This window comes from Salmo trutta, chromosome 18 (genome assembly GCF_901001165.1).
Source record: "Salmo trutta chromosome 18, fSalTru1.1, whole genome shotgun sequence".
NCBI lineage: Eukaryota > Metazoa > Chordata > Actinopteri > Salmoniformes > Salmonidae > Salmo > Salmo trutta.
Window position 1 is genome coordinate 37,880,897 of NC_042974.1, and position 62,297 is coordinate 37,943,193.

The following is a 62,297-nucleotide window of genomic DNA, read 5'->3' on the forward strand; positions in this document are numbered from 1 at the left end:
TAACATTATATTTTCGAATGACATCCCCAAGAGGTAAAATATATAGTGAAAACAATAGTGGTCCTAAAACGGAACCTTGAGGAACACCGAAATTTACAATTGATTTGTCAGAGGACAAACCATTCACAGAGACAAACTGATATCTTTCCGACAGATAAGATCTAAACCAGGCCAGAACTTGTCCATGTAGACCAATTTGGGTTTCCAATCTCTCCAAAATAATGTGGTGGTCGATGGTATCAAAAGCAGCACTAAGATCTAGGAGCACGAGGACAGATGCAGAGCCTCGGTCTGACGTCATTAAAAGGTCATTTACCAACTTCACAAGTGCAGTCTCAGTGCTATGATGGGGTCTAAAACCAGACTGAAGCGTTTCGTATACATTGTTTGTCTTCAGGAAGGCAGTGAGTTGCTGCGCAACAGCTTTTTCAAACATTTTTGAGAGGAATGGAATATTCGATATAGGCCGATAGTTTTTTTTATAATTTCTGGGTCAAGATTCGGCTTTTTCAAGAGAGGCTTTATTACTGCCACTTTTAGTGAGCTTGGTACACATCCGGTGGATAGAGAGCCGTTTATTATGTTCAACATAGGAGGGCCAAGCACAGGAAGCAGCTCTTTCAGTTGTTTAGTTGGAATAGGGTCCAGTATGCAGCTTGAGGGTTTAGAGGCCATGATTATTTTCATCATTGTGTCAAGAGATATAGTACTAAAACACTTTAGTATCTCCCTTGATCCTAGGTCCTGGCAGAGTTGTGCAGACTCAGGACAATGGAGCTTTGGAGGAATACCCAGATTTAAAGAGGAGTCCGTAATTTGCTTTCTAATGATCATGATCTTTTCCTCAATGAAGTTCATAAATGTATTACTGCTGAAGTGAAAGCCATCCTCCATTTGCGAATGCTGCTTTTTAGTTAGCTATGCGACAGTATCAAAAAGAAATTTCGGATTGTTCTTATTTTCCTCAATTAAGTTGGAAAAATAGGATGATCGAGCAGCAGTGAGGGCTCTTCGATACTGCACGGTACTGTCTTTCCAAGCTAGTCGGAAGACTTCCAGTTTGGTGTGGCGCTATTTCCGTTCCAATTTTCTGGAAGCTTGCTTCAGAGCTCGTGTATTTTCTGTATACCAGGGAGCTAGATTCTTATGACAGATAATTTTAGTTTTTAGGGGCGCAACTGCATCTAGGGTATTGTGCAAGGTTAAATTGAGTTCCTCGGTTAGGTGGTTAACTGATTTTTGTCCTCTGACGTCCTTGGGTAGGCAGAGGGAGTCTGGAAGGGCATCAAGGAATCTTTGGGTTGTCTGAGAATTTATAGCACAACTTTTAATGCTCCTTGGTTGGGGTCTGAGCAGATTATTTGTTGCAATTGCAAACGCAATAAAATGGTGGTCCGATAATCCAGGATTATGAGGAAAAACATTAAGATCCACAACATTTATTCCATGGGACAAAACTAGGTCCAGAGTATGTCTGTGGCAGTGAGTTGGTCCAGAGACATGTTGGACAAAACCCACTGAGTCGATGATGGCTCCGAAAACCTTTTGGAGTGGGTCTGTGGACTTTTCCATGTGAATGTTAAAGTCACCAAAAATTTGAAAATGATCTGCTATGACTACAAGATCCGATAGGAATTCAGGGAACTCAGTGAGGAACACTGCATATGGCCCAGGAGGCCTGTAAACAGTGACTATAAAAAGTGATTGAGTAGGCTGCATAGATTTCATGACTAGAAGCTCAAAAGACAAAAACGTCATTGTTTTTTTTTTTGTAAATTGAAATTTGCTATCATTAATGTTAGCAACACCTCCGCCTTTGCCGGATGCACGGGGGGTATGGTCACTAGTGTAACCAGGGGGTGAGGCCTCATTTAACACAGTAAATTCATCAGGCTTAAGCCATGTTTCAGTCAGGCCAATCACATCAAGATTATGATCAGTGATTAGTTCATTGACTATAACTGCCTTGGAAGTGAGGGATCTAACATTAAGTAACCCAATTTTGAGATGTGAGGTATCACAATCTCTTTCAATAATGGCAGGAATGGAGGAGGTCTTTATACTAGTGAGATTGCTAAAGCGAACACCGCCATCTTTGATTTTGCCCAACCTAGATCGAGGCACAGACACGGTCTCAATGGGGAAAGCTGAGCTGACTACACTGACTGTGCTAGTGGCAGACTCCACTAAGCTGGCAGGCTGGCTAACAGCCTGCTGCCTGGCCTGTACCCTATTTCATTGTGGAGCTAGAGGAGTTAGAGCCCTGTCTATGTTCGTAGATAAGATGAGAGCACCCCTCCAGCTAGGATGGAGTCCGTCACTCCTCAACAGGCCAGGCTTGGTCCTGTTTGTGGGTGAGTCCCAGAAAGAGGGCCAATTACCTACAAATTCTATCTTTTGGGAGGGGCAGAACACAGTTTTCAACCAGCGATTGAGTTGTGAGACTCTGCTGTAGAGCTCATCACTCCCCCTAACTGGGAGGGGGCCAGAGACAATTAATCGATGCCGACACATCTTTCTAGCTGATTTACACGCTGAAGCTATGTTGGGCTTGGTGACCTCTGACTGTTTCATCCTAACATCGTTGGTGCCGACGTGGATAACAATATCTCTATACTCTCTACACTCGCCAGTTTTAGCTTTAGCCAGCACCGTCTTTAGATTAGCCTTAACGTCGGTAGCCCTGCCCCCTGGTAAACAGTGTATGATCGCTGGATGATTCGTTTTAAGTCTAATACTGCGGATAATGGAGTCGCCAATGACTAGGGTTTTCAATTTGTCAGAGCTAATGGTGGGAGCCTTCGGCGTCTCAGACCCCACAACGGGAGGAGTAGAGACCAGAGAAGTTTCGGCCTCCGACTCCGACTCGCTTAATGGGGAGAACCGGTTGAGGCATTTGTCCTATGCAGTAATGTTCATACATTTTCTCAACAGATTATCATTGTGTCAGGGCCACTGGAAAGGTTTTTGGGATAATAATGTCTTCTTCCAGGCTAGATGAACGTTATATTGTACAATTTGTGTCTGCCCTTCACGCAGGCCTAGATAAGATGGTTGTATTCAAGACAAGGTCATTTTGATTGATCTGTTTGTCAGTGTCAGCAGAGTAGGCCCTCTGATTTGTTGTACTAAAAAATTATTCTGCTATTGTCTCCAGTCATATTAAGTGTAGTAGAATTGCATGAAATGTGTTATAAAAGGTCACATGCAAAGAGAAGACATTTTTCTGATATAGCCTATAGGCCTATGCCACTATGCAATCAGCCATGCAACGTGATTAGACTAAGTTATTTTAATAGCCTAAATTATGACTTTCCAATCTACTCATCACATTGGGAATAGTAGGCTTAAATTATAGATGCATGCAATTCTTTATTATAAAGGTGCATTTTTATGGTGAAAAATAACTGCTTCCCCAAAACGTGAAACTCACGCGCTGCCTATGAGCGAAACACATGCTAGATACAGTAGACTACAAGCTATCTAATGTTGGCTACTTAGTCTTGTTGTTAACACCTGGTTAGCATAACAGCAAAACTCAACTCGAAATCAGACTTACCAGTGATGAAATGATCAAAGCAGACCATATATGACAGCTGTCTGGGTTCAGGTCTTGACGGGAAAAAAGATTTCTTCACTTTTCTGACAGTTCATGAATATTATCTCCTCTGTGTTTCATGATTACGGGTAATCTGTAAAATGATTTTTACCCCATTGTCTTTCCTGCCTTGTTGGAGCAAACAAATACGGCACAGAAATTGACCATGGTGTTTTAGGCACTGCTATTATACAGCTTGGTGTAGCTACTCAGCGGTTGTTGTCTGAAGAATTGATGCGGTGGTCTTCCAACGCCGCCAGGAGGCATCGTACGTCACCTGGCTACCCTTTATATGTTGTAGCAGTGAGGCAGATAATGATTCCTAGATTCGTAATAATTTATTTGGCCCAATGACTAGACAGAATACCGCCATTAACACAAGGATTCTGTCCCTAAGGCGTTCGGTGTCGAAGGTGGAAGTCTGGCACGAGATCAAAGCCAACTTATTCTTGTTTTTTTTCTATGTAAAGATATGCAAGGTGAAAAGAGTAGACATTCTGGAGTCAATCCCTGAATCCTTTGTTGGATGTATTGTATAGTATTAGAAACAATCATCTGTTGTTTCACTTGAATATCAGTTTGTTACTCTTAATCTAGAGGGCTATATTTGTAAACCATAGACAATGCAGAATGAACTTTGAAAGATATTTCGTGGACTTTCCCATTGTCTTCTCTATTCATTACTACTGTAGATGTGTTTAGATGGGACCTCTGTGTTTTCCTGGCATTTAACAAAGCTGATGGATGAATTCAGTAAATGTAAATAAAAAAGTAAATCCATTTCATCCTGCTTTTCTTTCTCAATATTGTCACGTTGAATGTTTGCACTGTCAATGTCAGTTACCCTGGAATTCTATCACAGCTACATTATCATACAACACACCAGAACACCATGAGCAAGGCTTATTGATATCACAGATCAAAATGTCATGATAGTTAATAATATTTTGTTCAAATGGTGGGGGAAGTTTTAGTTTCTGCATTTAGGATAGGTTCCCTTTCCTGCAGTACCTGGTAAAGAACCTTTATCCTCCTTATTCAATGGTTCATCATTCCCAGACCCATTACTAATAATCTGTATCAGCTCCAGAACAGAGGCAACATCGAGGCAACACACACACACACACACAGACACACACACACAGACACAAAGCAGCCCACTACATAATGATAATAATAAGGGCTGTTCTTAATACCCTGCTACTGCTATACATGCCGCTCCCCTTAAGAAGATAAGGTCAGGGGGTCATGGAGGGGGATTTGCATGTCAGGCAGGTTTATCAGACACAGGGATACCGTGACAAGTATGGTCCATTTCCTTCATGTGCATGTGATGGGATAAGCTGCTAGTCGGTGTCTCTATTGTCGCTCGTCCAAGCTTATGGGCCATGCACACAGGCACCATTGTTTTTTCATTGTCCATCATCAGAGAAATCCCTCAAAAGAATCATGGGAACTATAGAAATTATGGGAACTATAGTGTAATGTGGCTTAAGAGTTGGTCAACTTAGACTATCAGACCATAATGAATTAATTAAATAATGAATAATAGAAGGAAGCCCTGCACAGGCATGAATTTTTCTCAAATGAAATTAAATGTTATTTGTAACATGTGCCGAATACAACAGGTGTAGACCCTACAGTGGAATGCTTACTTACAAGCCCTTAACCAACAATGCAGCCTCTGGATTTACATTTTGCTGTTTGCTTATGGCCATATACGGCTCATTGAGTGCGGTCGGAGGATCATCTCTAAATCCGTACATTTGCCACCCCACTGCCGTCCCCTTGGTGTATCCCAAGTCGTTTCAGGTGGGTGACCTCAATGGGAGAAGTAGCACATGCCCGCTCCTGGCGCAGAACACCAAGCAGTTTGTGCCACTTCATGCTTTGCTCTCTCAGTCGCCTAATGTGACAGTCAATAATATATGTAAATTGTTAATGGGTAGGCTACATGTTGATTATTTGTGTATTTTCCAGGAGCTTGCTTGATTGTCCTGTTAAAAGACATTGGGGATTTTTTCCAGTTTACTCTACATTGGCCTAAAAGGGGTTTCTAGTTGTTCCCTTCCCTTTGGAAAATCAGCTGTTCATTTTGAATAAATACTGATAACTACATTATTTCTGTTGCCAGCATCGGTCTGTGGTGGTATGTAGACGGCAAAGAAAAATACAGATAAAAACTCTCTAGGTAGATAGTGTGGTCTAGAGCTTATCATGAGATACTTCCTTAGATATCGTGCACCAGCTGTTGTTTACAAATACACACACCCCTTGTCTTAGCAGAGGCAGCTGTTCTATCCTGCCGATAGAGTGTATAACCAGCCAGCTGTATGTTATTAACCTCTCTAGGGTAGGGGGCAGTATTTTCACATCCGGATAAAAAACGTACCCGATTTAATCTGGTTATTACTACTGCCCAGAAACTAGAATATGCATATAATTGTTTGATTTGGATAGAAAACACCCTAAAGTTTCTAAAACTGTTTGAATGGTGTCTGTGAGTATAACAGAACTCATATGGCATGCCAAAACCTGAGAAGATTCTGTACAGGAAGTGCCCTCTCTGACCATTTCTTGGCATTCTATACTCTCTTTATCAAAAACAGAGGATCTCTGCTGTAATGTGACACTTTCTAAGGCTCCCATAGGCTCTCAGAAGGCGCCAGAACATTGAATGATGACTTTGCAGCCCCTGCCTGAAAAACAGTAGCGCATTTGGATAGTGGTCGATCTGAGAACAATGAGACGGGTGCGCACGTGCACGTGAAGAGGCCATTTTACATTTTCAGTCTTTGAACGAAAAAGACGTCTCCCGGTCGGAATATTATCGCTATTTTACGAGAAAAATCACCATAAAAATAGATTTTAAACAGCGTTTGACATGCTTCGAAGTACGGTAATGTAATATTTAGAATTTTTTTGTCACGATACGCGTCCACGCGTCACCGTTCAGATAATGTCTTGAACGCAAGAACAAAACAGACGATATTTGAACATAACTATGGATTATTTTGAACCAAAACAACATTTGTGGATGAAGTAGAAGTCCTGGGAGTGCATTCTGATGAAGAACAGCAAAGGTAATCCAATTTTTCTTATAGTAAATCTGAGTTTGGTGAGTGCCAAACTTGGTGGGTGTCAAATTAGCTAGCCCGTGATGGCGAGCTATCTACTCAGAATATTGCAAAATGTGCTTTTGCCGAAAAGCTATTTTAACATCTGACACCGCGATTGCATAAAGGAGTTCTGTATGTATAATTCTTAAAATAATTGTTATGTTTTTTGTGAACGTTTATCGTGAGTAATTTAGTAAATTCACCGGAAGTTTTCGGTATGTTTGCTAGTTCTGAACGTCACATGCTAATGTAAAAAGCTGGTTTTTGATATAAATATGAACTTGATTGAACAAAACATGCATGTATTGTATAACATAATGTCCTAGGAGTGTCATCTGATGAAGATCATCAAAGGTTAGTGCTGCATTTAGCTGTGGTTTGGGTTTATGTGACATTATATGCTAGCTTGAAAAATGGGTGTCTGATTATTTCTGGCTGGGTACTCTGCTGACATAATCTAATGTTTTGCTTTCGTTGTAAAGCCTTTTTGAAATCGGACAGTGTGGTTAGATTAATGAGAGTCTTGTCTTTAAAATGGTGTAAAATAGTCATATTTTTGAGAAATTTAAGTAATAGCATTTCTAAGGTATTTGAATATCGCGCCACTCGATTCCACTGGCTGTTGACTAGGTGGGACGATTTCGTCCCACATACCCTAGAGAGGTTAATGTCGTCGTTCAGCCATGACTCGGTAAAACATCAGATATTACAGTTGTTAATGTCCCGTTGGTAGAATATACATGCTTTTAGATCGTCCCATTAATTTTCCAGCAATTGTACGTTGCCTAACAGTACGAATAGCAAATGTAGATTAGCCACTCATCGCCTGATCCTCAGAAGGCACCCTGATCTCCTTACGTGAAATCTCTGTCTCTTTCTCCTGCGAGTGACAGGGACGAGGGCCTGTTCGGGTGTCTGCAGTAAATCCCTCCCGTCTGACTCATTAAAGAAAAATGATTCGTCAAATTCAAGGTGAGTAATCGCTGTTCTGATGCCCAGAAGTTATTTTCGGTCATAAGAGATGGTAGCAGCAACATTATGTACAAAATAAGTTACAAACAATGTGAAAAAAATTGCACGGTTGATTAAGAGCCAATAAAACGGCAGCCATCCTCTCTGGCGCCAAACAGTCCCTACCCATGCCCGGGATGTTCAGGCTCTACCCTACCCTGGCCTGATTGCTTCTGCCAAATTTAAGGACCAGCCCTGCCCTGCCCAAAACCTGAAATCAGAAATAACTTCCTCCGTAAGTAAATCCATTAACTGCTCCTCTCTGTCTGTCACTCGCTCCCTGCGCATAGGCAGCTCGCTTTGTATGCACTCTGCTCATGGGTCGTCACTAGTTACAACAGCCACAAAGTCACAAGGCCCGCCTACCCAACCAATTAGATGAGGGAGTGTGATGATGCATATTTAGGTTTGCGGGAAACACCTAATTTTCGAGATGGCATATCTTGAGATCAAGTTTGAGGATCAAATAACTAAATACACTCAGGAACAACAATTGGTAACTTCACTAAAATTCATAACAAAAGTTTTGGGCAAAATAGTAAGTTGTCTTTTATTCTTTACATGTGTAACCTTTCTTTAACTAGGCAAGTCAGTTAAGAACAAATTCTTATTTACAATGACGGCCTACTCCGGCCAAACATGGACGAAGCTGGGCCAATTGTGCGCCACCCTATGGGACTCCGAATCACAGCCGGATGTGATGCAGCCTGGATTTGAACAAGGGACTGCAATGACACCTCTTGCACTGAGATGCAGTGCCTTAGACCGCTGCGCCACTTGGGAGCCCACATAACCAGTAGCTAACTTTTGCTACTCTCATCTAAAATGAGCTAACTTGCATAAGGAATTCCATTCCAAGCACATAGGAGTTATGTTAGATAGATCAAAATTGTTAGTTTCCCAACAATACTTTCATTCTAACAGTAATATATCATATTCTTGACCTTCAACAGATGCACAACAGTGGTGGAAAGATACCTTAATAGAAAATGACTCAAGTAAAAGTGAAAGTCACCCAGTAAAATACTACTTGAGTAAAAGTCTAAAAGGATTTGGTTTTAAGTATACTTAAGTATCAAAAGTAAATTCAATTGCTCAAATGTACTTAAGTATCAAAAGTAAAAGTATAAACAATTTCTAATTATGTTAAGCAGATGGCAATGTTATTTTTTATTGAGAGATAGCCTGGGGCACACCAACACTCAGACATCATTTACAAACAAAGCATTTGTGTTTAGTGAGTCCACCAGATCAGAGGCAGTAGAAATTACCAGGGAAGTTCTCTTGATGTGTGTGAATAGGACCATTTTTCTGTCAAAATGTAACGAGTACTTTTGGGTGTCAGGGAAATGTATGGAGTAAAAAGTCCATTATTTTCTTTAGGAATGTAGTGAAGTAAATGTAAAAGTTGGCAAAAATATAAATAGTAAAGTAAAGTACAAATACCCCAAAAAACGACTTAGTAGTACCTTAAAGTATTTTTACTTAAGTTGTGGGCAGAAAGATGTATGAATAATGCCACCAGGGGAAAGATAAACGAACAAAAGCCTGTTGGGTAGATTTTGACAAGGCAGATCTTAGAGCAAGGCCTGTCGGTGAGGATCCCACCGCAGACTTGCGTACACTGAGACGTTACGTCGAAAGGAGGTGTGGGCTCTTCCTCCCCACAGTGCTCTGTAGGAAGGTCAGATTTTTTGACCCAGGGGGGTAGTCCTGGATGAAGGGCGGTGTTATGACTCTCGCTCTCACATTCTGTGCAGCTAACGCTTGACTTGCAGTTCTTGGCAATGTGAAAAGATGAACAACATCTAAAGCATATGCCATTCTCTTTCAGGAAAGCCTTGCATTGGTCTAGTGGTTTCTCACGGAAGGCTTCCATAAGGGGTGAGGCTTCTTGTGGATAGGGCACTGCCGTTCGGAGTTCTCGGCTTTCTTGATAGGCTTGTCTGAGTTGGAGGAGGTAGTGAGGGATACCTCTGTTTTGTGAACTGAAACTTCTCTCATTGCCTAGCCTTTTTCTCACTAATGTCCTGTCACTGGTGAAAAAATGTACGAAATACGACTAAGAATCATCTCACAAAAAAGGATTATGGATTGCAGCGTCATGATTTTCACAGAAACATGGCTAAACAACAGGATACCCGACAGGATACCTGACAACGCTATTGGGCTAGAGGGGCGTGACGTCTTCAAGGATGATCGTACGGCAGAGGACTGGTAAGACCAGAGGAGGTGCTCTGTGCATTTATGTAAACAAAGCATGGGGTACAGACAGTAACATGACCGGGAGTCACTGCTCAACCAATCTGGAGTACCTGATGATTAGGTGCAGGCCTATCTACTTGCCTCGGGAGCTTACATCCATTGTTGTTACTGCAGCCAATATACCTCTGGATGCTAATGCTAAACTAGCAATGGAAGAACTGCAGGTTGCTATTAGCAAACAGCAAACTGCTCATCCTGATGGTGCTTTTATTGTTGCAGGGTTATTTTAACCATTCAAATCTTAAAACTGTTTTTCCCAAATTCCACCAAAATGTCTCCTGCCCCACTAGAGGAGACAATACACAAGACCACGTGTATACAAACATTTCAGAGGCTTACAAAGCCATTCCCCTCCTCCACCTGGGACAGTCTGATCACCTTTCACTGTTCCTACTCCAAGTATTTACCCCTCATTAAATGTGTGAAACCATCAGTGAGGACAGTCAAAGTGTGGCCAGAGGGGTCAGACTCATTACTACAGCACCAGTTTCAACACACAGACTGGAGATTGTTTGCCACTCAGGCCACCCTTGACTCCCATTTGGACATTGAAACATGTGCTTCTTCCGTTCTGGATTACATCAACATCTGCATCAACAATGTCACCACCCATAAACTAATAAAGACTTTCCCCAACCAGAAGCCTTGGATGAACAGAGAGATCCGACTACTGCTAAGGCACGCAACGCTGCATTTAGATCCGGCGATGCGGAAGCCTACAGCTCACCCAGGACCAACCTGAAAAAGGGCATCAAGATGGCTAAACATGAACACAAACTGCGGATTGAGGAGAACTTCAACAACATCTCCGGCCCTCAACGCATGTGGCAGGGCGTCCAAGCCATCACAGACTACCGGCCAAAAAACCCTACCCCCACAGCCAGCGACGTCTCCATCGCCAACGAGTTAACCTGTTGGGGATAGGGGGCAGTATTTGCACAGCCGGATAAAAAACGTACCCGATTTAATCTGGTTACTACTCCTGCCCAGTAACTAGAATATGCATATAATTGTTTGAGTTGGATAGAAAACACCCTAAAGTTTCTAAAACTGTTTGAATGGTGTCTGTGAATATAACAGAACTCATTTGGCAGGCCAAAACCTGAGAAGATTCCAAACAGGAAGCGCTCTCTCTGACCATTTCATGGCCTTCTTGATCATCTCTAACCAAAACAGGGGATCTCTGGCATGACGTGACATTTTCTAATGCTCCCATAGGCTGTCAGAAGGCGCCAGAAAGATGAATGGTGGCTTTGCAGTCCCTGGCGAAAAACATTAGCGCATTTGGATAGTGGTCGATCTGAGGACAAGAGACTGGAGGCGCATGCACGAGCAGACACCATGTTTACTTTCTCTCTCTTTGAACGAAAACAACGACTCCCGGGTCGGAATATTATCGCTTTTTTACGAGAAAAATAGCAAAAAAATTGATTTTAAACAGCGGTTGACATGCTTCGAAGTACGGTAATGGAATATTTTGAATTTTTTTGTCACGAAACACGTCGGGCGCGTCACCCTTCTTTACCCATCGGATAGTGTCTTGAACGCACGAACAAAACGCCTCTATTTGGATATAACTATGGATTATTTGGAACCAAACCAACATTTGTTATTGAAGTAGAAGTCCTGGGAGTGCATTCTGACGAAGACAGCAAAGGTAATCAAACTTTTCTAATAGTAAATCGGAGTTTGGTGAGTACCACACTTGGTGGGTGTCAAAATAGCTAGCCCGTGATGGCCGGGCTATCTACTCAGAATATTTCAAAATGTGCTTTCACCGAAAAGCTATTTTAAAATCGGACATAGCGAGTGCATAAAGGAGTTCTGTATCTACAATTCTTAAAATAATTGTTACGTTTTTTTGTGAACGTTTATCGTGAGTAATTTAGTAAATTCACCGGAAGTGTTCGGTGGGAATGCTAGTCACATGCTAGTCACATGCTAATGTAAAAAGCTGGGTTTTGATATAAATATGAACTTGATTGAACAAAACATGCATATATTGTATAACATAATGTCCTAGGATTGTCATCTGATGAAGATCATCAAAGGTTAGTGCTGCATTTAGCTGTGGTTTGGGTTTATGTGACATTATATGCTAGCTTGAAAAATGGGTGTCTGATTATTTCTGGCTGGGTACTCTGCTGACATAATCTAATGTTTTGCTTTTGTTGTAAAGCCTTTTTGAAATCGGACAGTGTGGTTAGATTAACGAGAGTCTTGTCTTTAAAATGGTGTAAAATAGTCATATGTTTGAGAAATTGAAGTAATAGCATTTCTAAGGTATTTGAATTTCGGATTACACTGGCTGTTCAGTAGGTGGGACGCAAGAGAGGTTAAACAGGTTCTATGTTCGCTTCGACAGGGACAACAAAGTTCCAGCCATCAAAGCTGAGCTCTCCCCAGACAACCTCCCCCGCAGACTATCCATCGCAGATGTGTTGTCTGCACTGAGCAGGGTTAATGCACGCAAGGCTGCTGGTCCTGATGGTGTCCCCTGTCGGTGCTCAGAGCATGTGCTAGGCAGCTGGCCGAGGTCTTCACTGACATTATCAACCTGTCACTGGCCCAGGCGGTTGTCCCCACGTGCTTCAAGACCGCAACCATTGTGCCAGTGCCGAAGCAATCAACTGCATCAAGCCTGAATGACTCCCGACCTGTTGCACTCACCCCCACGATCATGAAGTGCTTCGAAAGACTGGTTTTGGCCTACCTTAAGTCCTGCCTCCCTCCAACACTGGATCCCCACCAGTTTGCCTACCGACCGAACAGGTCTACAGAGGACGCTATCTCCACAGCTTTACACTTTGCCCTGACACACCTGGACAAAACCAACACCTATGTGAGAATGCTGTTTATAGACTTTAGCTCAGCATTCAATACGGTCATTCCCTCTAGGCCGGTCACCAAACTCCATGACCTAGGGATCAGCCCCTCTCTCTGTAACTGGACTTTGGACTTCCTAACCAACAGACCCCAGTCTGTCAGGTTAGACAACTTCACCTCCTCAACCCTGAACCTGAACACCGGTGTGCCACAGGGCTGCGTGCTGAGCCCCCTCCTTTTCTCCCTCTTCACCTAAGACTTCGTTCCTGTAAACGGTCCTAACACCATCGTCAACTTCACAGACGATACCACAGTGGTAGGCCTGATCAGTGACAATGACGAGTCAACCTAAACGGAGGAGGTCAAGCACCTGGCTGCATGTTGCACTGACAACAACCTGGCCCTCAATGCAAAGAAAACCAAGGAGCTCATTGTGGATTACAGGAAGTCTAAAAGCTGTAGCCACACCCCAGTTCTCATTGATGGCACTGAGGTGGAGCGTGTGCCCAGCTTCAAATTCCTCTGTGTCTACATCTCCGATGACCTCTCCTAGACCCTCAACACCTCAACCCTGGTCAAAAAGGTGCAGCAGCGCCTGTACTTTTTGAGGAGGCTGAAGAAGGCCCGCCTGTCTCCTAAGATCCTGGTGAACTTTTAACGCTGCACGGTCGAGACAATTCTGACTAACTGCACCACAGTATGGTTTGGCGGATGCTCCATGGCTGACCGGAAGGCCCTGCAATGGGAGGTGAAAACCGCCCAGCACATCACTGGTGCCCAGCTCCCTGCCACTGTAGACCTCCAGCGCAAGCGGTGTCTGCGTAGGGTGCGCGGCATCATCAGGGACCCTTCACATCCATGCCACAAACTGTTTGCCCTCCTACCATCAGGCAGGTGGTACAGGTCTCTACGTTCCCGCACTAGCAGGCTCAAGAACAGTTTCTTTCCAGCTACTGCAACCCTGCTGAACTCTGTGACATGGCACTAGCCATATCCACCCGCCCACCAATTAGTACTGCCTCTCAGGGACCTTGTTGCACTACTCTCTTTGCATTCTTCACAGTACTACTGGACTGACATGCTTTGCAAATTCTGATTAAGGACATTATTCAGTGGTACATGCACATGTCTACCTCGGTAACCTCATTGATGCTATCCCTGCACTGGTACTGTACATATTTGCAGAAATCCATTCTAGTGTATTTTGTGGCTTTTGGCTTTTGGCGGTTGATTTCTAATGATCAGGCAAGTCAGTTAAGAACACATTCTTATTTTCAATGACGGCCTAGGAACGGTGGGTTAACTGCCTTGTTCAGGGACAAAACGACAGATTTTTACCTAGTCTGCGCTGGGTTTCGTTTTTGCAACCTTCCGGTTACTAGTCCAAAGCTCTAACCACCTGCCTTACATTGCACTCCACGAGGAGCCTGCATGGCAGGCTGACTACCTGTTACGCGAGGGCAGCAAGAAGCCAAGGTAAGTTGCTAGCTAGCATTAAACTTAACTTATAAAAAACAATCAATCAATCTTAACATAATCACTAGTTAACTACACATGGTTGATGATATTACTAGTTTATCTAGTGTGTCCTGCGTTGCATATAAATGCGGTGCCTGTTAATTTCTCATTGAATCACAGCCTACTTCGACAAACGGGTGATGATTTAACAAGCGCATTCACGAAAAAAGCACTGCCGTTGCACCAATGTACCTAACCATAAACATCAATGCCTTTCTTTAAAATCAATACACAAGTATATATTTTTAAACCTGCATATTTAGTTAATATTGCTTACTAACATGAATTTCTTATAACTAGGGAAATTGTGTCACTTCTCTTGCGTTCCGTGCAAGCAGTCAGGGTATATGCAGCAGTTTGGGCCGCCTGGCTCATTGCGAACTGTGTGAAGTCCATTTCTTCCTAACAAAGGCCGTAATTAATTTGCCAGAATTGTACATAATTATGACATAACATTGAAGGTTGTACAATGTAACAGCAATATTTAGACTTAGGGATGCCATCCGTTAGATACAATACGGAACGGTTCCGTATTTCACTGAAAGAATAAACGTTTTGTTTTCAAAATGATAGTTTCCGGATTCGACCATTTTAATGACCAAAGGCTCGTATTTCTGTGTGTTTGTAACGCCCTGGCCATAGAGAGGGTTTTTTTGTTCTTTATTTTGATTAGGCCAGGGTGTTACATTGGGTGGGCGTTCTATGTTCCTTTTTCTATGTTTTTGTATTTCTTTGTTTTGGGCCGAGTAGGGTTCCTAATCAGAGGCAGCTGTCTATCGTTGTCTCTGATTAGGAATCATACTTAGGCAGCCTGTTTTCCTTTGGGGTTTTGTGGGTAGTTGTTTTCTGTCTTGTGTGTGTTCACCTGGCAAAACTGTTGGCTTTCGGTTTCCCTGTTTGTTTTTGAAGTGTCTCATTAAAAATCATTATGACCACTTACCACGCTGCATCTTGGTCCCCTCTTCCAGACGATCGTTACAGAACTACCCACCACAACTGGATCAAGCAGCGTGCTCGGGAGGAGATGGACACCTAGTCTCATCAGGAGTGGCTGGGGAGGAAAGACTGGACATGGGGCCAGGTGATCGAAAGATATCGGAGCCTACCCGGGAAGAACGAGAGGCAGCGCCCAAATTTCTTTTGGGGGGGGCACACGGGAGTTCGGCTGGACTAGGGGTGAGGCCTGAGTCAACTACCTATGCTATTCAGGTGCCTGCCTCTCACACTCTCTCTCCAGTACGTCCTGTTCCTGCTCCCCGCACTAGCCTGAAGGTGTGTGTTACTAGTCTGGCGTCTCCAAAGCCAGTCCCACGCATCAGGCCTACAGTGCGCATTCCCTGTCCAGAGCCGTCAGAGCCGCCCGCCAGTCCGGAGCCACAAGAACCGCCCGCCAGTCCGGAGCCGCCAGAGCCGCCCGCCAGTCCGGAGCCGCCAGAGCCGCCCGCCAGCCCGGAGCCGCCGGAGCCACCCGCCAGCCTGGAGCCGCCAGGGACGCCCGCCAGCCGGGTGCAGCAAGGGACGCCCACCAGCCGGGCGCAGCAAGGGTCGCCCGCCAGCCGGGCGCAGCCAGGGACACCCGCCAGCCGGGCGCAGCCAGGGTCGCCCGCCAGCCGGGCGCAGCCAGAATTGCCCGCCAGCCGGGCGCAGCCAGGGTCGCCCACCAGTCCTCCGGCAGAGCTAGGGGCGCCACCTAAGTGGCCGAAGCCAAGGGTGGAGCGGGGTCCACGTCCCGCACCCAAGCCGCCACCGTAGGAAGGCCCACCCGGACCCTCCCCTTCAGAGTCAGGTTTTGCGGCCGGAGTCCGCACCTTTGGGGGGTGGGTACTGTAACGCCCTGGCCATAGAGAGGGGTTTTTTGTTCTTTATTTTGGTTAGGCCAGGGTGTTACATTGGGTGGGCGTTCTATGTTCCTTTTTCTATGTTTTTGTATTTCTTTGTTTTGGGCCGAGTAGGGTTCCTAATCAGAGGCAGCTGTCTATCGTTGTCTCTGATTAGGAATCATACTTAGGCAGCCTGCTTTCCTTTGGGGTTTTGTGGGTCGTTGTTTTCTGTCTTGTGTGTGTTCACCTGGCAGAACTGTTGGCTTTCGTTTTCCCTGTTTGTTTTTGAAGTGTCTCATTAAAAATCATTATGACCACTTACCACGCTGCATCTTGGTCCCATCTTCCAGACGATTGTTACAGTGTTATTATGTTATAATTAAGTCTATGATTTGATAGAGCAGTCTGACTAAGCGATGGTAGGCACCAGCAGGCTCGTAAGCATTCATTCAAACAGCACTTTCGTGCGTTTGCCAGCAGCTCTTCGCAATGCTTCAAGCATTGTGCTGTTTATGACTTCAAGCCTATCAACTCCCGAGATCAGGCTGGTGTAACCGATGTGAAATGGCTAGCTAGTTAGAGGGGTGCGTGCTAATAGCGTTTCAAAGTCACTCGCTCTGAGACTTGGAGTAGTTGTTCCCCTTGCTCTGCATGGGTAACGCTGCTGCGAGGGTGGCTGTTGTCGATGTGTTCCTGGTTCGAGCCCAGGTAGGAGCGAGGAGAGGAACGGAAGCTATACTGTTACACTGGCAATACTAAAGTGCCTATAAGAACATCCAATAGTCAAAGGTATATGAAATACAAATCGTATAGAGAGAAATAGTCCGATAATTCCTATAATAACTACAACCTAAAACTTCTTGCCTGGGAATATTGAAGACTCATGTTAAAAGGAACCACCAGCTTTCATATGTTCTCATGTTCTGAGCAAGGAACTTAAATGTTAGCTTTTTTACATGGCACATATTGCACTTTTACTTTCTTCTCCAACACTTTTTTTTGCATTTTTTAAACCAAATTGAACATGTTTCATTATTTATTTGAGGCTAAATTGATTTTATTGATGTATTATATTAAGTTAAAATAAGTGTTCATTCAGTTGTAATTGTCATTATTACAAATAAAACATTTTTTTTTAAAATCGGCCTATTAATCGGCATCGGCTTTTTGATCCGCCAATAATCGGTATCGGTATCGGCGTTGAAAAATCATAGTCGGTCGACCTCTACTAAGTTGACATGAGTTGTTAATCATGGCTAGACCCAGCAGACTGTCTGAATAGATTATATTAGATGAGTTTAATAGTGACTAAACAGAACAGTCAAGAGAGACAGGAGAACAACCATATGAGCCATTGCATTGAGTCAAGTTTTGATACTATGGACATTTCAGAAAATATCATGTCTTTGAGTAAATGGCAAATGTAACCTCATTGACAAGTTGCCCATGTATTGTACTTTATACTAATTACTCTTCTACAGAAGGACTTAAGGGCTAACCCTTAATAATGACTTACTGACATGTTATTGTTGTTATCATGTTAATATTATGTCTATGTACAGTATCTCCTCTTTCCATATAACAGGAGACATGCTCAGAATACCATGGATAAAGAAAACTACAACAGTGTAAACAGATTCATTTGAGATACAATATGGTAGGATTTTGAATTAGCATAGTGATTAGAAAAAGTGTGATATTGACTCTTACCTGGAAGGGCAGAGTTAAATGTTTACTGGGTCCACGTTCCAAAGAAGATAATTGTCAGATGAAGGAAGTGGCTACTGTCCTGAAGTTGAAGTAATCCTCTTGTTATCACCAAGTTTGTTTCTCTATATAAGAACAGTTTTCTTTAGAATGTGAACAATAAGTGGAAATACTAACACAATTGGCAGAAAGAGGATTTAAACCTATTCATGTTGTTAATTATATTGACATTGAAATGTGGTTCTAATTCAACTATTGCAATAGGCCTAATGTAAAGAACCTTTTAAATATCCACAGGTTGCAGTGTTGCGAAGATAAACGCAAGCTACAGCGGAGTATTACGCGCTTTCAACACCGAAAGGCTACAATGTAACGATAAAGTCAAATGACGTTCTTAAGCACCAGTCATGCAGAAAACAATGTATCCACGTGGACGTGCCGTGAAGTAACTGAAATGTCCACCAGAAAACACACTTTTTCGATGAAAATGAAATCCTACGTTACAGTTCGGGCCGAATTCCCAGAGGAGATGCATGATTTCTTATCATTTCAAAAACAACATCCTCTTCTACTCGATGGACGGAGCGTTCGGAAGTCACCTGGATCTCAATGGCTTGGCGACACCTCTAATCTCAACGTGTACGATAATAAGTGGTGCAAATTGTTTGTTTCATAAACGACCGTTTGAACGGTGCGGTAGCAGAAGTACAAGGCGTTGGAAATGTTGTAGGGCTATCTCTATATTCTTTTAAATAACTATTCTACCTGTTTTTCAGCCCTCACCCAGCTTCGACCTCAACCATTCTGTAGTCTACTGTAGCGCTGTTGACACTGACGTCAGCTGTCATACTTTCCTCCCGCTCTCAGTAAACGTGCGCGCCCAAACTGGTATCAGGTTTTGTGCACATTTTGGGATATAGGCTGCTACAGTATAGATAGCAGGTTTATGCTACCATAATGTGTTATCAGAGAGTAAGGTGTTTATAAGATTTACCAAAAAAAACATGTAATCATGAAAATAAGAGATTGGAGAATTTCTCTCACTCACACACTCACACACCCACTCTCTCACACAAACTCTGAACTGTTTTCAGAGGGATGACGGTACATGTTTTCTTTCCACTCCAGTTCGCTCTCAAATCCCCTTTGACGATCATGCGTTTCAAGCGAAGTTTCAGGTCATGACATTTTAATCTAGTGAGAAATCTGAGAGCATTTCATTCAGAAAGAAAATTGAGAAATTATGTTTGCTAACTCAAAGTTTGGAATAATAATTGAGGTTCTGCTGTTGTACCATGTACTGTATACAGTACCATCAACAAACTCATTCACCCAAAATATAGTTGTCGTGCATCATAATGGCCACAAGATGACAGTGTTAAGCTTCTCCTGACATTGATACCCTAGCCCCCTCAAACTCAACTCTGGACCTTGAAGCCAGTTCCACTGCATTATTTTCATTGTTCCCCTCTAATCAGGGACTGATTTAGACCTGGGACACCAGCTGTGTGCTATTACTTATTAGGTAAGACAGAAAACCAGCAGGCTTCGGACCTCATAGGGTAAGAGTTGAATACCCCTGCGGCCTACTCACTAAGTCATTCCCCACATTTTTTACATTTTAGTAATATATAGTGCATTCATTTTAAGATAGCTAGGTGGGACAACCACATATCACAGTCATAGTAAGTACATTTTTCTTCAATAAAGTAGCTATCAGCAAAGTCAGTGCTAGTAGAGGGGAAAAGAGTCAAGTGCGAGTGTTAGTTCACAAAAGGCTTTTTTGTATGTTGGGGGTACGAGAGGGGTGGATTATGAGATTATTTAAGATATACATAGAGAGGTAGGGTTTCAGATGTAGATGTTTTCGGAAGATGGGCAAGGACTCTGCTGTGAGGGAAGCTGGTTCCACCATTAAGGTGCCAGGACAGAGAAGAGCTTGGACTGGGCTAAGCGGGAGCTTCCCTCCCCACATCAGTATCTTCAGCCCTGACAAACTGTGCAAAGTTTGTTCCTTTATGAGGATTGATGAAGATAAATGTATGTTGCTATGGGCTTCATTGCTATGGGCTTCATTCTTTCACAACACTGAACATACAAAAGTTGCTATTATCCCCATTCACCTTTGCAGTGTATTTGAGGTGTGCATGATGACAGGTTTGTAGGGAAGGGAAACTGGTTCTCATTGAGGTTGGCACTCGTTCACAGACATATTTACAGGCCAGAGAGCATATGGGCTCAGACAATACATCTCTCTCTCTCTCTCTCTCTCTCTCTCTCTCTCTCTCTCTCTCTCTCTCTCTGTGTGTGTGTGTCTCTGTGTCTCTCTGTCTCTAAGTCTCTTGCTCTCCCCCATCTCTCTCACTCACTCATTCACTCTTCCTCTTTCTACATCATAGGTACAGTTAAGCCCTATTCATACACTCTCTTTCAACCTTTACCTATGTCTTGAATAGCATTTTCTGTTTTTGTCTAATTGATTGACTGACTAATGACTGAAGTATTTTGCTCGGAGTATTTTGGGTCAGCTGATGTGGCCTCTCAACGGGGGATAATGTGAACTGAAGTGAGGGAATATTTCGGTAAGAGGAGGCAGAAAGGAGGGAGGAGGGGCAGATAAGGTAAACATGTAAAAATAGACAATCAAATAAAAGGAGAGAGAAAGTATGGGAGCAGAATTGGACCATAAAAACAGATACCTTCAAAAAGTGTGTGAAAAGGAGAGGAAAAGCTATGCAGCTGGCAAGACGCAGGAGAACAAGGGGAATAGCAACGGAGGACAGAAGCAAGTGAAACTGGTAAGATTTTTGAAGCAGTGGAGGAACATGACTTGTTCCATATAATGACTTCCTCTGTTGATGTCTAATGTCCTCTCCATGTAACTCAATCTGGCTCCTACAGTACAGTAATGGGAAATTATTGCTTTCTTCTGACTGAGCTTCATTGTTTTATTCTACATTATTGGAATGACTGGTAAATAATGGAGGGAAATTACAATAAATACGCTGCATTAGGGAAGGAGATAATTAAGAAATATGTGTCTGTTATACAAGCATTTATGGATAAATTGACAATCTGAAAGTTGTATTGTCTTTCACTCCTCAGTTACTTCATTTGTTTTACAGTGTGTGCATAAAAATCATATAAAAGGATATTGTTTGAATGTTTAGATTATTTATTTAATTAATTTGATATACAAGTGGTATTACAGATGAATTGACCTGTTAGAAACTCCTTTCTCCTGCGGTCAGCCTGCCATCTTGACCACGATGCACCTGACTATGAACCTGCTCTGCCTGCTGGTCCTGACCTTTCACCCTGACCTGGCCATGGTGAGTATAACCTTTCTCCTCATTACATTAGGAGGCTGGGACCTGTTCAAAAGAGTACAATGTTACAGAAGGTTCGGACAGAAATGTTACAGAAGGTTATAGAACATACAATATAATTGTCTGTCTGTCACAGTCTATGGTCTGTCATGTAGAATACTAAATGCTGTAAGCTCTATTCATTACATATTTATCTGCAGCGTTCTAAATGTTTCATTTCACTGAATACACCCCTGGTAACCTGAGAAATGTATATTTCCATCCCAGGTGGTACGGAAAGGTGGGACTGTTATACATTGAGAACTGTTCATAGAAGTCAATGCATACTTTAATATCCAGCCAGGCACCAGGTAAAAATGTGTGTACAGCTGAGGAAATCACTTGGCATGTCAAACCAACAGAAGGAAAAATATTTGGCCTTACTGAAGTAGGAAAGCTTGTAGCATACACATTGAGAAATGGTCCCACATTTTGGAATTAGATGGAGGTAAACCAACATTTCTCTGTTTGTTATCGAAATGCAATCGAGTTGGAGTTTTTAGGCGATACATTTGTGTTAAATTGATCTTTGGGAGCTGAGGCTCCAGAATTTTGGGTCACAATACACATGTTTCTCATTAGAATGGAGCATATGTTAAGGGCAGATGTGGGTCTGGCTCAGACTACAAAGCCCCTGTAGTAGATTGAGGATAGATTCAGGGGTGGGGGGCTGTTTTTGTGCCAGTCAAGCTTCCATATACTCAAAAAAAGTCATCAATCCATATAGCTTCCATATATAAAGTGAAATAACTTATGGACACTGGATTGGCTTGAATATAAAAAAAAGGATCAGTGGCAGACTGATAATGTTGATGGGGCTGTGGTGGAGCGGGTTGAGACCTTCAAGTTCCTCGGTGTCCACATCACTAAAGAATTAACATGGTCCACAGACACTCACACAGTTGTGAAGAGGGCATGAAAGAGCCCGCTCTTAATTTGAGCCAGATCCTGCTGGGACCCGGCACCTCTCCGTTTTGGACTGTTTTGTTCAGGTGTTGTGCCGAAAAGCTCCCCCCTGCCAGAACTCTCCCCCCCTTCGCAAAACTCGCACGCACTCAATTCTTCATTGCTGTGACTTGATTGTTAGTTGAGATTTCTGATCACGTTACACTGCATTTCATTAAATTCTTATGTCGGTTTGATCGCGGGGGAGACACGAGTAATGTCTGCAGATTTTTGGTTTGGCTTGTTGTTTCAAGTGTATTAGTCCATAAATATATCTCCTTGACAAAATTCGTCATCTCTCCTGTGTCTTATTCGACTAATAGTTGTTCTGAAATGTTTATTGCTTACCTACATTTTACTCCCTCTATGTTTAATATAACACACATACATTAATTATTCATTTAGGTTGCCTATCCTGATGTGAAGTTTGTTCTATAGAAAGTATTTGACTCTGATGTGTGCCACAGAAAGTACTTGAGCCTAGCCACAAAGTTAAGGGAATTAAAAGGGGGGCGGGGGGGTTCGGCAAAGCTATTTTCTTGCCTGCCGAAATTCCCCCCCCCCTCTTCTATTTTGGGACTGCAAGGCCTGGCACACTTTAGAATCATTCTGGTAGCTCATCTTGACCAGTAGTGTGTGCCGCAGAAAGCAAAATTAGAGTCTAAAGAAACATAAACATTTATTTTAGAAACATTTTGTAATTTTTAAGAAAATAACATCTCAGAAAGTTAAGTTTGTTAACAAACATTAAATAGGAAATACAAATGTAAATCTTTGCATAATAAGATATAATGACAATAAATCAAATAAACAAATTGGAAAGTTGCAACAGCTCGACTGAACATTTAGTCCACTTTTATGGAAAGTTTTCCAGGTGATACCGTCGCCTGGAACTCAAGCCTAACCTAGTCCTCACAGGCAGCGCAGACATAATCCTCCAATGGTGGGATGGTTTTCATACAGGACTGGTGGAACCACCGTGGCCTGTGATCACAACCAATCTGAAATTTATGATGAAAAATGTTAAAATATTTAAAACTTTAAATACATTTTCTTGAATTACAATTATTTCAGTATCAGACAAAGCTGATAATACTACCTCTAGAAATATTACTGCTTATACAAATTTGTTCTTGTAAAAATGTGCCTTTAGAAGTGAACAAGCAATTGCACAGTTAGTGTCTTCCTCATTATTGTCCACCTCCCCACAGAAGTGGCACAGCTGGCTCAGGTCATCTAGCGAAACATAATGTCAAGTAGTCTATACATCTTTACATGTATTTTTCTGAGCAAACGGGGAACAGGGAACAGTATAGGTTTCTTGTAACAAAATCATTTAAATACATGTGTTTTAGTGGCCATCTAGTCGTTGGATCAAAGATAACCTTGAAAGATCCATAAAAATGTTGTTTTTTTATCTACAATTATATTAAATAAAAAATTGAACATAAAAATGTTTTGGAGGAGAGTGACTGCTATTTCTTCTATCATGATGTTGACATCTTTATCCGTATTTGAAAGGACAATCAACTCCTCCTTCAGAACACATTCAGCAAACTATGAAAAAAATGTGATTGGCATTTCAATATTCCCCAACAAAGTTGTTACACTTAAGATTATAATTCGCAAGTATACAACGACACAGCTATACTATAATTTGACAGTTCTGTTTGCCTTTTAGTCAGTATATTTTCAGTAGATTAATTGTGCATTACTTATACTCTCATACTTACTTTCAAGGGAAGGACCCCACAAGAAGTAACATCTTGTCAACATGGGTGAGGAAGGGTACCACACGCCCATCTGGAGATATTACGCCCCTTCTCTCTCAGGAATGATCTGAACATACAGTTGAAGTCGGAAGTTTACATACACCTTAGCCAAATACATTTAAACTCAGTTTTTCACAATCCCTGACATTTTATCCTAGTATAAATTCCCTTTCTTAGGTCAGTTAGGATCACCACTTTATTTTAAGAATGTGAAATGTCAGAATAATAGTAGAGAGAATGATTGTGGGTCAGAAGTTTACATACACTCAATTAGTATTTTGTAGCTTTGCCTTTAAATTGTTTAACTTGGGTCAAACATTTCAGGTAGCCTTCCACAAGCTTCCCACAATAAGTTGGGGGAATTTTGGCCCATTCCTCCTGACAGAGCTGGTGTAACTGAGTCAGGTTTGAAGGCCTCCTTGCTCGCACACGCTTTTTCAGTTCTGCCCACATATTTTCTATGGGATTGAGGTCAGGGCTTTGTGATGGCCACTCCAATACCCTGACTTTGTTGTCCTTAAGCCATTTTGCCACAACTTTGGAATTATGCTTGGGGTCATTGTCCATTTGGAAGACCCATTTGCGACCAAGCTTTAACTTCCTGACTGATGTTTTAAGATGTAGCTTCAATATATCCACATAATATTCCTGCCTCATGATGCCATCTATTTTGTGAAGTGCAGCAGTCCCTCCTGCAGCAAAGCACCCCACAACATGATGCTGCCACCCCCATGCTTTTTGGGATGGTGTTCTTCAGCTTGCAAGCCTCCCCCTTTTTCCTCCAAACATAACGATGGTCATTATGACCAAATAGTTATATTTTTGTTTCATCAGACCAGAGGACATTTCTCCAAAAAGTATGATCTTTGTCCTCATGTGCAGTTGCAAACCGTAGTCTGGCTTTTTTATGGCAATTTTGGAAAGGTGGCTTCTTTCTTGCTGAGCGGCCTTTCAGGTTATGTCGATATATGACTCATTTTACTGTGGATATAGATACTTTTGTACCTGCTTCCTCCAGCTTCTTCACAAGGTCCTTTGCTGTTGTTCTGCGATTGATTTGCACTTTTTGCACCAAAGTACGTTCATCTCTAGGAGACAGAATGCGTCTCCTTCCTAAGTGGTACGACGGCTACGTGGTCCCATGGTGTTTATACTTGTGTAATATTGTTTGTACAGGTGAATGTGGTACCTTCAGGCGTTTGGAAATTGCTCCCAAGGATGAACCAGACTTGTGAAGGTCTACAATTGTTTTTCTGAGGTCTTGGCTGATTTCTTTTAATTTTCCCATGATGTCAAGCAAAGACGCACTGAGTTTGAAGGTAGGCCTTGAAATACATCCACAGGTACACCTCCAATTGACTCAAATGAAGTCAATTAGCCTATCAGAAGCTTCTAAAGCCATGACATCATTTTCTGGAATTTTCCAAGTTGTTTAACGGTACCGTCAACTTAGTGTATGTGAACTTCTGACCCACTGGAATTGTGATACAGTGAATTATAAGTGAAATAAACAATTGTCTGTAAACAATTGTTGGAAAAATTACTTGTGTCATGCACAAAGTAGATGTCCTAACCGACTTGCCAAAACTATAGTTTGTTAACAAGAAATTTGTGGAGTGGAGTTTTAATGACTCCAACCTAAGTGTATGTAAACTTCCGACTTCAACTGTATATGTTAATAAAAGTACAGCATTTTGAAAAACTTTATTGATTACAATATAGAGATTAATAACAGATGTGAATCTGAGAATGTAGGGATTCCAGCAGGGAAAGATGAGCTACCAGAATGATTCTAAAGTGTGCCGGGCCTTCCAGTCCCAAAATAGAAGGGGGGGGGGGGGGGGGGTTCGGCAGGCAAGAAAATAGCCTTTCCGAAATCCTCCCTCCCTTCTAATTTCCTTAATTTTGTGGCTAGAGTCAAATACTTTCAGTGGCACACATCAGAGTCAAATATTTTCTTTTGAAACAAACATCAAATCAGGATAGGCAACCTAAATGAATAATTAATGTATGTGTGTTCTTTTAAACATATAGGATGGAGTAAAATGTAGGCAAGCAATAAACATTTCAGAACAACTACTAGTCGAATAAGACACAGGAGAGATGACAAATTTTTGCAAAGAGATTTATTTATAGACTAATACACTTGAAACAAATAGCCAAACCGAAAACTGCAGACATTATTAGTGCTTCCCCGCGATTAACCAACATAATAAAAATAAAAAAAAGCAGCCTAACGTGATCAGAAATTTAAACAAGTAAGCAAGTCGCAGCAATGAAGAATTGAGTGTGTGCGTGTTCAAGCAAGTCGCAGCAATGAAGAATTGAGGGGGGGTTGAATTCTGTCAGGGGGGAGCTTTTCCGCACAACACCGGAACCTATTTGGCCGGATCCGGTACCTCTCGTGGCATGACATTTTTTTCTCAGTTTTTGCAATGTAAAAATTCCTCTTCCCTTAATTATCCCAAACCCACAAAAAACATAACGTGAAAAAGTAGATTTTCAGCCGGGGCCTAATATTGTAAAGGTTGATTCGGGATGGGCCTGTCTGGGTTTATGGTTTGCGTAACATTGTAACCTATGATTGAGACCAACGTTTGGCTGTGGCTGTGTGAGAAGCACGCCAGTACAGTTTCTCTCACATAGCTAGAATGAGATTCACTTTGTATGATCTCTCTCCCTCACTACACAAATGAGATGATATGCATGCAATGCTTTACTATAAAGGTGATTATTTTTTTATTTTTTTTGACATGCGTTCTGGTACCTCAGAACTCCCCAGGTCACCCCCTTCTCGCACTTACTTTTTATTCTGGCACCTCCCAATTTACTAATGCAGCACTGGAAAGCGCCTTTTCCCCCTCAGAAGGCTGAGATTTGGCATGGGCCCTCAGATCCTCAAAACGTTATACAGCTGCACCATTGAGAGCATCTTGACTGATGGCAACTGCAAGACACCCGGCCGAAAGGCGTTAAAAAAGGGTGGTGAGTACGGCCCAGTATATCACTGGGGCTGAGCTCCCTGCCATCCAGGACCTCCATACCAGGCGGTGTAATAGGAAGGCCCAAAACATTTTCAAAGACTCCAGCCACCCAAGCTATAGACTGTTCTCACCGATACCACACGGCAAACAGTACCAGTGCACCAAGTCTGGAACCAACAGGACCCTAAACAGCTTTTACCCCCTAGCCATAAGACAGCTAAACAAGACTGCTAAATAGCTAATCAAATGGCTACATGCTGCTGCTACTGTCAATTATCTATCCTATTGCCCAGTCACTTTAACCCTAACTATATGCAAATAACTACCTCAATTACCTCGCACATCAACTCGGTACTGGTACTCCCTGAATATAGCCATGTTATTTTTACTTGTCATTGTTATTTGTTATTCACAGTGTATTTCCTCGTGTCACTATTTCTATTTTATTTTTTATCTTTAACCCTGCATTGTTGACGAAGGACCCGTAAGTGAGCATTTCACTGTTAGTCTACACCTGTTGTTTATGAAGCATGTGACAAGTAAAATACCATTTTATTTAGGCAGGTAGGCATGTACATATTTATTATGGTTGAGGCTCTGACTGTTGGTTGGCCTCTATTTGTCTGAGAACCCAACCACCTAAAATAGAATTCAATAAAAAAGTATTTCTCCAGAACAGAGCAATTGAAGTTATCAACTCATGTTGAGTGGATAGGGCCTAAAATATGCTGTACTAGTACAGCGGCCTCAAAGATCACAGCATGAAAAGACAAACACATGTTCTGGGTCTATTCAAAGTTACAAACTGATAACATAGCTGTCTGTCTCTTTTTGCTCCTGAATTCTGTGTGTTGTTCAGGGAGGAAGATCCCAGCGCAAACAAAGGCAGGCCGAGGACAGTCTGAGACCATACCTGGGTAGAGTGGACCCAGGTGAGACAAGTCTGCTGTCTTTGTTAACTTTGTCCTAGTTGGTTTACATCCAACATTAAATTCATGCACAAACTCAGTTAATATTTAAAGCCTAGTGACAGTCACTTCCTCCACTGTTGCTCCATTTCTCCCTCCATCCCTCCCCATGTCCCAGTCCAACTGTGTGAGCTGCTGAAGTGTCATAGTCCAATGGGCTCCTGGTGCCAAGTGGTGCAGGACAACGGAGTCCTCGTCCCAAAGTGTGTGTGTCCGAAGACCTGCCCATGGTAGGGCCACACCACAAACTTAATTCAGTTGTATTCAAGACAGGTGCATTACACCGATTAATATTGGAAGGCAAAATATTGTGGTTGCACAACATTGCGATGTTCATTTTCATAAATTACGAACCTATTGCATTAACTATTCAAATCAACACAAACATTAAATTATGTCTGATAGTACATTGGCTGAAAGTTAATGACCATTACAAACCAGAATCATGGAGATAGCTGTTACTTCCTTCCCAAGGCGTGTTACTCCCACCCTGCCAGCAGGTACAAAAGTAACATTGCAGTAGTTCTATTCTCGGTCTATTTAATTTCAACTAATTTACCCCAGAAATGTAATTACAGTTGCTAATGGTAGAGGACATGTATAAGTTGTTTGTCATAAAAAAGGTGTCTCTAGCTCTATCAATCTCTGAGTAACTTTCGTCCCCGTTCTCCCTTACAGTAACACTTCCTCAAAATAGTCAGAATCGATCTAAGATAGATCAAGAAATTGGTAATTATTTAGACATTTTTGCAGGTCTTAGTCACGCAATTGTACATCTAACTAAGATGTTTGGAGCAGTATTTCTCAAGTGAAAATAATTGCATGAAAACTAGTCATCTGTCATTGAATGACAGCAAACACTTTATTGAAGAATCCCTACTGTTGACCAATCACTGGCGAAGGGGCGTAGACTTCGGCTATCGAACATCAGCTTGCCTCAAGAAAAAAATGTGTGTTCTCGAATAGCCCAAAAAAACCTGCCGAATACCAAAATGAATGAAAACGTCAAAAAATGTGTCAAAATATATGCGCAAACTGTTTTGATCAATAAGCATAAGTAAGCTTTATTCATTACGCGTGTAATGATTTGTGTGTGCAGGCAGGGGGCACCAGTGTGCAGTGTTCTAGGAAAGACCTATGGGAACGAGTGTCTGCTGCATAGAGAAGCCTGCCACAAGAGACGTCGCATTGGACTGGCTCATATAGGGCCCTGTCTTGGTAGGACACACAAACTCACAGTACTGTACCTACATAATAAGCCTTCTTCAAGTCCAGTTCCCACTTCATGCTTTCTTATGTTTGTTTCCAAGTTCCCAAGGCAAACTGCACAGAGGAGGAGTATGGCCAATTCCCATACCGCCTAATGGACTGGTTCCTCCTATTGAGTCGTATGGGAGAGTCTTATGCCCCCTACGCCCTGCCCCAGAGCTGCCTGAGCCATGCCCAGCGCACCCAACTAGCCCAGGTAACAGACAAGACAGAAGAAAAGGGCTTGGCAACTATGGTCCTGGAGGGCTGCAGTGTTTGCAAGATTTAGCTCTACCCAAGTGCTACTGCACCTGATTACACTTATCATCAACTATATTGAAGGGCATGAAGAGCACTTTGGCATAAGACCACTATGATTTGTGTTGTGGTGATAAATTGCTAAGGTTAACAAGCTCCTGTTTAGCTTATTGTGTGGTCTTCCACAACTCAGAATGAGGGGGCTTACAGGAACCCCAGTATAAATAGACTGTCAATAATCACTCAATTATTCAATAAGAAAGTTAACTGGGTGGTAATATTATATCCCCATCCCTGCCTTCCTGTCCTCTCGCCATTCCTTTATCTATTCAACTAACCACATCCTTAACCTTCTCGTTGTCCTCCTTCCTCCTCACTCCCACTCTGTCCATCCTCTTTATAGTTATTGCCAAATAGGAGAACCTGGGCATGAATGGCACATTTTTGTCATTTAATATTCTTCTGCTGAGATGTTACCTCTCTTTCTTCTCCTGAATCGTGTAGCGGAGGTTTGCCCTGCTGGACAAGAACAAGGACGGGAAGCTGAGCCAGAGGGACCTGAGGAAGTTGCGCTACAAGAGGATGCCTCTCGAGCAATGTGCTAACTTCTTCTTCCAGTGAGCCCCACTCTGAATACACACTAGACATTCACATTTAGAGTGAGGGAAAAAAGTATTTCATCCCCTGCTGATTTTGTACGTTTGCCCACTGACAAAGAAATGATCAGTCTATCATTTTAATGATAGGTTTATTTGATCATTGAGAGACAGAATAACAAAAAAATCCTGAAAAATGCATGTAAAAAATGTTATAAATTGATTTGCATTTTAATGAGGGAAATAAGTATTTGACCCCCTCTCAATCAGAAAGATTTCTGGCTCCCAGGTGTCTTTTATACAGGTAACAAGCTGAGATTAGGAGCACACTCTAAAGGGAGTGCTCCAAATCTCAGTTTGTTACCTGTATAAAACACACCTGTCTACAGAAGCAATCAATCAATCAGATTCCAAACTCTCCACCATGGCCAAGACCAAAGAGCTCTCCAAGGATGTCAGGGGCAAGATTGTAGACCTACACAAGGCTGGAATGGGCTACAAGACCATCGCCAAGCAGCTTGGTGAGAAGGTGACAACAGTTGGTGCGATTATTCGCAAATGGAAGAAACACAAAATAACTGTCAATCTCCCTCGGCCTGTGGCTCCATGCAAGATCTCACCTCGTGGAGTTGCAATGATCATGAGAACGGTGAGGAATCAGCCCAGAACTACACGGGAGGATCTTGTCAATGATCTCAAGGCAGCATAGTCACCAAGAAAACTATTGGTAACACACTATGCCTTGAAGGACTGAAATCCTGCAGCGCCCGCAAGGTCGCCCTGCTCAAGAAAGCACATATACATGCCCGTCTGAAGTTTGCCAATGAACATCTGAATGATTCAGAGGACAACTGGGTGAAAGTGTTGTGGTCAGATGAGACCGAAATGGAGCTCATTGGCATCAACTCAACTCGCCGTGTTTGGAGGAGGAGGAATGCTACCTATGACACCAAGAACACCATCCCCACTGTCAAACATGGAGATGGAAACATTATGCTTTGGGGGTGTTTTTCTGCTAAGGGGACAGGACAACTTCACCGCATCAAAGGGACGATGGACGGAGCCATGTACCGTCAAATCTTGGGTGAGAACCTCCTTCCCTCAACCAGGGCATTGAAAATGGGTCGCGGATGGGTATCCAGCATGACAATGACCCAAAACACACGGCCAAGGCAACAAAGGAGTGGCTCAAGAAGAAGCACATTAAGGTCCTGGAGTGGCCTAGCCAGGCTCCAGACCTTAATCCCATAGAAAATTTCTGGAGGGAGCTGAAGGTTCGAGTTGCCAAACGTCAGTCTCGAAACCTTAATGACTTGGAGAAGATCTGCGAAGAGGAGTGGGACAAAATCCCTCCTGAGATGTGTGCAAACCTGGTGGCCAACTACAAGAAACGTCTGACCTCTGTGATTGCCAACAAGGGTTTTGCCACCAAGTACTAAGTCATGTTTTGCAGAGGGGTCAAGTACTTATTTCCCTCATTAAAATGCAAATCATTTTATAACATTTTTGACATGTGTTTTTCTGGATTTTTTTGTTGTTATTCTGTCTCTCACTGTTCAAATAATCCTACCATTAAAATTATAGACTAATCATTTCTTTGTCAGTGGGCAAACGTACAAAATCAGCAGGGGATCAAATACTTTTTTCCCTCACTGTACCTTATCCCCTATGCACCACATACAAATTATGACAGATACAAATCCCCACTATGTTCATTATTGTCTTTATCAGTTGCCAACTATCAATATAATTCCATCTCAGTCAATAAAGAAAACACTTATCAATTAAACTTATTCATTGAGAATGTTATGAAAAAATTGAAATTTTGGGCAATTACCTATTTGCAAATGGAATGTCAAATGATTTCCTGAATGTAGAGGGTTAAAATGTCTCACCATGTCATGGCATTTACCCCATTCCATGTTGCACCTCCCATTCACACGTGCTCTCTGCACCCCATCCTCAACAGACATCCTCTGTGCCAATCAGCTTTCCTCTGAGCCCCCCTCTCCCTCTACTAACCAGCCAACCCCCCTCCCCACTCATCATTCTCCTCAATTCATTTCAAGGGGCTTTATTGGCATGGGAAACATATGTTAACATTGCCAAAGCAAGTGAAGTAGATACTACACAAAGTGAAATAAACAATACAAATGAACAGTAAACATTACACTCACAGAAATTCCAAAAGAATAAAGACATTACAAATGTCATATTATGTAAACTCAGCAACAACAAAAAACGTAATCTCGCTGTCAACTGCGTTTATTTTCAGCAAACTTAACATGTGTAAATACTTGTATGAACATAACAAGATTCAACAACTGAGACAAAACTGAACAAGTTCCACAGACATGTGACTAACATAAATGGAATAATGTGTCCCTGAACAAAGTGGGGGTCAAAATCAAAAGTAACAGTCAGTATCTGGTGTGGCCACCAGCTGCAGTACTGCAGTGCATCTCCTCCTCATGGACTGCACCAGATATGCCAGTTCTTGCTGTGAGATTTTACCCCACTCTTCCATCAAGGCACCTGCAAGTTCCTGGACATTTCTGGGGGGAATGGCCCTAGCCCTCACCCTCCGATCCAACAGGTCCCAGACTTGCTCAATGGGATTGAGATCCAGGCTCTTTGCTGGCCATGGCAAAACACTGACATTCCTGTCTTGCAGGAAATCACGCACAGAACGAGCAGTATGGCTGGTAGCATTGTCATGCTGGAGGATCATGTCAGGATGAGCCTTCAGGAAGGGTACCACATGAGGGAGGAGGATGTCTTCCCTGTAACGCACAGCGTTGAGATTGCCTGCAATGACAACACACTCAGTCCGATGATGCTGTGACACACCGCCCCAGACTGTGACGGACCCTCCACCTCCAAATCGATCCCGCTCCAGTGTACAGGAGCGTACAGGCGTTCCAGGTGTAACTAGGGCAGTTGTTGTTGCCATCCTGTTCCTGTCCCGCGGGTGTGATGTTCACATGTAATGATCCTGTGCAGGTGTTGTTACACGTGGTCTGCCACTGTGAGGATGATCAGCCGTCCTGTCCGTCCTGTCCGTCCTGTCTCCCTATAGCGCTGTCTTAGGTGTCTCGCAGTACCGACATTGCAATTTATTGCCCTGGACACATTTGCAGTACTCATGCCTCCTTGCAGCATGCCTAAGGCACGTTCACGCAGATGAGCAGGGACCCTGGCATCTTTCTTTCTGTGTTTTTTAGAGTCAGTAGAAAGACCTCTTTAGTGTCCTAAGTTTTCATAACTGTGACCTTAATTGCCTACCGTCTGTAAGCTGTTAGCGTCTTAACAACCGTTCCACAGGTGCATGTTCATTAATTGTTTATGGTTCATTGAACAAGCATGGGAAACAGTGTTTAAACCCTTTACAATGAAGGTCTGTGAAGTTATTTGGAATTTTACGAATTATCTTTGAAAGACAGGGTCCTTAAAAAGGGACATTTATTTTTTTGCTGAGTTTATATATACAGTGTTGTAATGATGTGCAAATGGTTAAAGTACAAAAGGTAAAATAAATAAACATGCATTTGGGTTGTATTTACAATGGTGTTTGCTCTTTACTGGTTGCACTTTTCTTGTGGCAACAGGTCACAAATCTTTCAGCTGTGATGGCACACTGTGGTATTTCACCCAGTAGATATGGGAGTTTATCAAAATCGGGTTTGTTTTCGAATTCTTTGTGGATCTGTGTAATCTGAGGGAAATATGTGTCTCTAATATGGTCATACATTTGGCAGGAGGTTAGGAAGTGCAGCTCAATTTCCAACTCATTTTGTGGGCAGTGTGCACATAGCCTGTCTTCTCTTGGGAGCCATGTCTGCCTACGGCAGCCTTTCTCAACAGCAATGCTATGCTCACTGAGTCTGTACATAGTCAAAGCTTTCCTTAAATTTGGGTCAGTCACTGTAGTCAGGTATTCTGCCACTGTGTACTCTCTGTTTAGGGCCAAATAGCATTCTAGTATGCTCTGTTTTTTGTTAATTACTTGACAAATTGGAAAGAAATTATCTTTTTGTTTTCTCATGATTTGGTTGGGTCTAATTGTGTTGCTGTCCTGGGGTCTGTTTGTGTTTGTGAACAGAGTCTCAATGCCAGCTTGCTTAGGGGACTCTTCTCCAGGTTCATCTCTCTGTAGGTGATGGCTTTGTTAAGGAAGGTTTGGGCATCGCTTCCTTTTAGGTGGTTGTATAATTTAACGGCTCTTTTCTGGATTTTGATAATTAGCGGGTATCGGCCTAATTCTGCTCTGCGTTCGTTATTTGGTGTTTTACGTTGTACACTGAGGATATTTTTGCAGAATTCTGTATGCAGAGTCCCAATTTGGTGTTTGTCTCATTTTGTGAAATCTTGGTTGGTGAGCAAACCCCAGATCTCACAACCATAAAGGCCAATGGGTTCTATACCTGATTCAAGTATTTTTAGCCAAATCCTAATTGGTATGTTGAATTTGATGTTCCTTTTGATGGCATAGAATGCCCTTCTTGCCTTGTCTCTCAGATCGTTCACAGCTTTGTGGAATTTACCTGTGGCGCTGATGTGTCTAGATGGAATTTGTATTTGTGGTCCTGGCGACTGGACCTTTTTTGGAACACCATTATTTTGGTCTGACTGAGATTTACTGTCAGGGCCCAGGTCTGGCAGAATCTGTGCAGAAGATCTAGGTGCTGCTGTAGGCCCTCCTTGGTTGGTGACAGAAGCACCAGATCATCAGTAGACATTGGACTTCAGGTTCTAGTAGGGTGAGGCTGAGTGCTGCAGACTTTTCTAGTGCCCTCGCCAATTCGTTGATATATATGTTGAAGAGGGTGGGGCTTAAGCTGCATCCCTGTCTCACCCCATGGCCCTGTGGGAAGAAATGTGTGTGTGTTATTTTAACCGCACACTTGTTGTTTGTGTACATGGATTTTATAATGTCGTATGTTTTTCCCCAAACACCACTTTCCATCAATTTGTATAGCAGACCCTTATGCCAAATTGAGTCTAAGGCTTTTTAGAAATCAACAAAGCATGAGAAGACTTTGCCTTTGTTTTGGTTTGTTTGTTTGTCAATTAGGGTGTGCAGGGTGAATACATGGTCTGTCGTACGATAATTTGCTAAAAAGCCAATTTGACATTTGCTCAGGACATTGTTTTCACTGAGGAAATGTATGAGTCTGCTGTTAATGATAATGCAGAGGATTTTCCCAAGGTTGCTGTTGACGCATATCCCATGGTAGTTATTGGGGTCAAATTTGTCCCCACTTTTGTGGATTGGGGTGATCAGTCCTTGGTTCCAAATATTGGGAAAGATGCCAGAGCTAAGGATGATGTTAAAGAGTTTTAGTATAGCCAATTGGAATTTGTTTTCTGTATATTTTATCATTTCATTGAGGATACCATCAACACCACAGGCCTTTTTGGGTTGGAGGGTTTTTATTCTGTCCTGTAGTTCATTCAAGGTAATTGGAGAATCCAGTTGGTTCTGGTAGTCTTTAATAGTTGATTCTATGATTTGTATTTGATCATGTGTATGTTTTTGCTGTTTGTTCTTTGTTATAGAGCCAAAAATATTGGAGAAGTGGTTTACCCATACATCTCCATTTTGGATAGATTATTATTTGTGTTGTTTGTTTAGTGTTTTCCAATTTTCCCAGAAGTGGTTAGAGTCTATTGATTCTTCAATTACATTGAGCTGATTTCTGACGTGCTGTTCCTTCTTTTTCCGTAGTGTATTTCTTTATTGTTTCAGTGATTCACCATAGTGAAGGCATAGACTCAGGTTTTCTGGGTCTCTATGTTTTTGGATGGACAGGTTTCTCAATTTATTTCTTAGGTTTTTGTATTCTTCATCAAACCATTGTCATTGTTATTCATTTTCTTCAGGTTTCAGTTTTAATTTTTTAGATTAGATAGGGAAGCTGAGAGGTCAAATATACTGTTAACATTTTCTACTGGCAAATTTACACCTTCACTATTACAGTGGAACATTTTGTCCAGGAAGTTGTCTAGAAGGGATTGAATTTGTTTTTGCCTAATTGTTTTTTGATAGGTTTCCACACTACATTCCTTCCATCTATAGCATTTCTTAATATTACTCAGTTCCTTTGGCTTTGATGCCTCATGATTGAGTATTGCTCTGTTCAGGTAGACTGTGATTTTGCTGTGGTCTGATAGGAGTGTCAGTGTGCTGACTGTGAACGCCCTAAGAGACTCTGGGTTGAGGTCAGTGATAAATTAGCCTACAGTACTACTGCCAAGAGATGAGTTATAGGTGTACCTACCATAGGAGTCCCCTCGAACCCTACCATTGACTATGTACATACCCAGCATGCGACAGAGCTGCACGAGTTGTGACCCGTTTTTGTTGGTTATGTTGTCATAGTTGTGCCTAGGGGGGCATATGGGGGAGGGAATGCTGTCACCTCCAGGCAGGTGTTTGTCCCCCTGTGTGCTGAGGGTGTCAGGTTCTTGTCCGGTTCTGGCATTTAGGTCGCCACAGACTAGTACATGTCCCTGGGCCTGGAAATGATTGATTTCCCCTCCAGAATGGAGCAGCTGTCTTCATTAAAGTATGGGGATTCTAGTGGGGGATATAGGTGGCACACAGGAGGACATTTTTCTCTGTTAAGATCATTTCCTTTTTCATTTCTAGCCAAATGTAAAATGTTCCTGTTTTTGATTAATTCCATGGAGTAAGTTAGGTCTGCTCTATACCAAATTAGCATACCCCCTGAGTCCCTTCCCTGTTTCACACCTGGTCATTTGGTGGATGGGACTACCAGCTCTCTGTAACCTAGAGGTCAACCAGCGGGTCTATCTCCTCTATACCATGTTTCTTGTAGGATGACAATGTATGTATTTCCGATTTTTCACTATCTCTTCCATCCCTCTATCACTTCCTCCTCCATAACCCATGTCCTAATCACTCTCTTTCCTCCCTACTATGTCTATTCAATCTCTGTCTCTCTCTATCTCCCCCTCCCCCTCTCCCGCCTCAGTCGTAAATCTTGTGTGTGTGCTGCCAGTCTGCAGTGACAGGTTTTGTGGGAGTGGGGCTGGCCGGCTCAATGTCAAGCCATTCCCAGCAATGATAATGTTTATTACCCACTGAGCTTCCCGTTGTGTGTGGATTAGCACAAATGGAAATGGTACCCTTCAAAGATAATGTTTCTTTGTGGGTGAAGACAAATGTCAGTCTGTGCATATTGTATGCAGATGTGTTTGTTTGCATGTGTCCTTTGTGTTTGTGTGCTTAATTTGCCCTTCGTGTTTGTGTGTGTGTGCCTGTGTGTGTGTGTGTGTGTATTTGCAACAGTAGGCCTATATGTTTGTTTATGTATATTCTCTGTAAACAGGTCATGTGACCATAACAAGAACAGTAAGGTGACCCTGCATGAATGGATCTCCTGTCTGGTGGATCGCTCAGAGAGCTGGTTCCACAACTTCATGTGTGGGTGCAATCACTTACCCTCACTATCTAAATTATGCTACATTACCTGTAGATCCTAGTGTGTCGTGTGTTTCATCTTTAATTGAAGAAAATTTGATTACAGCAAATTATTTAATTACAGCAAATGTTTCTTTCTCTCTCTGACAGCTATGAAAATGGGATCCGGTAAGCTGTGTCCCATGAAGCCCGACAACCACCTTTGACCTGGACATCAACACATCTCCTCTCGCTTGTCTACATGTGCATCTGTTTATCACTGCTATCTACAATAATAAGCATCAAAGATGATCCACTTTTCTCCACTTCCCGCATCATACTCCCCTAACAAACACAGTACTGAGTGTGACAGTTTTTGATTTATGACATCTGTTTTGTGACGGTCACTGTACATTCATCTGTGTGGAGAAACGGCCTGTAATAAATGTCTATGAGACCTGGCTGCCCCGTTAGTGTCTGTATGGGGATGGCCTGAGGAGAGAGGGGCTCATTAAGAACCAAGAGGACGTGTCGCATGGATCAAGCATCCAATTACTGTGGGAAAGAGAGATGGAGAAAGACTCACAGAGACAGTGGGATACTATGATAGAGGTAAGAGATGGAAAAGAGATGATGGAAGGCGAGGAAGCTTAGTGTGAGACGCCGTGACCAGGGAAGGGAACGAGGGATAATGGAGGGGAGGGATCAGAAATTAGAAAAAGAATGGGAGGGGGATGGAATAGTCGGAAAGAAGTAAAGTTAGGGGAAAAATAAAGTATGTGAGAAGAGGTTTGATGTGGGGAATATTAGCCACAGCGTATGATATTTGTCAAGAGGAAATGTAGAAATAATGACTTCTTGTAATGTCAAAGATCCAAATACTTAGACCTTAACAGGCTTATACATTCCAGTACATTCTATCATATTGAGGTATTTCAGCTGTTGCCTCAGCTTTTCCATAGCTCTAGTTTTTGTTTTGTGTATGTGCGTGCGTGCGTGCGTGCGTACGTGTGTGTGTACTCTCAAAGATCAGTAGGGGATGTACGTGGCCCGGGGTGGGTTCTTCCGTTCCACTGGTGTCTCTGGACTAATTAGCCCTCAGATTTTGCTTCGCCGGGAGGATGGGGAGAGAAAGAGAGAGAGAGAGAGAGATTTCAATATTCAACATAGGATAGAGATGCTTCCCAGACATGGGGCAAATGAGGAATGAGAGTTGCAATGTGTCCAGAAAAAAACCAAAGAATCAAAACAAGATTTTTTTCCTGATGTCTCAGATTCGCTCTCATCACTTTTGATGAAGACGAGACCACTGGAGGCTGTAAAACATATCAGAGTTAGAAAAAATAAGATAGGAAAAAAAACAGACGGCGAGGGCAGCTGTAAATGAAGAGATATAGGTATGTGATCAGAGATCAGCCAGAGCCAATTGAGAGCAGACTGTATTTGCTAATGAGTGACCTGCAAATCAAGCTGTTAACGCAGTCACCACGGCGAGGGGAAAGGAGATCTGAATACAAAGTCCCACCTTCAATTGCTCCCCCATCCCAGGGGACTTGCTCCTTTATCTGTGAAAATGAAATGAATTGTTGGCGCCACTCCTGGAGGTCCCAGCTTCCCCTCCCTCTTTGTGTCTTCATCCCCCTACGTTGATACATTCCAACTTATTACCTCAGGACCACCTGCCCCACCTTCAAACCTACCCTCCCACACCCAGGGAAGGCTAATACTGATCCAAAGGCTGCCTATCCCATCCCAGCCAGTTGTCCCTCCCTACTTACTCACACTCACCTACAATCATTCCCTTCTCTTTCTGTTGTCATGTTGGAAGTTGAGTAGCTCAATCTTTCCCACCTCCCAACCCAACCTTTTCCTCTCCCCCTGGTGATCTGATCTGAGATGGTGTTTGTCCTCTCTCTCTCTCTCTCTCTCTCTTTCTCTTACTCTCCCTCCCTCTCTCTATCTCTTCTCTCTCTCTCTCTCTCTCTCTCTCTCTCAAGGGACTCTCTGCCAGCTCAGGAGCAGATGGGTGGCTGGTGTTGATATGTTGTTAAAAATAAAGATTCCTGTTAACCCGTTGTCAGCTAGCGCCCTTTCTTTCTTTCTTTCTTTCTTTCTTTCTTTCTTTCTTTCTTTCTTTCTTTCTTTCTCAAACACTGCCCACGCAACACTTTACAACATAGGCGCAGTACTGTGCCACTACCGCTCTGCAGACAGTAGCCCAGCTGTCTGTCCCGTACGACTGAGCCCTGGCCTTAAAAACATGATATTTAATACATGATTGTCATAAAGACGGCCTGCTGCATTATGCATGACTCGTAAGCAGACATAAATAATAAATGAAACCAGCAATTTTGTGGTTTCTGCCATGCAATTATTTAAATTACATTTTCTGTCTTGGTTTTTGTTGCTCTCAGCGGATCGAGTTAGTCCAGTGACTGTTTGTCGATAAGTTATTAAAGGCAACACAAGAGAGGGAAAGCAGTGCGATCAAAATAAATATTCAGGCCAGCGCTGATGGTGCAGATCCCACCAGAGAGAGAGAAAACGACAGACGGAGAGATAGTGTGCATTTTGTGGATGTCTGTCCTGATATACCTGTCATATGCCAGCATGCAGGCTGAGTTACCTTACAGATACAACGGGAGAGAGGTGAATTATGGGACAGGAATATTCTTCTGACATTACTTTGGCTCCATCAGATACGCTGATCCATTTCCTGCACTAAACAGCAGCACTGAAATAAATTAAATATACGGACAGTCAGTTGTATATAGGCTATAACCCCAAAAGGTTAATCAGAATCTTGCCTTCAAACGCATCAGCCATATCGTGCTCTGCCAGATTGTCAACTTTTAAAACTTCAGAGGGATTCTAAAGTGGGCCAGGGAGAGAGAGAGAGGGGAGAGCTGTTAGCTTTGAAAGAGAGTCCAGCAGCAGTGAGGGGTCCTTCCTAAAAGGGGAAACAGATTTTGCCACTGCTCTGATCATTAATATATTAATCTATTTTTTTCCAGGAGGTTTTGCTTTAAGCCCCCATATTGCAGAGGGCTCTCAGGTTTGTCTAAGGACAGACAATACTCCCTCTGGGTGAAGTGGCTCCATTCAGAGGACCTCAATAGTCCTACTGAAGTAGCTAGAGAATGGGTGGGAAAAGCACGGGCGAGAGAAAAGAGAGGGGAGTTAGCACACAATGCAAACGGCCTCTTTGGTTTTCTGATGATATTGACTGAAGACCGGAAGAAAGAGTACCTACATGCGGTTCTCCATTGTGTGTCTTTGTGTGTCAATGTGCACCTTGCTCCTCTGAGAGCTGTACTTGACCCATACCTCCTCACACCATACCACACCACACCACTCCACCCCAACTTAGATTTTTGTTTCTTGCCCTACGTTGTGTACATTTTCAGTTCACAACACTCTGCTGCGTTGTGGTTTGTCATTGACATGACTGCTGTTTGTTATTCTTGTGTTCATAGTCAATTAGAGGCACCAAATCAAATGGCAGAAGAAAATGTGACGTCAAGCTCCCACAGTTCATACTCAATATAGATCTTATCAGATCGTCAAATCAAATCAAATCAAATTTATTTATATAGCCCTTCGTACATCAGCTGAAATCTCAAAGTGCTGTACAGAAACCCAGCCTAAAACCCCAAACAGCAAGCAATGCATGTGAAAGAAGCACGGTGGCTGGGAAAAACTCCCTAGGAAAAACTCCTGAGAAAGGCCAAAAACCTAGGAAGAAACCTAGAGAGGAACCAGGCTATGAGGGGTGGCCAGTCCTCTTCTGGCTGTGCCGGGTGAATATTATAACAGAACATGGTCAAGATGTTAAAATGTTAACCAGCAAATGGTTAATGTGGGCAAGTTTTGTATCATCATTCACCCCCTCTCCATTCTCCACCACTACCTCTGACAACTCCCCCCCACCTTCTGCACACACACACTCCCCTCACCACCACCCCCACTCCCACTCTGTGACCTCACCACCCTGAACACACATACACACACACTACACACGTGTGCCTACCTCTGTTTGATTTGTGCTGCTCACTGAGATCTGAACTGGACTGGAGAAGAGGAGAGACATTTGAGAGGGAAAAAAATAGAGAGAAATAGGAGAAGAGGATAGAGAAGAAAAGAGAGAGAAGCTTCACTCACAGACGATGACATTCACATAGCGATCACAGATCTTGTAGGACTCGTATGGGGTAAGGCTCCACGTGTGACTGAGTGGGACCTACAGATACCCAATACTGTGCTTTGGGACCTGACACCACACTGAGAGTGGTGCTGAGGCAGCCGGACACCTACTAAAGCAGAAAGCAAGCTCCAAGGGAGGGAAAGGGGCATCCAACAACAACCTGTGTTGTTTGCTCGAGCTCCTCCTCCCGTCCATCTCTCATCCTCCTTTCGTTCATCTCTCCTCTCATCCCTCATATTCTGCTCTGGAGTGGGAGAGTCTGTCTGCACTGTGAGGTAAGGACAAGCATGTTGTTGTCAAGTGCCTGTGTGTGCATTATCTTGAAATGTTCACATCGATAAACAAGTCTGGATGTTATTCAAACTTGTTTCTACATCAGAGCAGTTCATTTTTTTCTCTCAGCCTCAGGAGGTTGGAGAAAGCTGTGTGGGGGTTTGGAGTACTTTGGGTTTGTTGTCGGTGGGACAAGTACATGACGCAAATAATGAAGCTTTTATGTTTTTTTGTGTGTTTTTTTACTTAATTTTCTACATACTATAGCTTTCCTCTAAACCACTGTACGTTTCACTATGACTGCTTGTCTGTCAATCCTTTGTCTGTCTCTCTGTCAGTCAACCTGCCTTTTTATTTCGTCCATCTCTCCTCTCATCCCTCATATTCTGCTCCGGAGTGGGAGAGTCTGTCTGCTCTGTGAGGTAAGGACAAGCATGTTGTTGTCAAGTGCCTGTGTGTGCATCATCTTGAAATGTTCACATCGATAAACAAGTCTGGATGTTATTCAAACTTGTTTCTACATCAGAGCAGTTCATTTTTTTCTCTCAGCCTCAGGAGGTTGGAGAAAGCTGTGTGGGGGTTTGGAGTACTTTGGGTTTGTTGTCGGTGGGACAAACAGATGATGCAAATAGTGAAGCTTTTTATGTATTTTTTCTGGGTTTTATTTACTTCATTTTCTACATACTGTAGCTTTCCTCTAAACCACTGTTTCACTATGACCGCTTGTCTGTCAATCATTTGTATGTCTCTCTGTCAGTCAACCTGCCTTTTTCTCTGTCTCTCTGTCAGCCGGTATCTCAGTATGTTCCTCTAGCTCCCCATAAGAGTTGCTAAGTGTGATTGTGTAGTGGGAAGTGATAGCAGAAGGAAAGAGGACATAATGAAGGAGGACATCAGAGAGATCTAGCAATAATGTGTGTGTGTGTGCGTGTGTGTGTGTGTGTGTGTGTGTGTGTGTGTGTGTGTGTGTGTGTGTGTGTGTGTGTGTGTGTGTGTGTGTGTGTGTGTGTGTGTGTGTGTGAGAGAGAGAGAGCGAGCGAGCGAGAGTGTGAGAGAGAGAGCGAAAGGGATGATGAGAAAGAGGGGGTGGTGGATAAAAGGGAGAGAGATGGCTAACACACTCAGACACACTAGCAGTGGGGTAGAAGCACCCTCTACACTCCACCTCCGACTCCCTCGCCATATCATGTCCCCCCAAACCATATCCCATATTAGTGAGGATACACAAAATCCTTTGGGGACCTACCCATGCCATTTAATCTGTCCCTCTAACCCACTCACAGGAGGCAGATGGGACCCCCTAAGTCTAGGACAGAAGACATCTGACACAGTGTCTATACCGATAACAAAGCAAACCAAAATTGGTTCTGTGAAAGTTCCCAGAACATTTGTTAGGTCTGAGTAAATCTTCTCATAACACAAAAACTGTCCAGTCATGGTGATGATTATAGAATGTTTGTATAAAACATTTGCCTGATGTTGCAAGAACATTCCTAGAACACATTTAATCTGTTTTTTAAAGGCACCTAGAATGTTTCATTTGGTTGTGGGAAGAGTGTAATGAGAAGAAAAATATATGTTCCCAAAACACAAAAACTGTCCAATTGTGCAGATGATTATACGGCGCTTCTTTTAGGGAGTATAAAACCTTCACAAGATGTTAAAAGAATGTTCCCAGAACACATTTCATTTGTTCTTTAAAGGTTCCCAGAATGTTTCATTATGTTGTGGGAACAATTTGGTGGAAACATTGTGGGGACATTACTAATGATACAGTATGTTCCCAAACATAAAAACTGTACAGTTGTGCGGAAGATTCTACAATGTTTCTTTTAGGGTGCAAAAACATTCACCTGGTTTTACAATAATTTTCCCAGAGCACATTTTGTCTGTTATTATAATGTTCCCTGCATGTTTCATTAGGTTATGGGAACATTGTGTGGATACGACAAGAGATATGTTCCAAAAACACAAAAACTGTCCATTTGTGCTCATTATAACAATGTTTCTATTAGGTTGAAAAAAATGTTGCCTGAAGTTGCAAGAACATTCCCAGAACACATTTTTGATGTTCTTCAAAAGTTCCTAAAACATTTATTTAGGTTGTGGGAACATTGTGAGACTATGACAAGAGATAGGTTCCCAAAACACTAGAACTGTTCAGTTGTAAGTTCGTTTTTATGACGTTCATAGCATTGTTTTATGTTTAAGGTGATATTTTATTGATGTTCACACAATATACATTTGACCTTTTCTTTGAGGTCCTCAGAACATTTCAAGAACGTTTAGAAAATGTTATATTTAAGTTTGTGTAGCTCCTTAAAACATAAACAGATTGGAATACATCCCCATTGTGTTTCTCTCCAGATATAGCGTCAATTCGCATAGTGTACTTTTGGGTGATATAGAGAAACATTCCTTTTACATTTCATTCACAGGACATTTGAACAACATTTAATCATACAAAGACACCCATATGTTCTACACTTAATATGTTGATAATGTGCACATTATTTCATTCATAGGACATTTAATTACACAAACATACTTATTCACATCATATGTTGACAATTTGCACATGCAGGCTTTGAACCTGCAATGTTTGGTTCCACTAGAAAGATAATTAACCTTCTGCGACACCGGTGGATAGCTATGGCCTTGTGTTTTTTTCCCCAGTCAAACATGGTCAATCAGGACACAACACAGAACAGTTATTAAAATGTTCCCATCCTCTTCATATTCTGTGTAATTGTAACACTGTATATTATGATTTTCTTTCTTCATCACATATGTTGAGAATCTTATGAAATGTGATTTTGTAATTGATAAAAGGTTAAAAAAAAGAAAACGTATTTAGTTTGATGGTTCAGAGTCTGTCACATTTCACAAGACTTTCAACACATGATGAAGAACGAAAATCACAAATTACAGTCTTACAAGTACACAGAATTTGAAGAGGATGTGAACATTTTAATAACTCAGAAATTGTGTTATGTGTCCTTATTTGACCATATTTGACCATATTTGACTGATAAAAAAGCTCCACAAGGCCAAAGCTATCCCCTGGTGGCGAAGAGAGTTAATTATCTGGCTGCAGTTCTGAAGATTGCATCTTCAATCCCACATATTCTATAACCATTTTCCTGTAACCAAGTGAAATTGAGGCCCAGATATACTCCACTAAAAGAGAGGTTGTCTTTATTTCATCCAGATATATAAATCCAGTCAGAAATGCAGAAAAAAAAGCATTGTGTAAAAATTGACGGTTCAAATATATAAAAACATCATACTTTGAGACGCTTGATATGCTGATCCTAGATCAGCACTCAGTCTTGTAAATATAAATATGGGCCTAGAAGTATGCAGCATACTGTGCGCTTGGAAAGTATTCAGACCCCTTCACTTTATTCTCATTTTGTTACGTTACAGCCCTATTCTAAAATGTATTAAATAGTTTTTTACCCCTCATCAATCTACACACAATACCCCATAACGACAGAGCAAAAACAGGCAAATTTATTAAAACCAAAATACTGAAATATTACATTTGCACAAGTATTCAGACCCTTTACTCAGTACTTTGTTGAAACACTTTTGGCAGCGATTACAGCCTCGAGTCTTCTTGGGTATGACGCTACAAGCTTGGCACACCTGGTTGATGTTTTGGCCAATGTTTTGCTCACGCGGACTGGAATATGTTCTGGTCAGACTCAGAGAACAACATTGACTTATACGCTGACTCGGTGAGTGCGTTTATAAAGAAATGCATTGGAGATGTTGTACCCACTGTGACTATTAAAACCTACCCTAACCAGAAAACGTGGATGCGGCATTAGCGCAAAACTGAAAGCGCGATCCACCACATTTAACCATGGAAAGAGTAAAACATTTAAACGTGTTAACCCTCGCAAGGATGCCGGGCTAGACAGCATCCTTAGTCGCGTCCTCAAAGCATGCGCAGACCAGCTGGCTGATGTGTTTACGAACATATTCAATCGTTCCTTATCCCAGTCTGTTGTCCTCACATGCTTCAAGATGGCTGCCATTGTTCCTGTACCCAAGAAGGCAAAGATAACTGAACTAAGTGACTACCACCCCGTAGCATTCACTTCTGTCATCATGAAAGGGCTTTGAAGACTAGTCAAGTATCATATCACCTCCACCTTACCGGCCACCCTAGACCCACTTCAGTTTGCATACCGCCCCAACAGATCCACAGACGACGCAATCGCCATCACACTGCACACTGCCCTATCCCATCTGGAGAAAATTAATACCTATGTAAGAGTGCTGTTCATTGACTACAGCTCAGCATTCAACATCATAGTACCCCCCAAGCTCATCATCAAGCTGGAGGCCCTGAGTCTCAAACCCGCTCTGTGCAATTGGGTCCTGGACTTTCTGACGGGCCACTCCCAGGTAGTAAAGGTAGGAAACAACATCTCAACTTCGCTGACCCTCAACACTGGGGCCCCACAAGGGTGCATGCTCATCCCCCTCCTGTACTCCCTGTTCACCCACGACTGCGTGGCCATGCACGCCTTAAACTCAATCATCAAGTTTGCAGACGACACAACAGTAGTGGGCTTGATAACCAACAACGACAAGATAGCCTACAGGGAGGAGGTGAGGGCACTCGGAGTGTGGTGTCGGGAAAACAACCTCTCACTCAACATCAACAAAACAAAAGGAGATGTTCGTGGACTTCAGGAAACAGTAGCGGGAGCACCCCCTTATCCACATCGAAGGGACAGCAGTGGAGAAGGTGGAAAGTTTTAAGTTCCTCAGCGTACACATCACAGACAAACTGAAATGGTCCACTCACACAGACAGTGTGGTGAAGAAGGCGCAACAGCGCCTCTTCAACCTCAGGAGGCTGAAGAAATTTGGCTTGTCACCCAAAACCCTGACAAACTTTTACAGATGCACAATCGAGAGCATCCTGTCGGGCTGTATCACAGCCTGGTACGGCAACTGCACCACCCTCAACTGCAAGGCTCTCCAGAGGGTGGTGTGGTCTGCACAACGCATCACTGGGGGCAAACTACTTACCCTCCGTGACACCTACAACACCCAATGTCACAGGAAGGCCAATAAGATCATCAAGGACATCAACCACCAGAGCCACTGCCTGTTCACACTGTTACCATCTAGACGGTGAGGTCAGTACAGGTGCATCAAAGCTGGGACTGAGAGACTGAAAAACAGCTTCTATCTCAAGGCCATCAGACTGCTAAACAGCAATCACTAACTCAGAGAGGCTGCTGCCTACATTAAGACCCAATCGCTGGCCACTTTAATAAATGGATCACTAGTCACTTTATACAATGCACTCTAAATAATGCCACTTTAATAATGTTTACATATCTTACATTACTCATATCACATGTATATACTTTTTTATACCATCTATTGCATCTTTGCCATCACTCATCCATATACTTACATGTACATATTCTCATTCACCCCTTTAGATTTGTGTGTATTAGGGAATTGTTGGGGAATTGTTAGATTACTTGTTAGATAATATTGTTAGATATTACTGCACTGTTTGAACTAGAAGCCCAAGCATTTCGCTAAACTCGCATTAACATCTGCTAACCATGTGTATGTGAGAAATAAGATTTGATTTGATTTATTTGGGGAGTTTCTCCCATTCTTCTCTGCAGATCCTCTCAAGCTTTGTCAGGTTGGATGGGGAGCATCGCTGCACAGCTATTTTCAGGTGTCTCCAGAAATGTTCAGTCAGGTTCAAGTCCGGGTTCTGGCTGGTCCACTCAAGGACATACAGAGACTTGTCCCGAAGCCAGTCCTGCGTTGTCTTGGCTGTGTGCTTAGGGTCGTTGTCCTGTTGAAAGGTGAACCTTCGCCCCAGTCTGAGGTCCTGAGAACTCTGTAGCAGGTTTTCATCAACGATCTCTCTGTACTTTGTTCATCTTTCCCTCAAGAACGACTAGTTTCCCAGCCCTTGCCGCTGAAAAACATCCCCACAGCATGATGCTGCCACCACCATGCCTCACCGTAGGGACGGTATATGAGTGGTGCCTGGTTTCCTCCAGATGTGACGCTTGGAATTCAGGCCTGAGTAAAGCATCTGAATACTTATGTAAATGGAATATTTCATTTTTGATTTTGATTTTTGCTTTGTCATTAAGGGGTTTTGTGTCTAGATTGATATGGACAATTAAAACAAATCAATTTTAGAATAAGGCTGTAACATAACAAAATGTGGGAAAAAGTCAAAGGGTGTGAATACTTTCCGAGTGCACTATACAGTATGTGGCACCAGTTATGAACCCATTAGACGTGAAGCTGTAGAAAACACCAATCATTTCAATATATGTGCCTCCTTCCATCACACTTTCCCTTCTTTTGCTCCATTTCTCATTTATTACTCTGGACCCCAGCCTCCCCCTCTTCTCGTTTCTCAAAATGTTCTCTCACTCTCCCTCACTCTGCATCTCTCATTTCTCAATCTTTCAATCTTTCTCACCTCCCTCTCTCATTTCTCTCTCTCTCCCTTTCTCCCTCTCTGTAAAAGCTTTATGGGTTGTTCACTCCACTACTTGGATAATGAGATCCTCCATACTTTGTAATGATGCAACTGTTGTTGTAACTCAGAGGTCCCAGGGCCTGATCAAGACTCAGATGCATATGCCTAGAACCTACGTACAATTGTCATCTGATCTGCAGGGTACAGCCTTGACGCCGACAAACACACGTTGAGAAGCAGGCGTTTTTGAAGACTGTGACTTTGAATGAATGCATTTTTTCTCTGGGGACGGGAGCCAAGACCTGTAATCATATCTACAAATCACCACAACAGTGAGAACAGGAAAGAAAAAACAGCCGAATCTGAAATCTGTTTCAAAGTTCTTGTGGCTTTGTCTGCTTTTGTCAAGAGAATCTGTCTTCCAATTGGATTATACTGAAGCACCTCCAGATGTTGTTTGTGTTTTTCCAAACTAAAGTGGCGGATTTCCGTTAACAAAGGCTGCAACGACCATGAAAAAATACCCTCTATTTAGAGAACAAACCCATTTGTACTGGCATACTATAAATAGATCTATATATTCAAATGAATCCACTTCTGAGAGATATTTGCAACCCACTTCATGCTTTGAAAGTTGTACGATGAGTGATTTTTCACCAAGTGTCAAGCTGCGCTATACAGATCCCAGTAATATAGCGTGGCAATTTGCTTTCCCGCATGAATAATTCCGTGTGAATAGCGGAAATGTTTCCTCATATCAATGAATCATCTGCTGCTAGACCTCTTTAGTACATCATGAACAGTAGGAGCAGAACTGTATGTGATGGAACTGATGGATGCTTTTGACCTTTCCCCTGCTCTTTCAGTCCCTGGGAGACGGCAGAGTGGTGACAGTGTGAATGATGGCAGCAATGGCCCTGTCCTGGTATCTCTGCCTGGCCGTGACTCTCCTCTGTGGCCCCTCCTGGCCCCAAGGACACTCGGCTCTGGCCCCTGAGAATGAGGTGCCACTCCGCCCCACCGCCTGGCTGCCTGATGGAAAGGTCACCTCCATACATCTGCCCAAAGGACGCACCCGGAGGTACAGTACAGAGACCACGTCAGGGGAGGTGGATAGTATTGCACACTGAATGTTTATGTTCCGTGTCCTGGACAAAGATTGAAATACTTAAGAAAGGCCCCTGTTTAAAATGATGTCACAACAATAGGCTATGTTATTACAAGCTACCTAAATGGTAATTTCCTGTGTAATTCTTCATGGGTTTGAGCAAAAACAATGATAGCCTTAATCTTAATAGCCATTTCTTTGGTTGTTGGAAAGGCAGTGGTTGAGTGTAGTGTGGCCCCATGGGCAGGAAGAGCAACCCGCTTGGCCCGGGCTCTGCTGATCATGTCAGTGGTAGAGCTCTAACCCTGGGAGCTGTAAATTGGAATATGGGCATCCCTGTGAGCTGTCCATCTGTCCATCCATGCAGCCATGCATTACAAAACAGATTTTTTTTTAAATGAGAAAAAAATCCGCTAATTATGATTCTAATTAATCAATCAGTTAAACTATGTATTGCCCTTGACAACATTAGCACGGCACAGCTGTTGATAAACTGCAGCACATCAGCAGTTGATCCAGAAAATATATGTAAAAGAATGATACTATTTTTCAATGGGCAGAGTAATTATTCCGGAGCCTATGACAACATAGAGGTCAATTACATCTCAATATTGAATGTCTCACCTTGATGAGTTATGTTGGTGAAAATACAAAGATGATCAAATATTGCTGACTGAGTTGGTGATTGATAATGATAGTCATGGTTAATTGGTGAATTTGAATGTAATTATATTGTGGAGGAGATGAACAATAGAAGGAGCTTCTACAGCTTGTAGAAGGAGACCAGAATGTCTAAGCACAGAAATGTGATGTTGGATTGACACCTGTAGTCTAACATTGTGTGTCCATAGTCTGCAGTTCTGTGGATTGTCATCGCACACGGTGAGGAGGGATATCTAATGTAGCAATCCAATGACAAATGTTTCATGGTCCTATAATTGCCCAACATTCCAAAGCAACATTGATGTCTTCATGCTATGCACGATTTTAGAAGGTTACAGCAAAGAGATATCCATCTGTACAGCGCAGGTCGATGAAAGCTTATCACAGATCGTTAGTTGAACTCTCCTTGTTTGCTTTACGAGCTTAACAGTGTAGGGGAGAAACAAAGGAGTGGACATTTTCTAAAAACACTTGGAATGCTTTGACGGCTACATGTACAGTACTTTTCTTAGTAACAGTATGTTGTTACATTTGTAAGGGGGAAGAAAAATACATGAGAATTTCATAGACAATCCCTTTTTCATGTGGTACCTATATTCGTGCAGACTGTACTTCACATTGAAGAAGAAGGTTGTGATGATGTCTGTGACCGTCAGTCCCTGTGACCTCCCCATCGAATGGACCCTCGCAGCCCGAACCCTGAAGGACAAACCGCCTAAAAATCTACACTGTAAGTGGGAAACACTGATAGAAAATAAAGGCAACTACACACAACACCCTCTCACATGCAATTCCTATTCATATCAATTCAGTTTCATTACACCTCAATCCAATTCACACTGGAGCCATTTATTTTTGACATAGTGTCCATTTAAAGACTAACCCTGGTCATAAATGTCTACAAGATAGGAGAGACTTAATCAGTCCATTGGTCTTGCTCTCTCTATCCACCTCTCTCTCTTTTCCTCTCTCCCTCTCTTACTCACACACACACAGTACTGAGCCCAGGCCTAGTATATCACTGGACAATCTGCCCAACCATTTTACCTTCAAAGCAAGAAGGACAGTAATATCTAAATGTCACACTTTTTTCCTAAATGTAAGAGAGATTAGATGGATGTTTGTATTAAAGTATGATTATATCTGGCTCACATACAGTACAGTGGCTTGCGAAAGTATTCACCCCCTTGGCATTTTTCCTATTTTGTTGTCTTACAACGTGGAATTAAAATGGATTTTTCGGGGGTTTGTATCGTGTGATTTACACAACATGCCTACCAATTTGAAGATGCAAAATATTTTTTATTATGAAACAAACAAGAAATAAGACAAAAAACTTGAGAGTGCATAACTATTAACTATTCACCCCCCCAAAGTCAATACTTGTTATTAATATTATTAATATTAATTCATAATTATTATAATGTAGAGCCACCTTTTGCAGCAATTACAACTGCAAGTCTCTTGGGTTATGTCTCTATAAGCTTGGCACACCTAGCTACTTGTGATTTTTGCCCATTCTTCAAGGCAAAACAACTCCAGCTCCTTCAAGTTGGATGGGTTCCGCTGGTGTACAGCAATCTTTAAGTCATACCACAGATTCCCAACTGGATTAAGGTCTGGGCTTTGACTAGGCCATTCCAAGACATTTACATTTTTCCACTTAAACCACTCGAGTGTTGCTTTAGCAGTATGCTTAGGGTCATTGTCCTGCTGAAAGGTGAACCTCTGTCCCAGTCTCAAATCTCTTGAAGACAGAAACAGGTCTCCCTCAAGAATTTCCCTGTATTTAGCGCCATCCATTATTCCTTCAATTCTGACCAGTTTCCCAGTCCCTGTCGATGAAAAACATCCCCACAGAATGATGCTGCCACCACCATGCTTCACTGTGGGGATGTTGTTGTCGGGGTGATGAGATGTGCTGGGTTTGCGCCAGACATAGCGTTTTCCTTGATGGCCAAAAACCTACATTTGACCAGAGTACCTTCTTCCATATGTTTGGGAGTCTCTCACATGCCTTTTGGCGAACACGTTTGCTTATTTTTTTCTGTAAGCAATGGCTTTTTTCTGGCCACTCTTCCGTAAAGCCCAGCTCTGTGGAGTGTATGGCTTAAAGTGATCCTATGGACAGATACTCCAATCTCCGCAGTGGAGCTTTGCAGCTCCTTCAGGGTTATCTTTGGTCTCTTTGTTGCCTTTCTGAATAATGCCCTCCTTGCCTGGTCCATGAGTTTTGGTGGGCGGCCTGCTCTTGGCAGGTTTGTGGAGCCATATTCATATATTTTTTTTACAATGGATTTAATGGTGCTCTGTGGGATGTTCAAAGTTTCTGATATTTTTTTATAACCCAACCCTCATCTGTACTTCTCTACAACTTTGTCTCTGACCTGTTTGGAGAGCTCCTTGGTCTTCATGGTGCCACTTTCTTGGTGGTGCCCCCTGCTTAGTGGTGTTGTAGACTCTGGGGCCTTTCAGAACAGGTATATGTATTATATATATACTGAGATCATGTGACAGATCATGTGACACTTAAATTGCACACAGGTGAACTTTATTTAACTAATTATGTGACTTGTGAAGGTAATTGGTTGCAGCAGATCTTATTTAGGGGCTTCATAGCAAAGGGGGTGTATACATATGCACTCACCACTTTTCACTTTTATACATTTCTTTACATTTTTTGAAACAAGTTATTTTTTTCATTTCACTTCACAAATTTGGACTATTTTGTGTATGTCCATTACATGAAATCCAAATAAAAATTTAGTTAAATTACAGGTTGTAATGTAACAAAATAGGAAAAACGCCAAGGGGGATGAATACTTTTGCAAGGCACTGTATTGCCAATACTTGAGGATAAGGGTTTTTAAATTTGTCATTTAAAATAACACATATAGAGAGGGTTCTGCTTTTTAAAATAACTTTTATAAGATTGATATATACATAGATTTGTACAGAACGGCATGCGAGTAATAGCCTATACAGTATAAACTGAAATTCAGCTAAATTCTGACCTTTACCATTTCATGGGAAATGTCTCATATTCATGCCCAATAGTTTTTATTTGCGCTTCTATGGGCTAAGTGAAACCCAAAATATAGAAAATCTGATGGAAACCTCTCAAAGAGTTGCAGAAATAGAACTTGAGGGTTAAATAGAGAACAGATAAGTCTAAGCTACATAACTACATTCAATTAAAAATATATATATAGTCTCTCGGTGAGCACAAAAAGTCAGTTACCAAAAGTAGCCTATTTAGGCTAGCAATGATGTTATGCAACATGGCCCTCACCAGCCTTCTCGTCTGCCTAAATGATTCACTTCGATTGTGTAACATTTGGTCCCCTTTTATTTCCCAAGGGAAGGACAAATTATAAAGGATGATGGTGAAAAGGGGTTTATATGAATAAGGGACAATCTTCTTTGCACTTCATTGATTAGAGTTGACTACTGTATTCATTAAAAGTAATCAAGATACATATTGAACTGTAAGACTGTATCTTCAATGAGTGTGAATGTATGTTCTCTCTAGTGAGTGTAAGTATGTGTGTGCATGTATGAGGCAGAATATTAATGACCCATGGCTTAACAGTGTTTTCTGCACAGGGAGTACCAAGAAGAGTATGCCAGAGGTGTGGTGGAGAGGGCCTGGGACTGAGGACAAGATACACACCTACACTGGCAACGCCATGGACACCTACACAGGTCCTTCCAACGCCCCAGCATCTATCTACATCCTCAGGCTGCGCCCCAAGGACCAGGACACCAGGGCTAGCGTGTACCTCCATCAGGGCTCTGGGCCCTCAGGGGCCTTCCCAGAGCTTCCCTCTGACCCCCATGTCCACACCCTGGGTGTAGGAATGACCAGTGTCACCCTCAGCTGGGGCCCCAGTACCTCCCTCACAAGACTGCCGCACACCCAACGCAGCTATGACTACTGTGTCCTTGTCAACCGCAAACACAACTACCACAACCTCTGTGCTGCCCGGGAGGGCATCAGGAAAGAGCGGGAGAAAGACAAGAAACGGCAGAAGAAGGACAAACAAAGGAAAGTAACTGTGTGGCCGATTCTCAAAAACTGGTGGTGGCAGCAGTGGGATGCTGAAACAGATCTCCGGTCACCTGCTGCGCTCCGTGACCAGCATGATGATCTCCAATGTGTTTGTAAGGGAACAGAGAGCGTGTGCACTGTTTCAGAGCTTGTCCCCGACACGCAGTACTACTTTGACGTCTTTTTGATTGACAGGCTAAATGGAACCAGTGCAGCATATACTGGAACGTTCGCTCAAACACATGAGGAGGCCCGACCAGCTATCACACCACTCAGGGAAGGGGAGCTCCGGTGGGTGACCTTCCGGGATGGAGGCTCAACCTCTGGGGAGTTCTTTAGCTTCAGTCCCCGGGGTTGGCAGCAGAGTGGCCTGTTCACTCTCCAGAGCTGCGGTAGCAGTGAGAAGATCAAGGTCACCGTCTCCAGCAAGGGCCAAGAGCTTAGCTCCCAGGCTGTGGGAGAAGACTTGGCTCAGATCTGGCTCCAAGGCAGCCCCTCCTACCTCATCCACCTGGAGAGAGAGGGTACTGCGCCCCCCAGACAAGCTGCTCTTGGGGTGCTGAAGGCCTCTGTTAAGATGCAGGCATCCTCTGCTTACCATCGTCAAGGGGTACCTTCGCTCCCCTCCACCCTGCAGATTAAGTCTTTCAACAGGCTGAGGAGCTGTGAATCCATCACCCTGGCCTGGATGGGCACAGAGGAGAGGAGCCTATACTGCGTGTACCGCCGGAGGCTGGGTAAAGGCGAGGGGGAGAAGGGAGGTACGGCACCCTGCATGGGGCCCGAGTCACGGTCGGACACTGAGAGAGTCCTGTGTAAATACTTCCAGGAGCTAAACCCTCGGCGGGCTGTCACGACGGCCGTGATCGGGGGCCTGGAGCCTGGGGTCGCCTACATGTTTGATGTCTATCTAATGAGACGCTGGGGGATCCCCATAAAGTACAGCAGCAAGACAGTGAGAACCAGGAAGGAGTGCTGAGCTGTTGCCCCCTCCTAGTCGCGTAGTCTGCAGCAGCATTGGACTCAACAAAGAGGTGATTTACAAAGACTTACCATGACAAAGCCATTCTACTATGAGGGAGACTGTTAATAATTGTGGTACACCCGCCGAAGAGTGGTCGCATTTGAACACTGGTACCCATGGATTGGGTAGGAGAAGCAGAGGGGGGACCGCACACCAGCAAAATGAATTCCATTACAGTAACCTGCTGTGCTTTTTGTCTTTTTGTTTATAGTTGTGCCAGTTGTCCAAGTACTTATTCTGAGTCTGAGTACAAAGGAGGATAGAGGTTTTTGATGACAAAAAATGTCAGCAAAGACTGTGCCCAAAAATATGCAACAGAAACAGATGGAGCTTTGATCGTACTTTACAATGGGGATAGAGAACGTATGGCAAGAACCTACAGTATATATTTAGTGCTGCATTGTTTTGTTCTATATTCTACAGGCTTAAAACACAGATGGGGTAATCTATTGATGCTTAGCGCAAAGTCAGTGTGTAGGCTATCTTGTATTCTGCTTTCGCATGAAGCAGGTAAAATGAGCTAGCGACTAGCTTCATTGTCTTTGATGTATTTTAATTGTGCTATGCTTAAAATGCACCAATAAACACATTAGTATCTGTATCTCGGTATCAACATCTAATAAAATATCCTCTTTTGTTTGACTCTTTGCTGACAGTTAGTTGAGAAAATGATTAAATTGAGAAATCAATGTGACCCTAATGTTAAGACTTGCATTTATTTATCTCTACTTGGATGATTACTACAAAACTTAAGAGAACGACTGAAGATCATGATTGCCTAGCTGTCCTACCTGCTTCAACAGACAGAATGGGTGGACATCAGCCTGTGATATCAGAAAGTTCTGATTCCACAAAACACTTTAACACGCTAAAAAAGTAACCAATACGAGTGCAGTTTTGCATCGACGTAAGCACGTTTTCGTTAAGCCTGTTGCATGCTTCCCAGTCGAAACAGTTTGTGCCTATATTATGCCTAAATTAAAATGTGTGATGTTTTTGTTCGTTTTGGTGTTTGACTTATTTGTTTTCGGCTGTTCGCACACACAACATAAAATGTTTTTATCTTGAGGCAAGTCGAATTTCGGTGGCCGAAGTCTACGCCCCTTCGTTTGTGATTGGTCAACAGTAGGGGTGGGAACTATGGACAGGATTTTCCAATTAAGTGTTTGCTGTGATTCAACAACAGAGCGCAGCAGCAGCTAGATTTCATGAAAAAAAATTCACTTCAAAATTAATGCACCAAAAATCTTAGCTAGATGTAAAATTGTGTGACTTAGACCTCCTCAACAGAAATGTTAAAATGAATTACAGATTTCTTGATTTATCTTAGATTAATTCTGAATATAAAATGAGTTGTTTGGATCCTGGATGTTGATTGGTTGATATGCAGGAGTTGAGGGACACCATGACATGTTAATCTCATAATTCCCACTGTCCCACAGCCCACGGAGGAAAGTCATAAACTTCATCTCCCTCGGGGAAAAAAGCACATCATTATTTTCCAATGCTACTATTTGGTATGCAACAGTTGGGGGTTGTATAAACCTACCTGTCTGCCTCTACAATCTGAGCAACAATGTGTCATTTTAAAAATGCTATCACTCCCATGCCAGCAGGCTAGCTAGCCCAAGAATAAACATGGAACTAATAATTCACCATGGAAACCATAAATACTCATAATTCCATTAATTCATTAACCAGCACAGTGCCAGTGGCCTGTGTAGGCCAATTGGATATGTTTTATTTGGATATGTTTACCTTAGCAACATTGAATGAATAGAATGATTAGAATTAAGGACTGGGTCAAAACATGAGAGAAGAACTAAAGACCATCCCACTTGGGTAGCAACTTCAGAATGCAAAAGTTATCCGATACGGGCCAGGAGGCAAGGGACATAATGGCTGTGAGATTTATTGGCAACCCCTAACATTTAGAACAGAAAGTGCTGGGACATTTGAGTGGGACGTCCCATTCTCCACCATAGAAGAGGCAAGCACTGACTGTCAATATTTTATTTATTTTTATTTTACATTTCTTTAACTAGGCAAGTCAGTTAAGAACAAATTCTTATTTTCAATGACGGCCTAGGAACAGTGGGTTAACTGCGTGTTCAGGGGCAGAATGACAGATTTTACCTTGTCGGCTCAGGGATTCAATCTTGCAACCTTTCGGTTACTAGTCCAACTCTCTAACCACTAGGCTACCAACACCAGGACCATGGACATTACTTCCATTCGTGTGCCATCATGGGAAACGTCACTATAGCTTGGTTAGCTCGAACTTGCTAACCATAATAGTTGTTGCCCATGTAAGCCTATTTGATACTTTTAAATCATTATTTATTGACGTTCTTGTCTCTCATTATCATGAAATTTATCCTAGGTAGCTAAATGGAAATGATTTGTTTAGGGAAGAAACATTGAATGAATAAAATGATAAGGATTAATGACTTGGTCCAAACATGAGAAAATAACTAACGACCAGCCGCTTGGGTAGCATCTTCAGAATGCAAAAACGAATTTATTCATTAAAATAATGTTTTTATAAATATTTTGGCAACCATTTTATAAAAGCGACAAGGCCCTCGATCCCAGGGATTATTGTGTGATAACTCCCTCCTAAGGGCTGTTCTGCTTAACTACTTAACTAGTTTCAGGAAGTGTTATGGCTTTATTGGTGCTACGGTGGTGCAAGAGGGAAAAACAACAGTAATATTGCCACTTTTTTCAAAAACATTTTTAGGGAGTATGCAAGCGCAGAAGTTTGCTTCACCTAGCTGATTTCTGCTATGAACAAACCAAACCTATGTATGCAGACCCTTAACCTACACTCTGTTGACAGGACAGAGCACCACATTTTGTAAACAAAGCAAGTGAAGTTTTTAGCCAGCTAGCTACTTCAACAGTTTTGATAAAGAAGACTGGTAGGTTTTGATACGTTATTGTAAATAACGTTTACAGCCAATATCTGTTTTGAATTACTTTGAACTACTTTGTGGTGCCCAACAACTAAGAAAATAGTACTTCTGTAGTATGCAACTATGTATTAGCTAGCAAGTATGGTAACTTTACTTATCAATTTGTTGGCTACTGTCAGCTATCAACCTAACTAGCTAGCTAGCTAGGTGAGTTGTGTGCGTTCTTTTATACCTCAGTCAATGAATGGTTGTGTGCCGTATGCAAGGTAGAAGACAATTTAAGGTTAAAGGGGTAATCTGCAGTTCAAACAAATACTCCAAAAAGGGAGGAATGCCAAAACAGGAGGGAAAGGAAAAAAGTGAAGTCTTCAAACCCTTTAAAATAAAGGACATATATATATATATATATACAGTACCAGTCAAATGTTTGGAAACACCTACTCATTCAAGGGTTTTTCTTTATTTTTTACTATTTTCTACGTTGTAGTATAATAGTGAAGACATTAAAATGGTGAAATAACACATATGGAATCATGTAGTAACAAAAAAATTGTTAAACAAATATATTTTTTATTTGACATTCTTCAAAGTAGCCAGTCTTTGCCTTGATGACAGCTTTGCACACTCTTGGCATTCTCTCAACCAGCTTCATGTGGTAGTCACCTGAAATGTGCCTTGTTAAAGGTTAATTTGTGGAATTTATTTCCTTCTTAATGCATTTGAGCCAATCAGTTGTGTTGTGATGAGGTAGGGGTGGTATACAGAAGATAGCCCTATTTGGTAAAAGACCAAGTCTATATTATGGCAAGAACAGCTCAAATAAGCAAAGAGAAATGACAGTCCATCATTACTTTGAGACATGAAGGTCAGTCAATCCGGAAAATGTCAAGAACTTTCAGTGTTTCTTCAAGTGCAATCGCAAAAACAATCAAAGACTATGATGAAACTAGCTCTCATGAGGACCGCTACAGGAAAGTAAGACCCAGAGTTACCTCTGATGCAGAGGATAAGTTCATTAGAGTTAACTGCAACTAAGAAATTGCAGCCCAAATAGTTTAAATAAAAGACACATCTCAACATCAACTGTTCAGAGGAGACTGCGTGAATCAGGCCTTCATGGTCTAATTGCTGCAAAGAAACCACTACTAAAGGAAACCAATAAGAAAAAAAGACTTGCTTGGGCCAAGAAACACAAGTTATGGACATTAGACCGGTGGAAATCTGTCCTTTGGTCTGATGAGTCCAAATTTTGGTTCCAACCGCCGTGTCTTTGTGAGACGCAAAGTAGGTGAACGGATGATCTCCGCATCTGTGTTGTGAACTGGAACTGGAACACGCTGTCGTAGGCATCGATCAAGAGCATCCCAAACATCTTCCATGGATGACATGTCTGGTGAGTATGCAGGGCATGGAAGAACTGAGACATTTTCAGCATCCAGGAATTGTGTACAGATCCTTGCAACATGGGGACGAGCATTATCATGCTGAAACATGAGGTGATGGAAGGCGGATGAATGGCACGACAAAGGGCTTCAGGATCTCATCACAGTATCTCTGTGCATGCCATCGATAAAATGCAATTGTGTTTGTTGTCCGTAGCTTATGCCTGCTTCCCTGAGATGGTTTCTGACAGTTTGTGCAGAAGTTCTTTGGTTGTACAAAACCACACTGTCAACAGCTGTCCAGGGGGCTGGTCTCAGGCGATCCCACAGGTCAAGAAGCCGGATGTGGGCTGGCGTGGTTATACGGTGTTCTGAGGCCGGTTGGACGTACTGCCAAATTCTCCAAAATGACGTTGGAGGTGGCTTATGGTAGAGAAATTATTATTCAATTCTCTGGCAACAGCTCTGGTGGACATTCCTGCAGTCAGTATGCCAATTGCATGCTCCCTCATACTTGAGACGTGTGGCATTGTGTTGTGTGACAAAACTGCACATTTTCGAGTGGCCTTTTATTATCCCCAGCAAAGGTGACCTATGTAATGATCATGCTGTTTAATCAGCTTGTTGATATTCCACACCTGTCAGGTGGATGGATTATCCTGGCAAAGGAGAAATGCTCACTAACAGGGAGGTAAACAAATTTGTCGTCAAAATTGGAGAGGAATAAGCTTTTTGTGCTTATGGAACATTTCTGGAAACTTTATTTCAGCTCATGAAACATGGGACCAACACTTTACATGTTGTGTTTATATTTTTGTTTAGTGTTGCAAGTCATTTTAGATATTCATGTTGGCAGAAATGTGCATTCCATATGCATCCACACCAAATATTACTTAGTTGTTAGTTAGTGCAATTGTTATCCTGTAGGTCGAATTTATAGTATCTTTATACACTAGTACTTTATAACTATCACATGTCAAACATAGCATTTTGTATTTGAGGTGTTTTATGTTACGGTGTATAATCCAAGAGCCTTGAGAGGCAATCAATAATTATATTTATTTGAATACACATCTTTATTATTCTATATAAAATACTGGGATAAACTTCAAAAGGAATCCATACAGAACTATGCTGCATTTCAAGCTATATTAATGCCATCTACAAGGGAGACCATCCAGTGCAACCTAACTCTATAAAGAAGTCAAATACCTCCATGTTAGTTGGTGCTCCTGACTGTGTTGTTGAAGCCATAGAAATGGAAGGGGACCTGCAGTTCTGTTTTGTAAAATATACATAAGAACCTTCCATCTCAGTCATAGTTAGGAAATGCAAAGGAGCACCAATATATCTGGTGTTAAGCACAAGGGACTAGAAACATAAATGTGCTTATAAAACACTATTACATTTAGCAGAAAACTTACACGTTTCCCTGCACAAAACCTTGAAGTTAAGACAAGGCAGGTCAAATTTGGATTAAAACGTGTTACCTGCATGCCCTCTAGTCACACATCTATCACGTATTTATATAAAAATTGCCTGACTGATCTAGGCTCAGCTAGTCCCTCTGCTGAAAACATATGGCTTCTACTGCAGAGGTGAATTGTCCCAGTACTAATACAGCCCCTCTATTCCCTCACATGTCTCCTGTGGCTTACACTAAGCCCTCATCACAAAAAGGCTTGTGAGGAAAACACCAAATACCTACCCATTTAGTTAGCGTCTAAGGCATGTCTTGTCTCCTCCTGTTAAGGTATGCTATATGAAACCCAGAGGTTTTGTGCTCGTTTTTACATGGGAAAATAAAAAAATCATGTCCGTAGAAAAGTACAAAGCAGCCTGACGAAGCGTGTCAGTGTGCAAAATGCTTTTGTTTCTCCCTGTCTGGTTTGACTTCCCATTACCTGCATAGAATCACTTAAGAGTATAGAGATAGATCAGAGAAAAGAACAGACAATATACATTCACACATATACATCCAAACCATAGATACAGTACACAGTACATACAATACCGTTCAAAAGTTTGGGGTCACTTAGAAATGTCCTTGTTTTCCATTAAAACATACATGAAATGAGTTGCAAAATGAATAGGAAATATAGTCAAGACGATGACAAGGTTATAAATAATGATTTTTAATTGAAATAGTAATTGTGTCCTTCAAACTTTGCTTTTGTCAAAGACTCCTCCATTTGCAGCAATAACAGTCTTGCAGACCTTTGGCATTCTTGATGTCAATTTGATGAGGTAATCTGAAGAGATTTCACCCCATGCTTCCTGAAGCACCTCCCACAAGTTGGATTGGCTTGATGGGCACTTTTTACCTACCATACGGTCAAGCTGCTCCCATAACAGCTCAATAGGGTTGAGATCCGGTGACTGTGCAGGCCACTCCATTATAGACAGAATACCAGCTGACTGCTTCTTCCCTAAATCGTTTTTGCAAAGTTTGGAGCTGTGCTTTGGGTCGTTGTCCTGTTGTAGGAGGAAATTGGCTCAAATTAAGAGCCGTCCACAGGGTATGGGCATGGCGTTGCAAAATGGAGTGATAGCCTTCCTTCTTCAAGATCCCTTTTACCCTGTACAAATCTCCCACTTTATAACACTTTTATCCAATCTTCCTCTGTCCAGTGTCAGTGTTCTTTTGCCCATCTTAATCTTTTCTTTTTATTGGCCAGTCTGAGATATGGCTTTTTCTTTGCAACTCTGCCTAGAAGGCCAACATCCCGGAGTCGCCACTTCACTGTTGACG

At 42.3% G+C, this 62,297-nt stretch overlaps 2 protein-coding genes across 4 annotated transcripts; both read left to right on the forward strand.

Annotated features, from left to right (window-relative positions):
* Window positions 1–20,246: 20,246 nt before the first annotated feature.
* LOC115153263 (SPARC) lies at window positions 20,247–37,890 on the forward strand. 2 transcript variants are annotated; one of them, XM_029698516.1, is made up of 9 exons: window positions 20,247–20,662; window positions 21,116–21,196; window positions 27,793–27,865; window positions 28,020–28,131; window positions 29,001–29,119; window positions 29,212–29,366; window positions 29,912–30,024; window positions 37,359–37,453; window positions 37,601–37,890. In XM_029698516.1, the coding sequence occupies exons 1-9, from the start codon at window positions 20,531–20,533 to the stop codon at window positions 37,654–37,656; spliced, it is 936 nt and encodes a 311-aa protein (XP_029554376.1). In that variant the 5' UTR covers window positions 20,247–20,530; the 3' UTR covers window positions 37,657–37,890. The 2 variants fall into 2 exon arrangements, with proteins under 2 accessions (XP_029554376.1, XP_029554377.1); XM_029698517.1 differs by lacking the exon at window positions 37,359–37,453.
* A 3,579-nt stretch (window positions 37,891–41,469) lies between these two features.
* Window positions 41,470–56,246, forward strand: LOC115153264 (protein NDNF). 2 transcript variants are annotated; one of them, XM_029698518.1, is made up of 4 exons: window positions 41,470–41,908; window positions 49,266–49,480; window positions 50,776–50,900; window positions 53,777–56,246. In XM_029698518.1, the coding sequence occupies exons 2-4, from the start codon at window positions 49,299–49,301 to the stop codon at window positions 55,198–55,200; spliced, it is 1,731 nt and encodes a 576-aa protein (XP_029554378.1). In that variant the 5' UTR covers window positions 41,470–41,908; window positions 49,266–49,298; the 3' UTR covers window positions 55,201–56,246. The 2 variants fall into 2 exon arrangements, with proteins under 2 accessions (XP_029554378.1, XP_029554379.1); XM_029698519.1 differs by lacking the exon at window positions 41,470–41,908 and adding an exon at window positions 41,989–42,328.
* The last annotated feature ends 6,051 nt before the right edge of the window (window positions 56,247–62,297 follow it).

What these genes read in the sequence shown, in the direction of transcription:
- LOC115153263 (XM_029698516.1), top strand. Translation starts at nt 20,531, where the DNA reads ATGGGAGCAGAATTGGACCATAAAAACAGATACCTTCAAAAAGTGTGT. An exon ending in TTCACCCTGACCTGGCCATG is followed by an intron (nt 21,197 to 27,792) that starts GTGAGTATAACC and finishes TGTGTTGTTCAG; the next exon opens with GGAGGAAGATCCCAGCGCAA. An exon ending in TGTGCTAACTTCTTCTTCCA is followed by an intron (nt 30,025 to 37,358) that starts GTGAGCCCCACT and finishes CTCTGTAAACAG; the next exon opens with GTCATGTGACCATAACAAGA.
- LOC115153264 (XM_029698518.1), top strand. Translation starts at nt 49,299, where the DNA reads ATGATGGCAGCAATGGCCCTGTCCTGGTATCTCTGCCTGGCCGTGACT. An exon ending in CCCAAAGGACGCACCCGGAG is followed by an intron (nt 49,481 to 50,775) that starts GTACAGTACAGA and finishes ATATTCGTGCAG; the next exon opens with ACTGTACTTCACATTGAAGA. An exon ending in ACCGCCTAAAAATCTACACT is followed by an intron (nt 50,901 to 53,776) that starts GTAAGTGGGAAA and finishes TTTTCTGCACAG; the next exon opens with GGAGTACCAAGAAGAGTATG.